Genomic DNA, 70,488 nt, shown 5'->3' with positions numbered 1-70,488 from the left:
GTCGCAACCGGGAGGTCCGTGGGGCGACGCACAATTGGCCTAGCGTCGTCCGGGTTAGGGAGGGTTTGGCCGGTAGGGATATCCTTGTCTCATCGCGCACCAGCGACTCCTGTGGTGCCTGTAACCAGCGACAACCTTCTGGCTTGTAACTAACATTTACACAATTTTGCAGTCATTCCTTTTAGGAACTCATTTTGTTATTGATTAAATTAGACTGATATGCTAGCACCATTTGGGCTATCTACTGAAGTTAACCAGTACAGTAAATCAAAATTCACAAGGCACTCGCACATACGGGTTCCTTCTCCTTTTTCTTACCAGTACACTGATCTACCTTCCTCATCCCCATTTTGTTTCTATTTACTTTTCTGCTCTTTTGCACACAAGTATCACTACTTGCACATCATCATCTGCTCATTTATCACTCCGGTGTTAATCTGCTAAACTGTAATTACTCCGCTACTATGGCCTGTTTATTGCCTTACCTCCTCACACCATTTGCACACACTGTACACTTTATTTTTTTCCCTATTGTTTCATTGACTGTAAGCTTGTTTATTATGTGTAACTCTCTGTTGTTGTTTGTCTCACTGCTTTGCTTTATCTTTGCCAGGCAGCAGGGTAGCCTAGTGGTTAGAGCGTTGGACTAGTAACCAGAAGGTTGCAAGTTCAAATCCCGAGCTGACAAGGTCATTCTGCAGTTAACCCACTGTTCCTAGGCCGTCATTGAAAATAAGAATTTGTTCTAAACTGACTTGTCATTTATTATGGACGACAGGTCACACCAGTCTGAGACACCTGGGTCCCCATGATGTCCTCTAGGGGTTCTGCCATGCTCTGAGACACCTACCGTCCTCTAGGGGCTCTGCCATGCTCTGAGACACCTACCTTCCCCAGACCTGGATCCCCATGATGTCCTCTAGGGGTTCTGCCATGCTCTGAGACACCTACCGTCCTCTAGGGGTTCTGCCATGCTCTGAGACACCTCCCGTCCTCTAGGGGTTCTGCCATGCTCTGAGACACCTACCTTCCCCAGACCTGGGTCCCCATGATGTCCTCTAGGGGTTCTGCCATGCTCTGAGACACCTACCGTCCCCATGATGTCCTCTAGGGGTTCTGCCATGCTCTGAGACACCTACCTTCCCCAGACCCCCATGATGTCCTCTAGGGGTTCTGCCATGCTCTGAGACACCGACCGTATCCCTTCCCCAGACCCCCATGATGTCCTCCATGATCAACCACCCTCCAAGATCCCACTTTTCATTACAATTACCTACAGCTACTGTTAATGTCATGTTGTATAATGTAATCTGCTAAGGGACCTGTGCTAGACATATCATCCTGGACACAGTGAGATGCACTACATACACTAGCACTGTAAACACTCCAAGAGGGAAGAGAACAGCTGTGCCTGGACTACAATCTCCCTCTTCAAGTCCACCTCCTGAGACCGGCTGCCTGTCGAGGGAAAGTGACCGGCAGAACAACCTGTAGCATCCACCTCTCCTCCGTCCCACACACCAGAACTGAGATAAAACCCATGCCCTACTTCTGCCAAGACCATCCCCCCAATCATATTATGTACATGTCTTTCATACTTCTGTTTTTTCAACTAAATGGAATTGTATTGTTTGTGTTGATGTTAGCCTATACTTATTTATTTCAGTCTATAGCTGTATAATGGTATTGTATTGTTGTTCTTTGCTATTTTGAAAGTACCGTTTACCTTTAATGTTGTTGAAATGTTAAGGTACCCAAAAGTAGTTCAAAGTAATGTTTTCATTAAATAAGCTTTGTTTACATTGTAGGGATGAAAATAAAGTCATTTTGGCTGTAAATGCTCTCCAAACTTTAGCTCAGGCCTGGGCAATTCCAGTCCTCCAGTCTGATTGACGTCACCCCCCCTAGCAAACACACCTGATTTAAACTAATTGCATTTTTTAAACTAAACATCATGATTAGTTAATTATTGGGAGTTAGGTGTGTTAGCTGGGGCTGGCGAAAAAGTGTGACACCAATCTGGCCCCACCCTAGAGGACTGGAGTTGCCCAGGCCTGGATTCGCTCATCACGCCGTTGATATAGCAACGGAAGCGAATAGCTTCTCGAATGTCATTGTGACGCAGGGGGGGGGGGACACTATTTGGCATGACAGGCCGAACGTTCTGGACACTTTTTCCGAGTCTGTCCTACTCCTGACTTGTCACTTTAGGCTAACTTTGGTTAGATAGCCACTGTTATGTAGTTAACACTACTATCATCATATGTACTGATCTAGTTTATGATGCGAAGAGGATGCTTAGATTATTAGATTAGATGCTCTTGAATTCAACTACAGTGTATGTGGTTGCTAGCTAACGTTATCGTTACCTTGATATCCTCATCCTCATCCTCGCCTTCCCATTTGTCTGCCACAACAGCCTTCTTGGCCCCGATTGCGGGCTCGTCCGGATCGAAAGTGTCAGCATCTAAGACAACAACAAAAATACACATGTTACAAATGTCAACTAGCATCTCTTGTATTTCTAATTGGCAATGTTTCGGTAAACTTGAAGAATGCTCCATTCCCACACAAGTGGATTGGATTCTTACCCCATGAATCTCCCTCCGCCATGTTTGCCTGTGTATCTGAGCAGAACGAATTCCGTGGGTGTACAATCGGTAACTGGCTCTTTGGTTCCGAGAGAGAATGATGCACACACCGACGTGCGCTGTCATGCTCCCGTTATTATTCTTCAGTCATTGCTTTCCCATATTTAGGGGCAACACAGCATCATTCGTTCAAGCCAAAACATAATGTCAGTTATATCATTTCAGAATATCCATTAAAATAGTAATTTTTAGACCATTGAATATAGATGTCACCAATTAGCAGTGGTGTAAAGTACTTACGTAAAAATACTTTAAAGTACTACTTAAATAGTGTTTTGGGGTATCTGTACTTTACTATTTATATTTTTTGACAACTTTTATTTTTACTTCACCACATTCCTAAAGAAAATGGTGTAATTTTTACTCCATACATTTTCCCTGACACAAAAATTCTGGTTACATTTTGACAGGAAAATGGTCCAATTCACACACTTATCAAGAGAACATCCCTGGTCATCTCTACTGCCCTTATCAAGAGAACATCCCTGGTCATCTCTACTGCCCTTATCAAGAGAACATCCCTGGTCATCTCTACTGCCCTTATCAAGAGAACATCCCTGGTCATCTCTACTGCCCTTATCAAGAGAACATCCCTGGTCATCCTGCCTCTGATCTGACGGACTCGCGAAACACGTGCTTTGTTTTTAAATGATGTCTGAGTGTTGGAGTGTGACCCTGGCTATCCATAAATATATAAAAATACAAGATAATTGTGCCTTCTGGTTTGCTTAATATAAGGAGTTTTTTATTATTATTCACACGTTTACTTTTGATACTTAAGTATATTTAAAACGAAATACTTTTCAACTTTTACTCAAGTAGTATTTTACTGGGTGACTTTCACTTTTAGTTGAGTCATTTTCTATTAAGGTACCTTTACTTTTACTCAAGTATGAGATTTGAGTACTTTTTCTGCCACTGCAAGTGAGGATGCTTGTAGTTTGTTCAGTTCAGTGTTTTGAATAGCAGGATAATGTAGTAGGCTACACATTACCGGTTGGAATGGCCAAGTTCATTTAAATTGTATGGTGTGCAGTGATGTAAAAATACATTAAGGTACCACTTAATTCGTTGTTTTTTTTGGTATCTGTTCATTGCTATTTTTATATTTGACAACATTTACTTCACTACATTCCTAAAGAAATAATATACTTCTTACTCCATACATTTTCCCTGACACCCAAAAGTACTTGTTATATTTTGAATGCTTAGCAGGACAGGAAAATGGTTCAATTCACACATTTATCAAGAGAACATCCCTGGTCCTCTCTACTGCCCTTATCAAGAGAACATCCCTGGTCATCTCTACTGCCCTTATCAAGAGAACATCCCTGGTCATCTCTACTGCCCTTATCAAGAGAACATCCCTGATCATCTCTACTGCCCTTATCAAGAGAACATCCCTGGTCATCCCTACTGCCTCTGATCTGGAGGACTCACTAAACAGAGAACATCCCTGGTCATCTCTACTGCCTCTGATCTGGAGGACTCACTAAACAGAGAACATCCCTGGTCATCTCTACTGCCTCTGATCTGGTGGACTCACTAAACAGAGAACATCCCTGATCATCTCTACTGCCTCTGATCTGGAGGACTCACTAAACAGAGAACATCCCTGGTCATCTCTACTGCCTCTGATCTGGAGGACTCACTAGACAGATAACATCCCTGGTCATCTCTACTGCCTCTGATCTGGTGGACTCACTAAACAGAGAACATCCCTGATCATCTCTACTGCCTCCGATCTGGAGGACTCACTAAACAGAGAACATCCCTGGTCATCTCTACTGCCTCTGATCTGGAGGACTCACTAAACAGAGAACATCCCTGGTCATCTCTACTGCCTCTGATCTGGCGGACTCACTAAACAGAGAACATCCCTGGTCATCTCTACTGCCTCTGATCTGGAGGACTCACTAAACAGAGAACATCCCTGGTCATCTCTACTGCCTCTGATCTGGCAGACTCACTAAACAGAGAACATCCCTGGTCATCTCTACTGCCTCCGATCTCGAGGACTCACTAAACAGAGAACATCCCTGGTCATCTCTACTGCCTCTGATCTGGCGACTCACTAAACAGAGAACATCCCTGGTCATCTCTACTGCCTCTGATCTGGCGACTCACTAAACACAAATGCTTCATTTGTAAATTATATCTAAGTGTTGGCTATCCGTTAAAAAAAATAGTTTTAAAAAAGTAAAAAATATCTGACAATTACTCAAGTAGTATTTCACTGGGAGACTTTTACTTTTACTGGAGTCACTTTCTATTAAGCTATCTTTACTTTTACTTGAGTCATTTTCGATTAATCTATCTTTACTTTTACTCAGGTATGACAATTGGATACTTTTTCCACCACTGTTGGTGTGTATGCGTATCCAGTGTGAAATGGCTAGCTAGTTTGTATTTATTATGAATCCCCATTAGCTGATGCCGAAGCAGCAGCTACTCTTCCTGGGGTCCATCAAAATTAAGGGAATTTATACAATTTTAAAAACATTACAATACATTCACAGATTTCACAACACACTGTGTGCCCTCAGGCCCCTACTTCACCACTATCACATATCTACAGTACTAAATCCATGTGTATAGTGCGTATGTTATCATGTGCGTGTATACATGTGTCTGTGCCAATGTTTGTCTTGCTTCATAGTCCCCGCTGTTCCATCAGGTGTTTAATTGTTTAAAAAAAAATGTAATTTCACTGCTTGCGTCAGTTACTTGATGTGGAATAGAGTTCCGTGTAGTCATGGCTCTATGTAGTACTGTGTGCCTCCCATAGTCTGTTCTGGACTTGAGGACTGTGAAGAGCTGGTTTGTGGTGTTTCAATCGGTGACGCCAATCTCTCTGACACCTTGCTCTGACACCGAATAAAAATACAAATGCAACAATTTCAATGATTTGACCATTTCAGTTCATATAAAGGAAATCAGTCAATTCATTAGGCCCTAATCTATGGATTTCACATGACCCAGGCACAGCCATGGATGGGCCTGGGAGGGCATAGGCCCACCCACTGGGAGCCAAGCCTAGCCAATCAGAATGAGTTTTCCCCCTCACAAAAGGCTTTATTACAGCGAGAAATCCTCATCGATGTGTGACTAGCTGGACTTTGGTTTGAAGTGTGTGCAATGCACACTTGTGGAGGTGGAGGGCTGGAGCGAGCGGGGAATGGCATCCCTTGAGAGGGCAAGAACGAAATGTATGTAAGGAGACGTGCAGTATTATCATAAGGAGATGTATACTTGGATTACGGAGGAGGAATGGGGGGAAAAAGAGAGGCAGAGGAGGTTGAAGAGAGAGGAGGAGGAAGAGGTTGAGCTTGAATTGGATAAAAATGTCGGGAAAAAGGGAGATGGTTTGTTAAATAAAGAAGACTGGTAGAAAGTGTAAGCAGAGGGTGCTGAAGACAGGAGGAGAAAGGGAAGTGAATGAGGGCGAAGTATCAGAGGTGGTAGGTGTGGTGAAGTTCTCGGAGCCTGAAGCACCAAGGACCAGGATAAAAGATGAGTCTGTGACGGTAGGAGTGACATGTTTGGAAAAAGTGGACCCTTGCATTTTGGCTGATCCATTTGTGGTTTCAATGATGGGTGAAAACGAACTTTAGGTGCTGTGGAATCGGTGAAGGTAACCCACAGTCGTCTTGTGATAATGTTTGTGTTTCTGTTGGTCAGAGGGAGTAGGTGCTCCATGTTAACACGAATGGGGGAAATGTGAATTATTTTGCTCTCAAGAAAATGGCGCCATTGACAGAAGTGATTACTGGAGTAGCGGTGAAAGTGGACCAACGAAAAATCGAATCAAATTTTATTGGTCACGTACACATATTTATCAGATGTTATTGCGGGTGTAGCAAAATGTTTGTGTTCCTAGCTCCAGCAGTGCAGTAGTATCTAACTAAATGCTTGTGTTTCTAGCTCCAACAGGGCAGTAGTATCTAACTAAATGCTTGTGTTTCTAGCTCCAACAGGGCAGTAGTATCTAACTAAATGCTTGTGTTCCTAGCTCCAGCAGTGCAGTAGTATCTAACTAAATGCTTGTGTTTCTAGCTCCAACAGTGCAGTAGTATCTAACTAAATGCTTGTGTTTCTAGCTCCAACAGGGCAGTAGTATCTAACTAAATGCTTGTGTTCCTAGCTCCAGCAGTGCAGTAGTATCTAACTAAATGCTTGTGTTCCTAGCTCCAACAGTGCAGTAGTATCTAACAATACACAACTATACACACAAATCTAAAAGTAAAATTATGGAATAAAGAAATATATGAATATTAGAACGAGCAATGTCGGAGTGGCACGGACAAAAATACAGTAGAATAGAACACAGTATATACATATGAGATGAGTAAAGCAGTATGTAAACATTATTAAAGTGACAAGTGTTCCATTATTACAGGGACCAATGATTCCATGTGTATGTACATAGAGACTGTTGCTCTAAGGTGCAGGGCTGAGTAACCGGGTGGTAGCCGGCTAGTGTTTGGCTATTTAACAGTCTGATGGCCTTGAGATGGAGACTGAAAAACAGCTTCTCGGTCCCAGCTTTGATGCACGTGTACTGACCTCGCCTTCCGAATGATAGTGGGGTGATCACGCCGTGGCTCGGTGGTTGATGTCCTTGATCTTTTTGTCCTTCCTGTGACATCGGGTGGTGTAGGTGTCCTGGAGTGCAGGTAGTTTGCCTCCGGTAATGCGTTGGGCAGACCGCACCACTCAATGGAGTGCCCTGCGGTTGCGGTCGGCGCAGTTGCCGTACCAGGCGGTGATACAGCCTGACAGGATGCTCTCAATTGTGCATCTGTAAAAGTTCGTGAGTCTTATGGTGAGATTCACGGTGTTTGTGATGCTTATCGTTTGGTGCGATGCAGACAGGGAGGCGTGAGTGATGAACAAAAAAAAGTTGTCTCTTCTTGTGAGTTTTGTTGTTGAGTCTTTGCCCGACAAAGTGATGTTAGGATATCAGTAAGCTTTCGTAACCGAATACATTACATTGTTACATGTGTCAAGCTTACGGGCATGCGGCAGCAGTGTGTAGGAGGGAAGTTTCTAGGTGTGCAGAAGGGCATGAGACAAAGGAATGTGTAGCATTGGGGAAAGAAGTGGTATGAGTTAATTGTAGGGGTGCCCATGGGGCCAGGCATGTCCGGTGAGAGAGAGGCAGGTTGAGGTTATCAGGATTAGAGTAGTGTAGAAGTTGTCGTTTGCTGAGGCAGTGAAGAAAGTAGAGGGAGATGGGTCAAGGGTGAGGAATCCTGAGAGGAGTGGCGTGAGTAGTAGATCTGTACCAGTACAGAGAGATAAAGCCAACAAGTTATATATGTTTCAGTAAGAATGGATTTTTTGACCACTACGCTTCTCGGGAGGCTACGTTTGTGCTTTTCTAATAACCAATGTCTGTGTTCATTTAAGTGACTGAATTGAACAAATCCTCACTCTCAGTATCTGCAATTTGGCAGAACGCACAGAACCTTTTGTTTTAAGAATGAAAGGATCTCAGTTAACGTTTCAGCTTGGAGAGAAGAAGCCTCGTGAGGTATTGGTGGGTCTCATGCAACGAATCAAATGTTAATGAATTAATTATGAATGATGAATAAGTTAAATCATGCCTGTATAACGAGACCGTAAGTAGTAGATATCTAATGGGACGATAGAGCTCCTGACAGACGTGTATGACGGTGTATCAAGTTTTGTTGGAACCTCTCCAGTTGACTGTTAATAAACAACGATTCATTTAAGATTGACTTTGAGTGTCCGTGTGTAGAATTTCCACGACAGATGCTTCGAGGGTGACTGTTGTCGATGTGTGCACTGGGTCCCTGGTTCAAGTCCCAAGTTGGGGAGAGGAGAGTAACGGAAAAAGTACTGTTTCAATGCATTCGGAAAGTATTCAGACCCCTTAAATTTTTTCCATTTTGTTGGGTTACAGCTCTATTCAAAATTAGATTAAATAGCTTTTTCCCCCTCATCAATCTACACACAATACCCCATAATGACAAAGCCAAAAAATATGTTGACTTTAAACAAGTCTGCAAAAATATGTAAATGTCATTTCAGTTTATACAAGTATTCAGCCCTTTTACTCCCTTTACTCAGTACTTTGTTGAAGCACCTTTGGCAGAGCCTGGGCGCGAACCCAGGGACTCCGATGAAACAGCTGGCGCTGCAGTACAGCGCCCTTAACCACTGCGCCACCCGAGAGGACCTGAAGCAGGTTTTCAAAAAGGATCTTACTGTAATTTGCTCCATTCATCTTTCTCCCGATCCTGACTAGTCCCTGCTGCTGAAAAACAACCATGCTTCACCGTAGGGATGGTGCCAGGTTTCCTCCAGACGTGACACTTGGCATTCAGGCCAAAGTGTTCAATATTGGCTTCATCAGACCAGAGAATCTAGTTTCTCATGGTCCGAGTCCTTTAGGTGCCTTTTGGCAAACTCCAAGAGGGCTGTCATGGAAGCCATTCTTCATTAAAAGGCACGGCTTCCGTCTGGCCACTCTACCATAAAGGCATGATCTGTGCAGTGCTGGTTGTTCTTCTGGAAGGTTCTCCCATCTCCACAGAGGAGCTCGGTCAGTGACCACTGCATTTTTGGTCACCTCCCTGACCAAGGCCCTTCTTCCCCGAACACAGTTTGGCTGGGCGGCCAGCTCTTGAAAGAGTCTTGGTGGTTCCAAACTTCTTCCATTTAAGAATGATGGAGTCCACTGTGTTCTTGGGGACCTTCAATGCTGCAGAAATGTTTTGGTACCCGTCCCCAGATCTGTGCCTCGACACAATCCTGTCTGAGCTCTACGGACAATTAATTCATCCAAATGGCTTGGTTCAATTTCGAGTCTCATAGCAAAGGGTCTGAATACTTACGTAAGGTATTTAATTTGTTTTTATTTTGAATACATTTGCAAAAATGTCTAAATACCAGTTTTTGCTTTGTCATTATGAGGTCTTGTGTGTAGACTGATGAGGGAGATAAAAGCATTTTAATCCATTAAAGGTGGAATCCTATGATGGTGCCACGTTGAAAGTCACTGAGCTTTTCAGTACGGAACATTCTGCCAATGTTTGTCTATGGAGATTGCATGGCTGTGCTCAATTGTATACACCGGTCAGCAACAGGTGTGGCTGAAATAGTCAGATCCCACTCATTTGTAGGGGTGTCCACATACATTTGTATTTTTTTTTGTGTGTGACTAAGAGTATCTTGCTAAATAATGTGTGTCTCCGCTCATACTGATGCAGTTCAAAAACAAAAACGTAAATCACTCATTTTCATGAATTGTATAAAAATGTATTTATGATCAAGGACACCATTGAGTAACACCGAGTACAACAGGAGTGACCCTCCAAGATGGTCAATGACAACATGGAGTCTTATCGGCCAAACTTTTAGACTCATACATAAGAGATTCCACACACACCCACGACTAAGAACAGCAATGAAAAACATGATTTAAAAAGATAAAAACAAAATGTTAGCCGTTTTGCTGGTGCTACGATTTCAAAATAGTCCAGATATAACAATTGAGGTGATAACTTGTGTACAAAAAATTATTTTTTTTTTACATAGGGAATTATGCATTTAAAAGTTGTTTTTTATACAAAAAGTGCAGGAGCTCCGGAGCCTTCCTTCCTCAAACTCTTCATCACACCCTAAAAACAGAGCATCTTAAGGGTATTTTTAAACATCTTTACAAAAAAAAAAAAAAAAAAAAGAAGGGGTGAAATCTCAAATATACATTTTCTAAATTAATATCTGGGCCATCATTATGGCTTGTTGAATGGTCTTCCAAGTGAAACCTTATACTACATTAACATTACGACCTATACACATGATGATTTCATAAACATTCTCTTAAAAACCCGCACCTTGTTAGAGACCACATAACTGCACTTAAAATGGGACTAAAAAGCAAGCATGCATACCAAATTACACCCTTTTCTTTTGTATAGTGCACTATATAGAGAATAGGTCCCATAGGACTGTGGTCATACAGTGCACTATATAGAGAATAGGTCCCATAGGACTGTGGTCAAACAGTGCACTATATAGGGAATAGGTCCCATAGGACTGTGGTCATACAGTGCACTATATAGGGAATAGGTCCCATAGGACTGTGGTCAAACAGTGCACTATATAGGGAATAGGTCCCATAGGACTGGTCAAACAGTGCACTATATAGGGAATAGGTCCCATAGGACTGTGGTCAAACAGTGCACTATATAGGGAATAGGTTGCTATTTGAGATGTAAAAATTGCAGGCAGACAACAGAAAAATCACTATTTTTTTTCTCCAAAAGGCATAAAAAAGAAAAGTAAAAGCAGTCAGTTAAAAGAGGAACACATAAAATCAGAAGCACAGTGAAAAGTTGAAAAATATATACGGCATATGTACACATGTAATCGAGTGTGTATATTATACAGGTTTGACAGCCCATTCCTGTTCAAATGAGTCTAGAGCAGTCAGGTCCCCACACTCAAATACTGCATGACATTCAGTCCAAAAGTGTAGCTGCAGATGAGAAACAATCTCCCAGAAAGTCGCCACAGTCTTGTTCATTAGGCACCAAAAAAAACGAAGAAAACGGTCCGAATTGGAGAGGATTGGACTTGTCCAATCCGAAACGCTTTATATTCCTTAGTTGCAAAATGTTTGTGCCTTAACAAACACGGCCCTGCTTTCAAGAATAAACAAAGAGGTCCATCCGTCTAGGCAGAAGCCTTTTACAATACAAGGGGACTGCTCTACCCTGGGGGTACAGTTTAGTTTGAGTATAACAGTTTAGTTCGAGAATACAAAACATATACAAATACTCAAACTGTACATAGCTTCAGGAATTATAAAGATTTGTGTTTTGTTGTTTTCTGTAACAAGAAAAACCTCTGTAATGGTGTTTTGTTGGTATTTTCATCAGGAATGAAAACGTTGTAGACAGAGATCCATTTAAAACAACATCCTCATTAGAGTCAGTTAAACTTGATTCTCCTCATCTCCGCTGTGTTGAAGGGAAGGCATCCCTCTCCAAGTACTGCAGGGCTAATCCATAAAATTAGAATGAACATTCTAATAGAAATATACATTCTATATATCTATTGGTTAGCCTGCTGGGTCAACCAATCAAAAATCAGTCTGGAGGAAGGAGATCGTGAAGACGAAACCGTTCTCTGACGTAAGGCCTTACGTCCTCATTCTGTGGAGGAGTGTAAGAACAGACAGCAGAGGTTGCATAAAATAGTACAGCGACACAAATGACCGGGGTGACTTTCGTGGAGGAAGAGAAAGAACAGAAACCGGTCTGTTTATGCAAGCCGGATACAGACAATCTAACAGGTACAAGGGCAAATGTTTGAGTACATAAGGAAGTCGTTGGAGTTGGATGCACATCCAAAAAATAAATTTGTTTATTTTCCCCTTCTCCAGAATGAGTACCTACCATCTCTACTAGCTTCTCCAGAATGAGTACCTACCATCTCTACTAGCTTCTCCAGAATGAGTACCTACCATCTCTACTAGCTTCTCCAGAATGAGTACCTACCATCTCTACTAGCTTCTCCAGAATGAGTACCTACCATCTCTACTAGCTTCTCCAGAATGAGTACCTACCATCTCTACTAGCTTCTCCAGAATGAGTACCTACCATCTCCACTAGCTTCTCCAGAATGAGTACCTACCATCTCTACTAGCTTCTCCAGAATGAGTACCTACCATCTCCACTAGCTTCTCCAGAATGAGTACCTACCATCTCCACTAGCTTCTCCAGAATGAGTACCTACCATCTCTACTAGCTTCTCCAGAGTACATACCATCTCCACTAGCTTCTCCAGGAAAGGAACCAGCTTGAGAAGCTCATTATCGTTCCTGTCCATGAACCAGCTCTCGATGGGAATCCCATTGGAAAGCTGTGATGAAGAACCATGACGTTTTGAATCGTATATGCCACTTTGCCGTCACATTTATCCAATACTTATTGTATATTGAGGGCATATAATTTAAGTATGCGATTCCTGCGGGATAGAATGAGTAGCTGTACTGTAAAGGCTTACCTGATAAGCGAAGGCTTGAGGTGAATTGTCGATTATTATTGTTTTTGAAAGATCTCTTCCAAGAATGTTTAGGTCCTTGATGTAGTTTCCTTGAACACATACACAGTGCTCACGAAACAAACGATGCCTGTAGGAGAGGTAGAGGAATAACCCAAATGATTAGCCAAGTGTAGAAGTGGGTGTTAGGACATTAGCACAAGCTTTATAGACGCACCCTAATCCCTACATAGGTGCACTACTTTTGGGGAATATTGTGCCATTTGGGATACAGGTCACGGTGCAACTCAACACGGGTTATTTGTAATCATTCAAAAGCAATAACTTCATTTAACTGACCTGACCAACTGTTTCTTAGGGTCCAGGATGTTGAGCAGCTTGTCTGCATACACCTTCTTAGAGGCAGTGAACAGAATGATCTGTGAACAACAAGAAAATATATATATCAAATAGAATACAAAACAAAGGATAATATTACTTTGAAAGAAATATATTCCAAATCGTTCCATTAATGTGATATATATATCCGTTCTGTTTGATTGTCTGTCCCAGTGAAGTCTACAGTAGAGGTTTACATGAGAACGGGACCCCGCGGGAATCTGGCAGGGAATGGGAGTCAAGTTCAGACAGGATCAACAGTCCACGGGAAAGGGCAGTGCAGTAATAGGGGTGGAAATACAGAGTCATGTCACAGACAGACAGGACAGTCAGGACAGACAGGACCAACAGTCCACGGGAAAGGGCAGTGCAGTAATAGGGGTGGAAATACAGAGCAGTCACAGACAGTAATAGACAGGGGTCCACAGGAAAGGGCAGTGCAGTAATAGGGGTCAGAGTCATGTCACAGACAGGACAGACAGGACTTTTTATTTAAACTATTTTCTAAATTGTAGAATAAACTAAAAAACATGAAAACTGTGAAATAACACACATGGAATCATGTAGTAACCAAGAATGTGTTAAACAAATCAATTTTATATTTGAGATTCTTCAAAGTAGCCACCCTTGATGCCAGCTTTGCACACTCTTGACATTCTCGCAGCCACAGGCATTGCTTGTTGTTTGGCGTTTTAGGCTGGGTTACTGTATAGCACTTTGTGACATCTGCTGATGTAAAAAGGGCTTTAAACACAAATTTGATTGAATAGCCTACATACTTTTGCGCACAAAATTGAGCACGGGGTGGCAGTGATATTTGAAAAGGGACAAGAATGTTCTGGGGTTATAAAACTGTTGTAGGATCAGGATAGTACAGGTTGGGGAATTTATTTTATTGACAGAACAAGACAGGAATTAATTTTTCCTCTCGTCTACAGTGGTCTGATGTCTATGTATTAAACACATAGGACCTCACCTCGTAAATTTGAGACATGCGCTCCAGGAACTCTCTGAAGAACGGCCTCAAACGCACATACACCTGCAGAGAAGAAAGAATCATATGGAAACCATATGTCAAGAGTGTCCCCTGTTCAGTGAAAGATATATGTTTTGCATGAGATTTTTAAAAAAAATAGGGGTCGGTTGTAGAAAAATCAACGGACCAGCAATGTAATAAGAAACCTTAGTTGCCGGTAGCAACCACTACAGAATGTCCGGTCAGAACAAGGACGAGACGGATGTCCAGGTTAACGGAAGACAGCCACATACATCTGACCACTCATGGTTCAGATAACCGAGAAGCATGTCCAGTGAGAACTGACATTAACTATGGCTCAAATTGTTGCGCTTGGCAGGAACAGCGGAGGTGTTTGGGAATCCCCCCCCAGTGGCACAGCGGAGGTGTTTGGGAATTCCCCCCGTGGCACAGCGGATGTGTTTGGGAATCCCCCCCCCCAGTGGCACAGCGGATGTGTTTGGGAATTCCCCCAGTGGCACAGCGGAGGTGTTGGGAATCCCCCAGTGGCATAGCGGAGGTGTTCAGGAATCCCCCCCAGTGGCATAGCAGAGGTCCCGGTTCTCAGGTCACTTATGCCATTTGATGTTGAAGACAACGACAAGTACACCTGCATGGGGGGGACCACCCAAGCGAAGAAAGAGGGACCCAACATGTACACTTAGACATCAGACAGACATGGATTTCGTCCCAGAGGGAAAACGCTGTTAGTGCTCATCAGGATGGGGACCATACGGTGTTCCCAGGGTCCAACACTAACTGAAGTCCAGGAAATCTAGGCCGAACGAGATGTGCTGATAAGTAATTGGCTGACCTTGACCAATAAGACATTAACAAAAGTGGGGGTCCCCTGAATGGGATACTAAGCTGCCTGACTAGAAGTAACCATGACTAGGATCAGATGACTGAAACCGGCCATTTTAACACATAAAATCTAATGCTTTTTCTCGATTTGTCTCCACCTCCTCTCCGCCTTCTCAAAACGCATAGAAATAATCCACGGGGAAAAAGTCCTTGAATATTTTCTTACAATGTGGTTTGAGAATAAAGTGAGAGAGAGAGGACACAAGGAAAGAAGAATTGAGAAAAAACCCTTGGATATTCTCTTACAATGTGGTGTGAGAATAAAGCGAGGAGAGAGGACACAAGGAAAGAAGAATTGAGAAAAAACCCTTGGATATTCTCTTACAATGTGGTGTGAGAATAAAGCGAGGAGAGAGAGAGGACACAAGGAAAGAAGAATTGAGAAAAAGCCCATTGACAATCACTTAACACCTGTGGATTTCTATAGAGTCACAGCCTGTACCTGGTAGATGACGTCTTGGAACAGGACAGGGAAGGTCAGGGCTGCGTCATCCAACTCATTCAGACTACAGTGCACCAACGTCTCGTCCTGATGAAGACACAAATAGTACACCTTCTGGTTAGCGGCTGTTCAACCTTCTTTAGTTGAATGCACCGACTGTGAGACGCTGTAGATGAGAGCGAGCCTAGTCGCAGATTGGTTTGTGCTTCTTCTGCCTACGCCACTGGTCAAGCCAAATTTAACCTTTGCTTAGCCCCAGAATTTTGAGAAACCAATCGTAGCGCTCCAATGGGAAAGCAACTGTCGTAGACTGGCACCCAGGCTATATTAAAAGAGAGCAGAAACTCACCAGCACCCAGGCTAAACAAGAGCTTCTGCTAATGACTCAAATATATATAAAAAAAATATTTAAAAAAGTGCTACTCACCAAATCTAGGACCAGGGAGAACTCTGGTGTGCTGCGTGTTTTGAGAGGAAGTGCTGGTTTCCTGGCTATCTGCTCCTCTGTCAACGGAGGCACATGTTTGATGAAGAAGTACCTGAAAACAGAGCAGGAACAGAAGATATTAGTTGGTTCAAGTAAAGAAAAAAACAAACATTAGCACACACACACACAATACTTTTCTTCAGTTGGTTTGATGGTGATGACGACACGCAGATGGGCGACCTACTTCTACAGACATTTAAATAAGGGCACTTCAAACGTTGTTTGTTTGGTAAATAAACTAAGAGGTAGGTACTCACGGATCAAAGACTTCCCAGTCCTCCTCGTAGGTGCCGTCTGCAGGGGCCGTGGGAGGGGCGTGGGAGTAACAGCTGACTGGGGTGCATACAGGAGCTGAATGACATATTTAAAAATGGCACAGAAATCAACAGGTTTTATTTATTCGCATGTACTTTTCTCCCCTGGTATTTCAACATAGCAAACACAGCAAGTAAAAAATTCCACAGAATATTCCAGATTACTAATCACTGGGTTTTAACCTGTTAGAAGGGGCGTACCGCCACAGTTACAAGTTAGAAGGGGCATATCGCCATGGTTACCTGTTAAAAGGGGCATATCACCATGGTTACAAGTTAAAAGGGGCATATCGCCATGGTTACCTGTTAAAAGGGGCGTATCTGTTTCTGTAACCATCTCCCCTTCCTCCACAGGTGGTTCTGGTGTAGCCAGAGGAGCCGGTGGTGGTACTGGAGCAACAGGAGACAGGACGACGCCTTCTGTAGATGTGGGGGTACTGGTCGACATTTCCTCCACCTCCTTCACAATCTCCTCAGCCTCCAGCACCTGCCCAGGTGAGTCAGACCCAAGAGTGGCTGGATCGGGGAGATACAGCAGAGACACTGGGGGTTAATCTCAAAAAGTATTTTCTTTGAATCTTCTCTCGTTAACGACGTACACAGAGAGGAATAAGGCAATGACGAGAGAAGAGTGAACATGGATGAAAGAAGAAAAAAAAGTATGTGTAACCCACAGATATGTTTTAGATTTAAAACCTCTGGCTGGACGAGGGGAATACACAGGAGTGACGTGGAGAGGAGGGAGGTATATAAGAGAATTCCTTTAGGACCGGTAAAAAATAAAAATAAATCATGGGGCTGGTATCCCAGACAGATTACACCAAGTCATGGATCAGTAAAGCACGTTGGAGGAACTCCATTGAGTAAATGTGTTTCAGTCCAATAACAGCCTTAATCTGTAACCAGTCTTCCTGGTTGAAAAACACAAACAAAAAACAAACACAAGACACAATGATGAGACTTGAGGCAGATTCTGTTACCCGTCTTGGTTGCAGGAGAGAAGAAGTTGAAGACGGGAGAGAAGATGGTGCCCAGGAGAGTAGTACGAGGAGGGCTGATGGCCACCTCCACGGGCACCTCCAGTTTACCGTTGGGCTTCAGGGGTTTACTGTTCAACGTCATTGGATCTGAGGGGAAAAACAAGGGAACTTCACTATTTCCAATGAAACCTGCGAAATCCACATGCTTTTTTTGGCAACGCAGGATATTTCCGATTTCCTGAGCATTAATGATCACCGCCTCCTTACAGCGGAGGGGAAGTGTTATCCACGTGGTCGTACAGCCAGAACTCTTACAATGGACACGACAACATCCACACTGTTACAGCAAAACAGAACATTTCGTTCTCATGAACATTCATGACCAATTGACTCATTCCAACATTTCCAAAGGCAGATGTTCACAAAGATGACGTCGTGACAACAGTTTGTCATTTCGCGTTATGAACGACTCCATTATTATTACAGATTATAAAACCGATTGGTTCCAGCCCTGAATTCTGATTGGCTGACAGTCGTGGTATCAGACTGTATACCACAGGTATGACAAAACATTTTTACTGTTCTAATTACATTGGTAACCAGTTTATAATATCAATAAGGCACCTCTGGATTTGTGATATATGGCCAGTATACAACGGACTCTGCATTGCGTCGTGCATAAGAACAGCCCTTAGCCGTGGTATATTGGCCATATACCACACCACCTCGTGCCTCATTGCTTAATTATGCCAGAGGAATGTCTTGACTCACCAGGTTTGTTAGCGCTTCTCCTGCAGCCCCTGGGGATAGTTTTGTTAGGAGGATGAGGAGAAGACGTGATCAGGTTGCTGCTGTCCACTTTACAATCAACACGACTCCTCTTAGCTGGGATGTCATGCTCCATCTGACAGAAAGGAAGCAGAGTAGAGGGACTAGTAGTTAGTGTCACAACTTGCTGAAAGCAACATTCAATATGGAACCCTTCTGACTTGTAGCTTTAATTTAGGATGCTAATCCTCTTCAACCGTTTTACGATCAAAATGCCATTTTAACTTTAAAAAAGGTGAATTGGACCTGCAGATGTTGGCCTCTTTTGGGGTGGGGGCTTGCTCCTCAAGAAACAGAAGCCAAAAGTAACTGGGGGGGGGTGATGTGGGCGTGTCCTTGCCACCACCAGGACACACCCATCTGTCAGAACCCCCCCCCCCCCCCAAAATCACAACAAACAAACCTCCTGCAGGTTGTGTTGTACAACTACAGGCAGATGTATGGTGAGATGCCAGAGGAAGCTTTGAATACATCAATAGCCTACAGTCATATGAGAAGAATGCAATTTCTGATTTTATGTAGATGTTCTAAACAAAGTGTTTTTATAATTTTAACATTGCATTAACAGGTCGATGAACCACCCTTTACGTAATACCATCGAAGCGGTGTTTTGCTAATATAACAATGTGCATATTTAATCTGTCATTGTCATTCCCAAGCGATACAGATGCTGCGCCCACCTGCATTGTTTCTGGTGGTAATGGGGCCGACCTTGGCAAACATGGTAATACCTTCCTGTTTGGTGTCCCACACACACACACACACACACACACACACACACATACACACACCAGGAGATCCCTGATCCTGGTGCAGAATACAAAGGGTTTTCCCCCCTCCCCATATTGACTGATACCATTGAATTCAATAATAATAAAAAAGACAATAAAAGTAAAAGTTGTCTAGTAAAATGTTTAATGCCGAGTGCCAGGTCTATCTCCATTCAGAGACATCAGTACAGAGTGCCAGGCCTCTCTCCATTCAGAGACATCAGTACAGAGTGCCAGGCCTCTCTCCATTCAGAGACATCAGTACAGAGTGCCAGGCCTCTCTCCATTCAGAGACATCAGTACAGAGTGCCAGGTCTCTCTCCATTCAGAGACATCAGTACATGGGTTATAGCCTGGAGATTATATGGTGAACACAGTGATCAGGCTGGTTCCCACCAGGCTGGGTTATAGCCTGGAGATTATATGGTGAACACAGTGATCAGGCTGGTTCCCACCAGGCTGGGTTATAGCCTGGAGATTATATGGTGAACAGTGATCAGGCTGGTTCCCACCAGGCTGGGTTATAGCCTGGAGATTATATGGTGAACACAGTGATCAGGCTGGTTCCCACCAGGCTGGGTTATAGCCTGGAGATTATATGGTGAACACAGTGATCAGGCTAGTTCCCACCAGGCTGGGTTATAGCCTGGAGATTATATGGTGAACACAGTGATCAGGCTAGTTCCCACCAGGCTGGGTTATAGCCTGGAGATTATATGGTGAACACAGTGATCAGGCTAGTTCCCACCAGGCTGGGTTATAGCCTGGAGATTATATGGTGAACACAGTGATCAGGCTGGTTCCCACCAGGCTGGGTTATAGCCTGGAGATTATATGGTGAACACAGTGATCAGGCTAGTTCCCACCAGGCTAGGTTATAGCCTGGAGATTATATGGTGAACACAGTGATCAGGCTGGGTTATAGCCTGGAGATTATATGGTGAACACAGTGATCAGGCTGGTTCCCACCAGGCTAGGTTATAGCCTGGAGATTATATGGTGAACACAGTGATCAGGCTGGTTCCCACCAGGCTAGGTTATAGCCTGGAGATTATATGGTGAACACAGTGATCAGGCTGGTTCCCACCAGGCTAGGTTATAGCCTGGAGATGATACGCATCTAAGAAGTAGAAAATAAGCAACAAATAATGACAGTTTACATAAATTGTTTTACAATTGGGTTATCAAGTGTACCAAAGTAACGAATTGGGTAACCTTCTGTGTGTGTGTGATATATATATATTTTACAAATGATGAGCCACTGAAAATGGTTGCAGGTGAAAGCCACATCTTTGTGAGACACAGAGTTGGTGAACGGATGATCTCCGTGTGTGTAGTTCCCATCGTGAAGCATGGAGGAGGAGGTGTTATGGTGCTTTGCTGGTGTGCTTTGCACAGTCAGTGATTTATTTAGAATTCAAGGCACATTTAACCAGCATGGCTACCATACCATTCTGCAGCGAAAAGCCACTCCATCTGGTTTGGGCTTAGTTGGACTATCATTTGTTTTTCAACAGGACAATGATCCAACACACCTCCAGGCTGTGTAAGGGCTATTTGACCAAGAAGGAGAGTGATGGGGCTGCATCAGATGACCTGGCATCACAACCACCCGACCTCTACCATATTGAGATGGTTTGGGATGAGTTGGACGGCAGAGTGAAGGAAAAGCAGCTAACGAGTGCTCAGCTTATGTGGGAACTCCTTCAAGACTGTTGGAAAAGCATTCTGGGTGAAGCTGGTTGAGAGAATGGCAAGAGTGTACAAAGCTGTCATCAAGATAAAGGTGGCTGCTTTGAAGAATATAAAATAGATTTTAATTTGTTTAACACTTTTTTGGTTACTACATGATTCCATGTGTGTTATTTCATAGTTTTGATGTCTTTACTATGTATAAAATAGTAAAAACAAAGAAAAACCCTTGAATGAGTAGGTGTCCATACTTTCGACTGGTACTGTATATACAACGCAGTGTCAGATGAAAGCCCAAAGAAACTGTCAAAGACTCTAGTGACATACTGTTCTCTATGCTACCGCACGGCAAGCAGTACCGGAGTGTCAAGTCTAGGTCCAAAAGGTACCTAACTACTTCTATAGCCAAGCTATAATATTGCTGAACCATTCATCAAATGGCCACAAAGACTATTAACATCAATCCCACTTATCAATGCAAAGTCACTTTACCCCCACCTACCTGTACAAATTACCTCGACTAACCTGTACCCCCACATATTAATTCAGTACCGGTACCCCCTGTATATAGCCTTGTCATTGTATGTTATTGTTACTTTTTATTTGAAAAAAAAAATGTACTTTTGTTTATTTGGTAAATATTTCCCCAACTCTATTTCTTGATCTGCATTGTTGGTTAAGGGCTTGTAAGTAAGCATTTCACGGTTAAAGTCCTGTTGCATTAGGCGCATGAGACAAATAAAATTTGATGACAGGAATCCATGCTTTGCTTTAGTTTCCCCTGGTACTGTTCCTAAATGCTAATGTTTTAGCATTTGAGGTACAAATCCCATTCAAGTCATGAGACCGATATTAGCATTTTTCCCGCATCATGTCCAAATAATTTGAAAGTATCTCAAATTGATTGCGAAGCTCAACAAAGTCATTTGGATTATTTGAACACGAAGCGTGTAAAACCGCTAAATAGCCATACCGTGACATCAAATCAAATTTATTTATATAGCCCTTCGTACATCAGCTGATATCTCAAAGTGCTGTACAGAAACCCAGCCTAAAACCCCAAACAGCAAACAATGCAGGTGTAAAAGCTCGGGACGTGAATGGGATGTGCCACAATTTATTTTATATTTAACCTTTAACTAGGCAAGTCAATTAACAACTAATTCTTATTTTTACACTGCTCAAAAAAATAAAGGTAACACTAAAATAACACATCCTAGATCTGAATGAATGAAATATATTCTTATTAAATACTTTTTTCTTTACATAGTTGAATGTGCTAACAACAAAATCACACAAAAATTATCAATGGAAATCAAATTGATCAACCCATGGAGGTCTGGATTTGGAGTGACACTCAAAATTAAAGTGGAAAACCACACTACAGGCTGATCCAACTTTGATGTAATTTCCTTAAAACAAGTCAAAATGAGGCTCAGTAGTGTGTGTGGCGTCTCCAGACTGTCACATGTGCCCAGTGTGAACCTGCTTTCATCTGTGAAGAGCAAAGGGCGCCAGTGGCGAATTTGCCCATCTTGGTGTTCTCTGGCAAATGCCAAACGTCCTGCACGGGGTTGGGCTGTAAGCACAACCCCCACCTGTGGACGTCGGGCCCCTCATACCACCCTCATGGAGTCTGGCCGTTTGAGCAGACACGCACATTTGTGGCCTGCTGGAGGTCATTTTGCAGGGCCCTAGCAGTGCTCCTCCTTGCACAAAGGCGGAGGTAGCGGTCCTGCTGCTGGGTTGTTCCCCTCCTATGGCCTCCTCCACGTCTCCTGACGTACTGGCCTGTCTCCTGGTAGCGCCTCCATGCTCTGGACACTACGCTGACAGACACAGCAAACCTTCTTGCCACAGCTCGCATTGATGTGCCATCCTGGATGAGCTGCACTACCTGAGCAACTTCTGTGGGTTGTAGACTTCGTCTCATGCTACCACTAGAGTGAAAGCACCGCCAGCATTCACAAGTGACCAAAACATCAGCCAGGAAGCATAGGAACTGAGAAGTGGTCTGTGGTCCCCACCTGCAGAACCACTCCTTTATTGGGGGTGTCTTACTAATTGCCTATAATTTCCACCTGTTGTCTATTCCATTTGCCCAACAGCATGTGAAATTGATTGTCAATCAGTGTTGCTTCCTAAGTGGACAGTTTGATTTCACAGAAGTGTGATTTACTTGGAGTTACATTGTGTTTAAGTGTTCCCTTTATTTTTTTGAGCAGTGTACAATGACGGCCTAGGAACAGTGGGTTAACTACTTTTTTCAGGGGGGAGAACAACAGATATTTACCTCTTCAGCTCAGGGATTCGATCTAGCAACTTTTCTATTACTGGCCCAACGCTCTAACCACTAGGCTACCTGCCACCCAAAATGTGAGCATTTGCAAACAGTTCACACAAACACACCTTGACAGCATTTCCCCTGATGAACTTCTTGATGGTGGAAAACAGGCCTGTCTCATTCTTCTGCATTCTGGGGCCTCTCCTGGTCGCAGCAGTGGGCTCCACCTCACAGTGTTTCCTCTTGGCCTGGGCTGGGCGGGGGGCTGGGGCTGGACGGCCGGGGCTGGATTTGGGACCAGGTTTTGGTTTGGCGCTGGTCTGCTGAGAAGCTTTCCGCACTCTCAACCTCATCATCCTACACGTTACATGGAAGACTGGTGTGGCAGCACAAAAAGCAGACAGGGAAATATATATATTACAAGTACAACAAAGAGAACACAGGAAACCAATGAGGTGACATGTTGCCAAGTCAACACTTTAACACAGCCACAACACATTTATTTTAGCCCTAACAATGTGTTTATTTTTACTTTGTTAGGATGTTTGGCATATTCTTGACATTTGTATTCCCCAAAAACGACTTTATCTAAAACAATAAAGAGCATGGAGAATTATAATTAACTATATAATTAAGCTAATAATTATGTCATTGCAATTATAATGTATAAATATTTCAGAATACAGATTTAAATTCACAATAACATATCCACAGTGGGATCTATGCTACAGTACTTGTAGTTATTTTATGAACACTACCAGGAAAGTGGGCGGTGTTCGTTCTGCAAAGCTTTTTTTCCCCCCCTCTTCTAGCTGAAGTTGTTGGCAAACTTTTATTAACTAGGTGCTAGTATGAGACCTAGGTAACTAGTGAAGACGACAATTCCCTTTCACAACACAAGTCACATAGGACGTTAAACCAAATAAATATGAGACTTGACCAAATGCCACCACATACATACATACATACATACATACATTACATTACATACATACATACATACATTACATACATTACATTACATTACATTACATACATACATACATAATGTGTTAGCTAGTATCTAGCTAGCAGTTGTTAGCAAGCCAGTGAACAGCGAGTGACAAGCATGAACATTACATTAGCTAGTTAACTGTTATGTAACCAGTGTTTGGCTAGCTAACCAAAACAGTTAGCGACCCCGATTATTTTATTCCGGCCATTCTAAAACGAGATACAGGTTTTACAGGTAGTAAAATGGCAAAGCTAGCCAACAAAATTGGGACTAACGATTTAACATTTTTTTTTTTTTTAAGTAACGGAATAGTTGTCTGGCGACTAGCTAACGGTATCCATCACTTTAAGATTAGCAGGCTAGCTAGCCATTTTGATTTCACGATTGCTAACCAAACAACATGCATAACATCGGTCAGCAGTTTTAATATTAGTTTTAATAAATCAAAATGACTAGTATCGTCGCTAGATATAGCTAGCTAGTCACGTTAGCCGGTAGCATTTTTAAAAGCTACATCAAGCTGGCTAAGCTAGGTGCTCACTGGCGATGTGACAATCGTTTGAATCAACAACAACAAAAAACCGTTGACACAGCCCTTAAACAATTAACGTTACTTACCGATGGTGCAAATAAATTCGTAACCAAACTTGCCGCTTGCCTGTCCACACTGGTAGCCGCAACGGTGCGGCCACCGAGAGAGAGGTCTGTCCGTCGTTATCGCTGCCAGCTGTGTTCAGAACCACAGACCATCGACGGGCTCCTCGGACGCCATTTCCCGCCTCATCACAAATTCCCGAGAGGGTGCACTCGATAAAGCTTACTCGGGACTCCACAGCGCTACTTTGATGTCTTAAGGAATGTGGATTATATTACATGCAATTTACAGTGTACCACCACCATCGCCGAAGCAGCTAAAAGTAACCACTGAATAACGTCATAAAAGTGTGCGGTAAAACGGTTTGTGAGAGATATTATTGTCATGACATGGTTTGACGGATCACGTGTTGCAATACGGAGCATATAAGTGGCTGCTGCATCGGAGTAAACCGAGTGTACCCACTGTAATGCGAATCCTAGCTAACTCGTCAGAAATCCCGGATGATTGATTCACACACACACACACACACACACACACACACACACACACACACACACACACACACACACACACACACACACACACATGTATTTAACTAGGCAAATCAGTTAAGAACAAATTCTTATTTACAATGACGCCTGACCCGGCCAATACCTAACCCGGACGATGGGCCAATTGTGCGCCACCCTATGGGACTCCCAATCACGACCAGTTGTGATACAGCCTGGAATCGAACCAAGGTCTGTAGTGACTCCTCTACCACTGAGATGCAGTGCCTTTGACGCAGCGCCACACATATGACCTGCGTAGGCGCACCTCAGCATTACTGGTACACAATTTCTTTTCTAAAATAGGTTTGGAAAGCAAAGTCTGATCTCATATACTTCCAAAGCCTACTAAGCATAGTGAGTACCGGTATGTGTGGATGCCTCTTATGGTGTGGTCATTGTAAACAGAGAAGGACGTCATACTATAGAAGTTTAGGAGTAGCCCTTCAGTGGAGCTTATCAGCAAAATAGAACAAAAATAATACATGTGTTATTTATTAAAATTACTCAACTTTTATATTTATAATTTCCTATAAGAATGAAAGCAGGACAATCATATGTAATAAAATCATATCTAATGTTTTCTTTGGAAATTCATATTTAAATACATGTTATTATAAAGCTGGTCAATTCTCTCCTAATAATCCTCATGAGTTGTGAGAATACCTGTTACTCCCATTTATAAGACATTTAATTATATACAAGCCTTTATCATATACAGATAAATATGTTTATGTGTTGCTACCATGTTGTGTTGCTACCATGTTGTTGTTATGTTGTGTTGCTACCGTGCTGTGTTGTCATCTTAGGTCTCTTTATGTTGTGTTGTCTCTCTTGTCGTGATGTGTGTTTTGTCCTATATTTATATTTGATTTGTTTTTAATCCCAGCACCTGTCCTGCAGGAGGCCTTTTGGTAGGCCGTCATTGTAAATCAGAATTTGTTCTTAACTGACTTGCTTAGTTAAATAAATAAAAAACATAGCCTATAGGTGAGAAACCCTTCCTTATGGCACTTTAAACAATGTATTTGTTTTTTTTAACCTTTATTTAACCAGGCAAGTCAGTTAAGAAAAAATTATTATTTACAATGACAGCCTAGGAACAGTTAACTGCCTGTTCAGGGGTAGAACGACAGATTTGTACCTTATAAGCTCAGGGATTTGAACTTGCAACCTTCTGGTTATTAGTCCAACGCTCTAACCACTAGGCTACTCTGCCACCCCAATATGCAGTGCTTAATTTGTCACATTGGGAGGTCCCGGAACACTCAGTGCGAGAGGGGGCATAGACTATATGCCCACATACTCGAATGTAGCTGTGGTGTTTACACTTGTCAATTTCTTGTAGCCTAATTGTCAAGACAAATGTACAGCTTTTTTTTTTTTTTAAGTCACTGCAGATCTCCTGCCATATGCACACACACACAAACTCAGTTTACAATAACGGTATTTCATATCATTATCAAGACTAACAGTAGAACGCACATCACAATACAATTTAAGATTTTTCTTATTTTATGTTGGTTACAGCAGAGCACATGAGAATGTATAGGTCCCCTGCCTATAACATGAAGCACATATTCAGATTAAGGAAAATACTTTCCTACCTTGGTTTTCAAAACCTTCCACAATGACTTTCCATGACAGTAAATGTCTTGCTCAAAGCCATGAGCGGGCCTGCATCTGTGATGTTTAGCCTCCTTGTAAGGCTGTTCAGAAGAATCTGGCAGTAGTGCCTATTTTTTTCCTCATTTTGAATGTTAACGGTAACTTGTTGGGTGTCCTCTTTAGCCTCGTCTACAATGCTTGCTTCCACTAAATGCTCCTTGGTTCAGTCATGATAAAAAAAACTTTTCAGAGTGCTTTGTTTTGTTTTTCCATCGGAGGCAGAGGACATTACTGTACATTCCACCCAATCTTGTGTTAGTGTAATCCATCCAGTCGTTTCTAGACCAAAGCTCACTACATTTCTGCATGTTGTACAGCCCAGATTTTAATTTCACATGACAAGCCAGGGGTCATACCGTTGCTCGTTCTTGAACTGAGCCTCCCTTCAGTGGATCAACCTGGTCTCAGAGCATTTCGTATTATTCTGTACGTAAATCTGAGATGTTCCTTTAAGTATGATATGTGACATTTTGTATGGTATGTATTAATTTGTGAATGTCCATCACCCATTTCGTATGGTATGTTACGATTTACAATTCGTATTTTATGATACGAATTTGCAAAACGTACAATGTTATGAATTTTAGCTTGGTGGCTAACATAAGCTAGGGATTAGGGTTAAGTTTAGGAGTTAGGTTAAGGTTAGAGGAAGGGTTAGCTAACGTGCTAAGTAGTTGAAAAGTAGCTGAAATACTAAAGTTGTCTGTGATGAGATTTGAAGGCCTACTTGGTAGTGGAGATGGCAGGGTTAGCAGCGCTGCTAGCTAAGGCTTCGCCATCAGGGTCAGTTTTTCCCCACTCCTCTCTTCCGGCACTGACAGTTCTCTGGCTCCTTTCGGGATTGATTTTCTCTGGATTTTTTTTACATGAAAAACATCATCATTGCTTCTTCTTATCCATTTTAAAAATGTGTCTTTCCCACGTTTCAAATTCAGTAGGGAGATGACTAGCCTAGGCTACATGAGTTCAGACAGTAGGGACCACTTCCCTAGCTGACCACCACTACCAAGACCTGTGTCAAGATCAGTTACTTACCCCCCCCACCGACCCTACCCATAACCTTTAAGTACAAATAAGAAAGCAGGTCTGGAATCAGTGTGGGAGGATAGGATGATTACACTGGATCCTCGCGCTTTTACCTGATGGTTTTTTCCAGGGGTCGGGAGAAATAACAAGTAGGCAATTTGATTGGACTGTGATAGCTTTTATTAGAATGTTTATAGTGCGAACAGTGAAACAATTAATAAATAATGCCGCATCAGGTACCAGATCCCAGAAAATAGGTGATCTGGCTCAAATTAAGCACTGACAGTATTACTAGAGGTTTTATGGATATTATATATATATATAAATAAATAATCTAATGGTATTTTCAATACCTTGCTTAATTGTATTATGAAATGATGGTTATAGAAATAGTGGTCTGGGAATAGTGTTGTAACATTCTAGGAACGTTCCAAAAACTACCAGGTTTTCCAGAAATCCTTGGAATTTTGGGAAAGTCACAGGAATTTTGCAACCCTATCTGGGAATCAAAGATCAGAGAAAAAGTGGATTACATTGTAACAGTGAAACAGCTGAATTGGTTGTATAAGCTTCTATTTCATCCCAAGGTGCATGATTTTCCTGTATGGTCCTGGCCCACCCCAAAACCCCCTATGGGAAAAATATCAGACTAATATTAGCAACAACAACCTCTGTAAAACGTGTATTTGCTGTTTAGTCTACATAAAAGGTTGGGTTTATTAGGGCACACAACAGAAAACATTTAGCGATGGAAAATAAAAATGAGCATTTCTTATTGGTAAAATTAAGTAAATCCATCCCTGTTTGCCCCCCCCCCCCAACCCCCTCCCCTCCCACACTTGGTGCCTTACGAATACGACCCAGTAATTATCTTTGACAGCTACTTACTTGAGAAGTCCATGCCAGTACAGATGAGGCATCACGTCAGCTTTCATGTGGTACATGGTCCATCTCTCCTTGCTTTGGTCAATAGGGAATGTCTCCAATGGCTGCCCACTATAGTCAAACTCAGCCAGGATGACGGCATTGTAGTTCGTCACCAAAGGGCAGGATGTGTAGCCATCATACTGTAAACACAAGTATTTTAGCGCTATATTTAAGAAATAAGACACGGGGGAGTGTGGTATATGGCCAATATACTACGGCTAAGGGATATTCTTAGGCGGAGTGCCTGGATACAGCCCTTAGCCATGGTATATTGGTCATATACCACAACCCCCCATAGTGCACTACTTTTGACCAGGGCCCCGGTCATAAGTAGTGCACTATAAAGTGTGTCATTTGGGACATATCCTGTGTTATCTTAAAGATTCCAAAAATACTAATACTAATAATAATAGTAGGTTAAGTGTAATTAGTGTTATGTAAGGCAACGTACCTTACTATCCGGCTTTTCATTCTTCAACACTTTTGAAATGGTTCTGTCCAGAATACTAGACTGGGCAGCTGGAAATAAAATGCACCATATTCTTACTGATGCCCTTCCCCATGCTCAACAACAAACGTAGGACATGTAGGTACGTGTTTTCAACCTCGGCAGGTAAATACCGTTTCCCCTGGTGTTTAGTTGTGGTATTATAATTTTTTTTTACAAGTGGCAAAACTGAAAAAAACAAAATGACTTTACCCACGGCAGCAGCCGTCTTGGATGTCGGCAGATTGGTGCAGTCTCCGATCCCGAACACGTTGGGATACTTGTTATGTTGAAGGGTCTCTTTGTTGACGTCCAGCCAGCCAGCCTCATCAGCCAATAAGGATCCTTTAACCACCGGGTTGGGTCCCATCGGAGGAGTGACATGAAGCATCTCATACTGAAAAAGAAAGAAAAGATCGATCCCCTGACTGAAAATTAGCACAAACAAATCAAACTATTACTGTCTTGTTGTTGCTCAGCAAATACTCCGATAGTTGGTAAGTTAAGCTTTAGACAAGTAAGCCTTATCTGAGCCAGAATGACCCATAGGGTCCTGCCCTATCACCGAATTATGTAGTGAGGCAGCTTGATGTACCAGTTCACCCCCTGGACATGATGCTAGTCTATCTCCTGCTTCTGTAGTGCGAGTCAGCTTGATGTCCTGTCCAGGGGGTATACTGGTATGCTAGTCTATCACAGGGCCTTACCCCCAATCTATCTCCTGTTTCTGTAGTGCGAGTCAGCTTGATGTCCTGTCCAGGGGGTATACTGGTACGCTAGTCTATCACAGGGCCTTACCCCCAATCTATCTCCTGTTTCTGTAGTGCGAGTCAGCTTGATGTCCTGTCCAGGGGGTATACTGGTATGCTAGTCTATCGCAGGGCCTTACCCCCAATCTATCTCCTTAATGCTGAGTGCCAAACAGAGGGACATCAGGTACCATTTTTTAGAGTCTTTGGTATGATTCACCCAGGGATCGAACTCCCAATCTTCTTATCTTCGTGGAGAAACACCAACCACAAGACCACTGAGATAGTGAATGCTACAATAACTATGAATGCTACAATAACTATGAATGCTACAATAACTATGAATGCTACAATAACTATGAATGCTACAATAACTATGAATGCTACAATAACTATGACTACATCTGCATACTACGTTACTTAGCATCAGTTTTCTATGTCAACTTCAATAATATGTTAGAAATCTGTGAACAAACCCCTCGGCTACATTCTGTGTTTTCCATTAGGCAAATTACCTCAAACACTTTGGTTTCTCCAGGATTGTCGAGGTTTTCAAACACAGCTTCCTGCTTGTCGGCTCGGACCTCGATGAGATTTTGTCTGAGATTCACCTGGATGTCGCGACTCTTCACAATCTCCCACAATGCATCTGCATATTTCTTGACCCCAAACAGCACTGGCAGTGATGTGTTGTACACAACGTTGGCCTTAGCCCTTTTTCCTGTCTTCGAGAGGGATCAGATCAGAATAAACCTGTTATAATATTGAGGAAGGGTATGACACAGATGAGAGCTGGGTTGTGTTCATTAGGTACCAGTAAGAAATACACAATTTCAAAACGTTTTGCTATGGTGTGTGTAACAGTATAATGTTAGACCGTCCCCTCGCCCATACCCGGGCGTGAACCAGGGACCCTCTGCACACATCAACAACAGTCACCCTCGAAGCATCATTAACCATCGCTCCACAAAAGCCGCGGCCCCTGCAGAGCAAGGGGAACTACTACTTCAAGGTCTCAGAGCAAGTGACGTCACCGATTGAAACGCTATTTAGCGCGCACCACCGCTAACTAGCTAGCTGTTTCACATCCGTTACATGTGCACTAATGAACAGAAGTCAACCCAGATGCAAAAATGTAGATTCAGAATACCTTTTTACAACAGTTTATCTGATGCATTTTTTATCAATATACCTTCCTGAGATAAGCATCGGTCAGGTACATGATCTTCTGTGGTGCTCCTGCACACTTCACCGGAGTGTTGGGGAAAGAGAATACAGCATTTCCCTCCTTGAAGTTCTGCAGTGCACTCCAAGTCTTCTCCACAGTTTGTACAGAATAGTTTGAACCAATCTTAAATTTGACCCAATCTTCAATCTCAGGCAGACCCTTGATCTAGAGAGTGATTGTGAGAGACAAAAATAGATGATCATTGGCAGAGACTGACTCAATACAATAAAAGGACTTATGTCAAAGGCCCATTGCAGTAAAAAATGTGATTTACTTGTATTTTATATATATATTTACACACTAAGGTTGGAATAATACTGTGAAATAAAAAATAAATAAAAATACAAAATGATGATGCCCTTTTAGTGTCAGAGCTGTTTGAAAAGGCCACCTGAAATTTCTGTCTGTTTTGGTAGAATGGAGTTTTGGCCTGCTTGGTGACATCACCAGGCAATAAATTCATCAATAGACCAATAAGAGAGTTCCAAACCTCCCCACTCAGACAGTCTGCTAAGAAGCTATTTTTGTTTATTTTCGAACATTTTAATTGAAAACAAATCACAGTAAAGTTATTTCATTGTTCCCCAGAAATGATTCAATATTGAGATAAACACGTCTGCATTAGACCTTTAAAACAATATTGAGGGAGTGGTGAAAGGAATAAAATAAACAAGATGGTGCTTATTACCTTTTCATAGTGTAGCTGTAAACCTAAAGCCACTATCAGATATTGGTAGGAGATCTGTTACAGGGAAGACAATACAAGTTACAGTCAGTTGTAAGGTAAAATTATTGTAGGCCTACTTCCTTGTGTTATTAACAAACATACACTGAGCATACAAAACAATGAAGAACTTTGCTCTTTCCATGATTTAGACTGACCAGGTGAAAGCTATGATCCCTTATTGATGTCACTTGTTAAATCCATTTCAAATCAGTGTAGAGATGAAGGGAAGGAGACAGGTTAAAGAAGGATTTTTTAAGCCTTGAGACAATTGAGACATGGATTGTGTATGTGAGCCATTTAGAGGGTGAATAGGAAAAACAAAACAATGTTCCCTCAAAACATTGTCAGCACGGAGCACATTTCAGGTCTGCTGAGCGCAAACTTGAACGTTGTGAAAATTCTGTGCAACTTCCAGAGAACGGTTTTACTGTGAACACTGAGGCTGTAGCCGCTTTAGGTTACAGTTTTACTGTGAACACTGAGGCTGTAGCCGCTTTAGGTTACAGTTTTACTGTGAACACTGAGGCTGTAGCCGCTTTAGGTTACAGTTTTACTGTGAACACTGAGGCTGTAGCCGCTTTAGGTTACAGTTTTACTGTGAACACTGAGGCTGTAGCCGCTTCAGGTTACAGTTTTACTGTGAACACTGAGGCTGAACACTGAGGCCGCTTTAGGTTACAGTTTTACTGTGAACACTGAGGCTGTAGCCGCAGTTTTAGGTTACAGTTTTACTGTGAACACTGAGGCTGTAGCCGCTTTAGGTTACAGTTTTACTGTGAACACTGAGGCTGTAGCCGCTTTAGGTTACAGTTTTACTGTGAACACTGAGGCTGTAGCCGCTTTAGGTTACAGTTTTACTGTCAACACTGAGGCTGTAGGTGCTTTAGGTTACAGTTTTAACAGTGGCCAAGTAGGCTACAGTGGCTATTTGATCATAATCTAGGCTTACCAGAATGGCCTACCATTTTTCTTTTATTGAGAAAATGCATCCCATAACATTTGAACATGGAAAAAGTTGTTCCATCATTGAGCCTACAGTAGAAGTCAATGTGTGGTGTTCAATGTAGGCCTACATCCCATGAGACTTTTGAAAAAACATCAACCTGTTTATCCACTTGTCCTTCAGACCACGTGACTGAAAATGTTGTTTGATGCAAGAAACCACTTTACAAAATAAAATGCATTATTATTCCGATACCATTATTACAGAGAATCAGATAAATGATGCTACCCTCTGCCTATTCTCTACTTAGCTTACTCAATCTAGTCTCAAAATAAAACACTGCCCCTTTAAGACAATTTTTTTTTTTTACCTGACTCGCTTTTCAAAGATGTCTAGAAATGTACACGTTTTGTGCTCTTGTAGGAAGCAATCACTCCACTATTGCGGACTACAAATGATCTACATCTGGGCTAATAACTCACTAAGTGGCAAAGGACATGAACAAAATGTGCACACGTGGCTACATGCAGCTCTCCCTTTGATCTCAAAATCACTGCATCTACTCACGACCGCTCATGCTGTACACACGGTCCAGTTCAAAGTAAATGCCACAGATTCATATGGCAATGGTCTATTTGCATATAGGCCTACTGCAGCTCTGATTGATTATGCCACACCGGTCTGTGTTGTGCGTGTCAATGCAATAGAATCCTACTACATTGCATTCTGCCAACAACAAAATCTCTTGCATAGTTAGTTTTGTTTCAGTATGTTGCATTGAAAGTGGATAATATTGTGTTGATTTTTTGATCAATTGCCACAGTAAAAGGGAAACGCTGATAGTGTTAACTAACAGGGAAAACCTCTAGGTAGTTGAGTAAAGTTCAATCTCGTGCTTCTCTACGTGGGCCAATGTTTCCCTGGGCGGCAGTCCCGGGGCGAGCGTGCAGTTGACAGGGAACATGGGGTGGAACTCACTGTTAGGAAGGCGTTCCTAATGTTTAGTATACTCAGTGTAAAGGACATGTAAAGCTGAATGATTTCATTGTCATTTGTCCAATTGCATATCAAGAGGATCTATATTGCAGGCCTCTCCAGCCCTGTTTAGTGAACCTGATTCTAATAATTAGCTGGTTGATAAACTGAATCATGTCAGTTACAACTGGGGTTGGAGTGAAAACCTACAGGAGGGTAGCTCCCCTGGAAACAGGGTTGGAGTTCCCTGGTGTAAACCTACAGGAGGGTAGCTCTCCGGAAACAGGGTTGGAGAGCCCTGGTGTAAACCTACAGGAGGGTAGCTCTCCTGGGAACAGGGTTGGAGAGCCCTGGTGTAAACCTACAGGAGGGTAGCTCCCCTGGGAACAGGGTTGGAGGACCCTGGTGTAAACCTACAGGAGGGTAGCTCTCCGGAAATAGGGTTGGAGTGCCCTGGTGTAAACCTACAGGAGGGTAGCTCCCCTGGGAACAGGGTTGGAGAGCCCTGGTGTAAACCTACAGGAGGGTAGCTCCCCTGGGAACAGGGTTGGAGAGCCCTGGTGTAAACCTACAGGAGGGTAGCTCCCCTGGGAACAGGGTTGGAGGACCCTGGTGTAAACCTACAGGAGGGTAGCTCTCCGGAAATAGGGTTGGAGTGCCCTGGTGTAAACCTACAGGAGGGTAGCTCCCCTGGGAACAGGGTTGGAGAGCCCTGGTGTAAACCTACAGGAGGGTAGCTTCCCTGGGAACAGGGTTGGAGAGCCCTGGTGTAAACCTACAGGAGGGTAGCTCCCCTGGGAACAGGGTTGGAGAGCCCTGGTGTAAACCTACAGGAGGGTAGCTCTCTGGGAACAGGGTTGGAGAGCCCTGGTGTAAACCTACGAGAACAGTGTTTGAGAACAGGATTGGAGAGCCCTGCTCTATAGCCTTTTATCTCTTAAGTGTTATGGCTTTTTCTGTTTGTTTTTTCTCCAGTTTAGCATTTTGCCTGCAGCACCTTCACTAATCGGTTTTTCTGTGTGTGGTAGATTCAGCCTATTATCCACAGGAAAAATGAGCAACACAGATTATGACAACACTTGACTGACCTTTGCCTTCAGATGGAGACCAACCCTATAATTAAATGTTTTAAACTTCAATCAATGTGTATTAAATCAAATAAACGATATGGAAAGTAAACAACCCTACCTACCTCCATGCCATTTCCTGTGCGCACAGTGTTTGTGTCTGGGTTGATCTCCTGAACCTTGGATCTAACCCACTTGACACCAGACGGCACAACACTGGCGGTTGGTCGACCGGAAGAGGCCACACCTTTAGCCCCAGCGCCAACCAATGTCCAGATGGGCTGATAGTAGTGCATCTACGGGAATAATGTTGCTTATTATAAATAGGGAGGGTTGAGCCCTGAATGCTGATTGGCTGACAGCCGTGGTATATCAGACCGTATACCACGGGTATGACAAAACATCCATTTTTACTGCTCTAATTACATTGGTAACAAGTTTCTAATATCATTAAGGCACCTTGGGGGTTTGTGATATGGCCAATATACCACGGCTAAGGGCTGTATCCAGGCACTCCGCCTAAGAACATCCCTTAGCTGTGGTATATTGGCCATATACCACACCCCCTCCTCGGGCCTTAAAGCTTAAATATATACTCTTGTGCACGAGACTACATGTTCCACATCCAAAATGGCCCCCTATTCCTTATGTAATGCACTATGGGCCCCTGGTCAAATAGTGGACTGTATAGGAATAGGGGGCCATTTGAGACCCACCCACTGTCTTTAATACCTCACTGGGTTCCACTATGGCCACGTTCTCCGCCCCTAGCTTCCTCTTCATCCGAGCACTCATTGTGATGCCACCACTTCCTCCTCCCAGCACTAGGACCTTGTAATGCTCTTTGGAGGAGGAGGCATGGCTGCTGCTGCTGCTGCTGGTGGTGGTGTGGAGATGACAGATGCCAATAGCAGTAGTCCTATGGCACTGCCTCCACAGGGCTCGCTGCCGATGCACCACTCTGACTGTAGCCATGTTTTCCTTTCTGTATGATCTCTAGAATGGATTCAAAGTCAGGATTCAGTTCCAGTGAATACATAGGGCCTAGTGACTGACAGATTGACAGGAAGTGATTCCATAGGGCCTAGTGACTGACAGATTGACAGGAAGTGATTCCATAGGGCCTAGTGACTGACAGATTGACAGGAAGTGATTCCATAGGGCCTAGTGACTGACAGATTGAGAGGAAGTGATTCCATAGGGCCTAGTGACTGACAGATTATAATAATAATAATAATATATGCCATTTAGCAGACGCTTTTATCCAAAGCGACTTACAGTCATGTGTGCATACATTCTACGTATGGGTGGTCCCGGGGATTGAACCCAATACCCTGGCGTTACAAGCGCCATGCTCTACCAACTGAGCTACAGAAGGACTGACAGATTGACAGGAAGTGATTCCATAGGGCCTAGTGACTGACAGATTGACAGGAAGTGACCCAATACCCTGGCGTTACAAGCGCCATGATCTACCAACTGAGCTACAGAAGGACTGACAGATTGACAGGAAGTGATTCCATAGGGCCTAGTGACTGACAGATTGACAGGAAGTGATTCCATAGAGCCTAGTAACTGACAGATTATTGACAGGAAGTGATTCCATAGGGCCTAGTAACTGACAGATTATTGACAGGAAGTGATTCCATAGGGCCTAGTAACTGACAGATTATTGACAGGAAGTGATTCCATAGGGCCTAGGTCGAGTGACTGACTGACTATACTGCCTGTCAATAATCTAAGGAAAAAACAGCAGAAGGTGCATGTGTGCAAGCATAAAACACACACTTACAATTATCAGGTTATTGAGGCTACTGGTTATATTCGTCTTATGTGTAGGGGTAACCGTTCTATCAATCGGACTTCTGTAACCTAGCTAGTTCAGGTTAGCCTAGTGGTTAGAGCGTTGGACTAGTAACCGAGAGTTTGCAAGATGGAATCCCCGAGCCGACAAGGTAAAAATCTGACGTTCTGCATCTGAACAAGGCAATTAACCCACTGTTCCTAGGCCCTCATTGAAAATAAGAATTTGTTCTTAACGGACTTGCCTAGTTAAAAAGGTAAAATATATATATAAAAATTTTAAAAAAATTGCCAACCCACATACATACCGCATATTTCATAGCCCCCATGTCAAAAAATAATAACAACATTGAGCAAAGTGATTTGAAACCTATGCAGAGCAGCCAATTCACATCACTCTACCAAGACCTCTACTAGCTTGGGTTAAATGCAGAAGACACATTTCAGTTAAATACATTCAGTTGGACAACTGACTAGCTATTCCCCTTTTCCCTTTCAATGCAACTTATTCTGGGAGTATGTCGGGACATTGGGCTGGGACCACTCTAAACACTAGTCAACAGTTAAATGGTGAATGATAGGATCTCTGATGATCCCATAGACTGTAAAACATATGGACGATGTCATCGATGACGTCACCCCATGGGTTTCATGAGGATGCTCGGTGGCGTATTTGATGATCAGGAAGTGTGATTTCAGTGTGTCGAAATCTTGCGACATGGAGTTTTTTTGGGGGGAAACATTGCATGTGTAGTTTGAGCTACTCTAGGAAATGATGTTGCAGGTTAGCTCAATGCTGTCCTTATGGAGTTTCTCAAATTGAAGGCAGACCGAGGTACTGCAGGTGCAGGCTGCCATTAGCAACTAAATGATCCTCATTACTTCGTCTGTATGTTCATTTTATCTTTATTTTACTAGGCAAGTCATTTAATTGAAATGCCCGCAATAATCTGACATCCCAGTTAAGGATACAATGACTTATCTGGGAATAGCAATAACTAAGAAACAAAAGCTAGATGTTTTCTGAACTTTAACCCTATCATAGAGAGAACTCAAAATAAATGTAACCCAGCTCGCAATGAGGAATCATCCCAGCTCCACTGTGCTAGCTGGGAATCAGTGGTTTACAAGGGATGCATCTCTTTGGTTACTCTCTTTCTCAGAAGTTTATTTTTTAACTAATAACATTACATTCGTTTCATAAAAATTAATACAAAAGTGCTACTCTACTAAACATGAACTTAAAACGTTTTTTAAAGACATTGACGTTTACTGTACCTTCTGTAATGAACAACCGGACTGTTTTACATGTATTTTATACCCGGAAGTTGTGGAAAGATGTTTTTAGATTATATACATGCATATTTTTCACTTCTAGTTGAATATGTATATATATATATATATATATATATATATATACTTTTTTTTACAAAGTATAGCAAAGGCTATGCGAAGCCTTCTTAATCAAAATCGTTGTTATTTTAGCTCAATTCCAAAATCGTAAATGTAAGAGTTGAAAACCTCTATTATTTGAGAATGAAATTAAACAAACATTTACTTATCAGAACATAAAAAGCTATTAAAACTTTTTACAAGGTGTTTATTTAAATATATTGTATGTATTCCATGACTGTTCTTTATAATGTTTGTATACTTTTTTTCTACTATGTTTTATATTATGAATTGCTTAAAAATACATTGGGCTGGGACTGAGTCGAGGCCCAATGTCCCAACAGACTCCCAGAATTAGTTGCGTCGAAGCTAGAAACCTACCTTATTTAAGAAGAAAGTTGCGAAAACGGGATATGATCCTTGCGGGCTGGCGATCTATGACTGGCTACTCAGACTCCTTGCTCTGGTCAAACTTACTGTCGATCTACCTTCAGTCTTAAACACACCTCGAGACCGTCTCACCGATTGCGTAATATAGTTTTCGTAGTAAACCACTACATACAGTAAGTACAAATTGGCCTCGTTTCACAAAACCCAGACGACATGACGCTTGAAAAAAAACATTCCGCCCACAATAAAGACATGCACGACTGCTAGATCAAACCTCTTCAAACGGAAGCTGTACAGAAACATGAGTTGTAAACATAAATGACTGCACTGCGTAAGCTCATCGACCTGTTGAACGTCGATCAGCTGCTGAGTGCAGCTGTCCACATGATGGCCCCATTGTCAAAAGAAATGCCTGGCAATGGGTCACTGCCAATGATGAACAGTATATAAACCCTTAAGGTCCTTGTGTAATGTGATATTGTACCCTCTAGCCCAATTGTCCATTGTATATTATATATATACTTGTGTTCCCACATGTACTTCCTGTATTGATTTGTTGTTAATAAAAAAATATTTAAAAAAAACATTGGATTGCAGTTGCTATCTATTGGCCATTGAGAGACGGTTTGAAAGGCTTTGATGGCACCGTTCGGCCATATTGGCAGTCCTCCAATAGGAAGAATGGAATTCTACAGTATTTCCATAAAATGAATCAAGGACAAAATGACATGTATTTAAGCACGATTTGTATTTTAGTGGTGACATTTACATTAGTCGTCTAAAAAATGGCGTTTAGCTAACATAATATAATTTAGAAGTATGCTTTAAGCTGTCTGAAATCTAATAAATTTGGCAAAAACTAATGTAGACTTTAATAAATACTTTTTACAATGGGGGGGAGTGCCAAAATGGAGGTTGTCACTAGCTATCACAGCCACAAAGTCAAAATTAGCTATATCGTCAAAATTCCTGAAAACAAACATTTGCTTCATGGTTAGGCATAAGATTAGCAGTGTGGATAAGGTTAGGGTTCCGTTTAAAATATGATTTCACAAGAGAAATTGTAGAAATAGGCGGGTTTTTTTACTTTCTGGCTGTGGCAACTAGTGATGACCGAAGTTAGCATGTGTGTGTGTGTGTGTGTGTGTGTGTGTGTGTGTGTGTGTGTGTAATGAAATAAAATGTTATTAGTCACATGCGCCGAATACAACAGGTGGAAACCAAAAGAAATAAATGTTACAAATAGTTAAAGAGCAGCAGTAAAACAACAATAGCGAGACTATAAACAGGGGGTACCGGTACCGAGTCAATGTGCGGGGGCACTGGTTAGTCGAGGTAATTGAGGTAATATGTACATGTAGGTAGAGTTATTAAAGTGACTATGCATAGATAATAACAGAGTAGCAGCAATGTAAAAGAGGTGGGGGGTGGGGGGTGATGGAAATAGTCTGGGTAGCCATTTGATTAGATGTTCAGGAGTCTTATGGCCTGGGGGGGTAGAAGCCTCTTGGACCTTGACCAGGCACTCCTTTACCGCTTGCCGTGCGGTAGCAGAGAGAACAGTGTATGACTAGGGTAGCTGGGGTCTTTGACAATTTTTAGGGCCTCACTTTGACACCGCCTGCTGTAGAGGTACTGGATGGCAGGCAGGCAGCTTAGCCCCAGTGATGTACTGGGCCGTACGCACTACCCTCTGAAGTGCCTTGCGGTCAGATGCCGAGCAGTTGCTGTACCAGGCAGTGATGCAACCAGTCAGAATGCTCTCGATGTTGCAGCTTTTGAGGATCTCGGGACCCATGCCAAATCTTTTTAGTTTCCTGAGGTGGAATAGGCTTTGTTGTGCCCTCTTCACGACTGTGTTGGTGTGTATGGACTATTCTAGGTTGTTGTTGATGTGGACACCAAGGAGCTTGAAGCTCTCAGCCTGCTCCACTACAGCCCCGTCGATGAGAATGGGGGCGTGCTCAGTCCTCCTTTTCCTCTTGTCCACAATCATCTCCTTTGTCTTGGTTACGTTGAGGGATAGGTTGTTATTCTGGCACCACTCGGCCAGGTCTCTGACCTCCTCCCTATAGGCTGTCTCGTCGTTGTCGGTGATCACTGTTGTGTCGTCAGCAAACTTAATGATGGTGTTGGAGTCGTGCCTGGCCATGCAGTCATGGGTGAACAGGGAGTACAGGAGGGGACTGAGCCCTGAGGAGCTCCAGTGTTGGCAGATGTGTTGTTACCTACCCTCACCACCTGGGGGCGGCCTGTCAGGAAGTCCAGGATACAGCAGAGGGAGGTGTTTAGTCCCAGGATCCTTAGCTTGGTGATGAGCTTTGAGGGTATTATGGTGCTGTGGGTCTGTAGTCATTTAGGCAGGTTGCCTTCGTGTTCTTGGACACAGGGATTATGGTGGTCTACTTGAAGCATGTTGTTATTACAGACTCAATCAGGGACATGTTGAGTCCCGCACCTTGAAAGCGGCAGCTCTACCCTTTAGCTCAGTGCGAATGTTGCCTGTAATCCATGGCCTCTGGTTGGGGTATGTACGTACAGTCACTGTGGGGATGACGTCCTCTATGCACTTATTGATAAAGCCAGTGACTGATGTGGTGTACACAATGCCATCGGAAGAATCCCGGAACATGTTCCAGTCTGTGATAGCACAACAGTCCTGTAGTTTAGCATCTGCTTCATCTGACCACTTTTTTATTGACCGAGTCACTGGTGCTTCCTGCTTTAATTTTTGCTTGTAAGCAGGAATCAGGAGGATAGAATTGTGGTCGGATTTACCAAATGGAGCGTGAGGGAGAGCTCTGTATGCGTCTCTGTGTGTGGAGTGTTGTATTGTGTCATGTCGTGTTGTGTTATGTTGTGTCTCTGTGTGTGGAGTACAGGAGATCTAGAATTGTTTTCCCTTTGGTTGCACATTTAACATGTTGATAGAAATTAGGTAGAACTGATACAAGTTTCCCTGCATTAAAGTCTCTGGCCACTAGGAGCACCGCCTCTGGGTGAGTGGTTTCCTGTTTGCTTATTTCCTTATACAGCTGACTGAGTGCGGTCTTAGTGCCAGCATCCGTCTGTTGTGGTAAATAGAAAGCCACAAAAAGTATAGCTGAAAACTCTCTAGGCAAATAGTGTGGTCTGCATTTCATCACAAGATACTCTACTTCAGGCGAGCAAAATCTAGAGACTTCCTTAGATTTTGTGCACCAGCTGTTGTTTACAAATATGCACAGACCCCCCCCCCCCATCTTGCCGGTGCAGCGTATATCACGCTAGCTGAATATCCATGACATCATTCAGCCACGATTCTGTGATACATAAGATATTACAGTTTTTGATGTCCCATTGGTAGGATATTCGTGATCGTACCTCATCTAATTTATTGTCCAATGATTGCACGTTGGCGAGTAATATTGCTGATAAACGGCAGCTTTCCCACTCTCCTTCTGCGGATCCTTACGAGGCACCCCGCTCTGTGTCCTCAGTACCTGTGTCACTTCCTCTTGCAAATAACTTGGATGTTGGCCTTGTCGGGCGTTCGGAGAATGTCCTGTGCATCCTGCTTGTTGAAGAAAAAATCTTTGTCAACATCCTTGAGATGTTGTAGGAACATCTCAAGGATGATCAATGGAAACAGGATGCACCTGAGCTTTATTTTAAGTCTCATAGCAGAGGGTCTGAATATTTATGTAAATAAGGTACCTCTGTTTTCATTTTAAATAAATTAGCAAAAATGTCTAAACCTGTTTTCGCTTTGTCATTATGGGGTGTAGATTGTTGAGGAATTGTATTTTATTTCATACATTTTAGAATAAGGCTGTAACGTCACAAAATGTGGAAAAAGTAAAGGGGTCTGAATACTTTCCGAAAATACTATATATTACTGTTACACTACATGGCCAAAAGTATGTGGACACCATTTCAAATGCATTGATTTGGCTATTTCAGCTACACCCGTCGCTAACAGGTGTATAAAATCGAGCACACAGCCATGCAATCTCCATAGACAAACATTGGCAGTAGAATGGCCCGTACTGAAGAGCTTAGTGACTTTTAATGTGGCACCGTCATAGGATGCCACCTTTCCTACCAGTCAGTTCGTCAAATTTCTCCTCTGCTAGAGCTGTCCCAGTCATCTGTAAGTGCTGTTATCGTGAAGTGGAAATGTCTTGGTGCAACAACGGCTCAGTTACAAAGCGGTAGGTCAAGCTCACAGAACGGGACCCTTTACAAAGACATGATAAACCTTGGGGATATGGATTTATTTCGTACTCTTGTGCAGTACAACCGTTTGCAACCACCTTTAAAATAATGTATGGATAATTGAACGTACTTATATATTTTTATTATTGTATTATTTGTACCAGCATTTCTTTAGAAAATACACTTTTAATGCAAATATATAGTCTCCAAAACGTACATTGGTCTATTGTGCTGGGCAACAGGTTTCATACAGAGTGCTTGTGACTCCTTACTACACTCACTCCGTTTCCTGCAATGCAATACACTGCATATGCATTTCATATATAAGGAAAAAAAAACGCATCTAGTTGCAGATGCCAGTCTACTCACTAAAATCCCTAGAATACAAAACAGATGATTTGGGACAAAACGCTAGGTCATGTTGCATCTGTAGCTTTAGGTTGACGTTTGAACAGTGGCACACATATCAGAACCATGGACAGCTGCCATTTTAGAATGAAACGCTGTCAGCCAATCTACAAATACGTTGCTCAAAAGCATATAAACGTGTTTTCATCTTTTAGTCCACAACACTGTTCCAGTAAGATCTTAGATAAAAACGTGAGAAGTGAGGGGAATTAAGGTTTGAAATTGTCACTCGGAGGGGTCTGGAGTCATCGTGCTCTTGTGCAGGGTGGTAGGTAGATTAGCAGTTGAGAGCTTTGGGCTAGTAACCGAAGGGTTGCTGTGTTCGATTCCCTAAACCGATTAGGTGAAAAATGTGTCCATGTTTACTTGAGCAGGGCCCTAATTGCATCAAAGTACTAAAAATGTAGTTTTGACCCAAATACCAATATCAACATGAGAACGCAAAAACAACAATGGAAAGCTGGTTTGTCATTACATGAAGTGCTAACAGACAGGCATACCTGTTTTAGGCCTTTGTCCAGATTAAAGTACTGCTGGCCTTTTGCTCTGTCCATTCCATTGGCACCAGTGCATTCCACTGTAAATGCATTAATCTTGCCAAGTGGGCCTACAAGTAGGTGTTTAAGTTGAGAAGCAAATTGCTTCAATGTAAACGATGATAGACTGGCATATCTCATAACAACCTAGATTAACCTGATGTCTGGTGTGCCGACCGTGCCTTGGCTTTACACATTTACATCGTCCCTAGACCAGCCTTGACATATTCCAAAAAATTGTAATCAGGTCAACCGCTTGACCTGACAAATACAATATTTGCCTCTAGGACTTGGGTTTTGGGACTTGGAGAAATGTACCACTTTCAAATTCATAGACAGAGCTATGGATGCAAGGACTTGACCATCCGTGACATCAAAATGATACTTTTAACCATGTTTTTTTTTTTTTTAGCTTTACAGTATTTGTTTACATTTACTTTGTTTACAATTTTTTTTTAGTAAAACAAGATTATATGTTGGGTTTTGATGGGCTATCGACAGTTGAACTAAGCCCACGAAGCCTTTACTGTGTAAGGAATATTCCGTTTGTTTTATCAGGTAATTCATTTGGAGAACATCTCACCACACCCAGTGATGGGGAGGAATCACGTTTGGTGTGACAGGAACTATCAAAGCAATTAACATACACGTAAGACATGCACGTGCTATTGGTTAGATTGGTTCTTCAGGTTAGGGCAGAGATCAAAGAGTTAAAACACTACCCAGAGATGAGGGCAAACTCAGCTCTCGGTTCAGTGTTCTCCACTGGAGCCAGAGTTAAGAACATGGTCACACGGCTTCATTGCTGTTGTTGTCTTCTGCTCTGTTGCCTGGACGGATACTAAAGTAAAGATTCCTCAAATCAAGAAGTTTTTGCTCTTCTTCATTTTCTTACAACCGTATACATCTGGAACAATATACTCTACAAGCACGACACATTTCCAGAGACGACTCTCTTATTCATTTTGAAGTTCTGATACATTTTATGAGCACCACCAACACAGTGAATGGGAAAATTAATTGAAAAGCCAGCAACACTCTGTATTATTCAGAGCCCCATGAAATGACACCACATCTAGATTCTACAGACCCTACAGACTACTCCCAACCCCACTTTTACATCAGCACAAATAATTGTTTTTTTTCTTTCACTATAAGCCCAATATTGTCAACATACCAGTCTGAACGTTGTATTTTTCCATATCTGATTTAAAAATAAAAATAAATCCTTCTTGCATTTGCTTATAAGCACAATACAAATTGACATTGATTAAAATGTAATATACTGTATTTTGAATGCGTTATCCACCTTGCAATGTTTTGACATGTGGGCTTTTATTTTGAAGGGCTCCTCATTACCATAGGAAACTGAAGCTATCGTTAGTTCTGCTAGCAGTAGTGAGAGAAACGCACAGATTCTCCAGACTGCAGATGAGTCGACATTTTCCTCCTTCACTTTAATGATTGAGGGATGGCAAAAAATAAAATAAAAACAGCTTGAATGCCATAGCAACATCAGGAAAACTGGGAAGTTGTGCTTCAAATACAGCAGTTTTGTAACATCTTTCAATTGAGCCTCTCATTCTCTTTAATTGCCGGTGTGGTGAGATAAGTCGATCAGTTGGTATATGACGATACATGCGCTGCTCTGTAAGCCACGGCCATGTGGGAAGAGCAAGGCATGTTGCACTGGGACACGTTCTAATGGTCCTTCTGTAGCTCAGTTGGTAGAGCATGGCGCTTGCAACGCCAGGGTAGTGGGTTCGATCCCCGGGACCACCCATACGTAGAATGTATGCACACATGACTGTAAGTCGCTTTGCATAAAAGCGTCTGCTAAATGGCATATATTATTATTATTTTAATACAGTGAAAAAAATCCTCATTTTACAATGGGTCCGCCATGGTTCTGTGTAGCCCAGTTATGCTAATATATTTGAGATCAATGTATAGAGTACCACATTAAGAGTAACAATACCCATAAAACCAAGCGGTCAAACAAGGAAATGGTTCCAATAGTTTTTCCACCATTCATTTTCCCCATAGGGCATTTTAGAAACACTTCAAATAAGGGCTGTGTTTCGGATAGGTGTGACGTTTTGATAACCGTGTAAAACTCTCTAGGACAAGGTGACTTATCAATATATTTGTCTGTATTTACCCCCACAAAATGAAATTGTAAATTAGTCCTGTAGCTCAGTTGGTAGAGCATGGCGCTTGTAACACCAGGGAAGTGGGTTCAATCCCTGGGACCACCCATACGTAGAATGTATGCACACATGACTGTTAGTCGCTTTGGATAAAAGCGTCTGCTAAATGGCATATATTATTATTATTATTATATTAGATGCTAATGTGGCTATCCTAAAGAACACAATAGCCGTTAGCAAAGGTGTCAGGGAGAGATGACGTGCAGGAGCTTGCAGGGATTTGTAGTCTTGCATGATGTCTACTTTTATGCTAATGATAATTTTCGAATCAGAGTAAATAGAGCCAAATATATTATTAATATTATTATTGTACCTTTGTTTCAACAAGGAACACAAACTGAGACCAAGGTCTCTTTTAAAGCTTGGCCCTGCGTATACATGTTTACACATACAGTTTAGGTACACTGATTAAGAAACTACACGAGACAAACTAAACGATTACAGATAACACAAAAAAATACAGAATATTGATCAAATATGGATCAATGTCACCTTGTCCAAGAGAGATTTAAATGGTTATCAAAAATGTCATGCCAGGGTAAGCCTACATGCAACACTGCCCTTATTTTGAGTGTATATGAATTGCCCTATGGGGGAAAATGATGGTGGAAAAATTACTAGAACCATTTCCTTGTTTGACCGCTAGGGTTTTATGGATATGATGACACCTCCACTGTGGGGCTCTATTGCAAGTTAATTTAGTCTTTGACTTAATAAGTCAAATATTTTTGAGTAGTAAACAGGGAAACAACGACGAGTCACAAACAGTTGGCAATAGAACATACGGGGGGGGGGGGGGGTGTTTACTAGACAACCTAGATTATTGGCATCATCTTATCGCTAGTGTTTGGAATAGATTAAGCTCATTGACAAAACAGACCATGGGATGCCCTTTTCACACAGAGATTTATTTGTCAAAGGTCTGCGGTGGGTCAGCTATTAGATTATTAGATTCAGCTTTATCATAGTGAATGTCTTTATTCATTTGCTGTACTAGTATTTCTCAGTAGGAAAAAAAAAAGTTAACTTTTTTACCCCCACAAAAGTAGTGCACTGGGCCTTTACTAGTCCCGTGTTAGAGGATCGATATATCGCCTTCTGTAGCACAGCCAGTGGTGGAAAAAGTACTCAATTGTCATACTTGAGTAAAAGTAAAGATGCCTTAATAGAAAATAGAAAAGTAAAAGTGAAAGTCACCCAGTAAAATACTACTTAAGTAAAAGTCTAAAAGTATTTGGTTCTAAATATATTTAAGTACCAAAAGTAAATGTAATTGCTAAAATATACTTAAGTATCAAAGGTAATTAAAAAATCCTCATATTAAGTAAACCAGACGGCACAATTGTATTTTTTATTCATTTACGGATAGCCAGGGTCACAGTCCAACACTCAGACACCATTTACAAACAAAGCATTTGTGTTTAGTGTGTCTGCCAGATCAGAGGACATGCTGTTTCCACAATCAAAAGAGGAATGATGTTTTTTCCCCATTCGGCCGATACATTGTGCTCTATAATTCTATTCAATAATTTATTATGTACATTTGTTAACGTTGAATATATTTCATTGGAATGTTTTATTTTATTTTTTAGTTAAATAAATAAATAAAAATTTGTATTGGAAGGCAGGTTAGCCTAGTGGTTAGTGTTGGACTAGTAACCGCAAGGTTGCAAGTTCAAACCCCCGAGCTGACAAGGTACAACCCACTTTTCCTAGGCCATCATTGAAAATAAGAATTTGTTCTTAAATGACTTGCCTAGTTAAATAAATAAATATTGCTGATGTATCATTTTATTTTACATTTGTTTCTACCGACAAACTGAAACACCATCATTTTATTTATTAATGTCCGCTGCTTTGGAAATTATGTTTTTCAATGGCAGTGCATTTTTATACAACTATACAGCTGGTTCATATTGTGTTCATGGTCTGTTTCCGTGGAAACAAGACACATAGAACAGCCAGACAAAGTAAACAATATGCCTTTACTTCTTAATCCCTTCAAACATACAACACACACAGACATGGAAGGAATGTAGTGGGACATCATTGTATGTATCTATAGCACAGTCCCTTACTAAATTAAAACATCCCCACACTCACAGTACAAAGCAAATTTCCCTTCTTGTAAAAAAAAAGTTAGTTCAACTCTAGTTCCTAGTTACAACCCTCTATTTATTCTGTTTTCAAAATAGAAGGCTTTGATTTAGCCTGAGAGCCAGACTGTTTGTGCTATCATGCCAACTCCTCATGTTTGGCTTGATAATAAACCTGCCAAAAGCACAAACAGATCTGGGACCTGGCTATTGTAGGAGACAACAGATCTGAGACCAGGCTATAGAAGGAGACAACAGATCTGAGACCAGGCTATAGAAGGAGACAACAGATCTGGGACCTGGCTATTGTAGGAGACAACAGATCTGAGACCAGGCTATAGAAGGAGACAACAGATCTGAGACCAGGCTATAGAAGGAGACAACAGATCTGAGACCAGGCTATAGAAGGAGACAACAGATCTGAGACCAGGCTATAGGAGGAGACAACGGATCTGAGACCAGGTTACAGAAGGAGACAACAGATCTGGGACCTGGCTATAGAATGAGACAGCAGATCTGAGACCAGGCTACAGAAGGAGACAACATGTCACGCCTTGGTCATTATATTTTGTGTTTTTGGTATATGTTTGGGTAAGCCAGGGTGTGACATGGGTTTATATGTTGTGTTTCGTATTGGGGTTTGTAGTAATTGGGATTGTGTATGATTAGGGGTGTGTCTAGTTAGGCTTGGCTGCCTGGGGCGATTCTCAATCAGAGTCAGGTGCTTGTCGTTGTCTCTGATTGAGAACCGTATTTAGACAGCCTGACTTTCGCGTTGTATTTTGTGGGTGTTTGTACCTGTCTCTGTGTAGTAGTCACCAGATAGGCTGTAATTAGTTTCACGTTTCGTTTGTTGTTTTCGTTTATCAGTTATTTCATGTACCACGATACTTTCATTAAAAGTCATGAGTAATCTACACGCTGCATTTCGGTCTGACTCTCTTCATTCAACAGACGAAGGACGTTACAGAAACACCCACCACTCACAGACCGAGCAGCGTGTGAACTGGCAGGATCTAAAGGAGGACGTTATGGACAGCGTGGGAAGAAATCGACAGGTGGGCGGCCGACCCAGAGCGAGTGCAGGAGCCCGCCTGGGATTCCCTACAGCAATGCGAAGAGGGCTATAGACGTATGGAGTCGAAAAGGAAAGCACGGCTATACAGAGCGAAAACCGAAAGTAACGGGGGAAAGCGCAGAGAGAGAGTGGCTGAGTCAGGAGTCAGACCTGAGCCTACTCTCCCTGTTAATCGTGAAGAGCAGTTGCAGTGGGAGAGGCTGCACCATTTGGAGATTTGGACATGGGAGGAGGAATTAGACGGAAAAGGACCCTGGGCGCAGCCGGGAGAATATCGCCGTCCCAAGGAGGAAATAGAAGCGGATAAAGCGGAGAGGCGCAAGTATGAGGAGGCAGCACGGCGACGCGGTTGGAAACCGGAAAGTCACCCCAAAAAATTTATTGGGGGGGGGGCTTAGGGAGAGTATGGCTGAGTCAGGAGATAGACCTGAGCCAACTCTCCTTGTTCATCGTGAGGAGCCAAGGAGGAGACCAGAACCAGGGCCAGTGTTAGAGGTGAGCGAAGCAGAGACTGTGAAGGAGTTAATGGGGAAAGTGGAGTGGAGAGTAATGAGGGAGCTGCTAGCTTGGTGCTATAGATATACTATTCGTCCGACGGATCATGTCGGGGATTTGATAGCACCTGAGTTAGCGCTCTATACTCAACCTGAGGTGCGTGTTAGTCAGCTGGTGAAGTTGGTGCCAGCCTCACGCACCAGGCCTCCTGTGCACATCCCTAGCCTTGCACGTCCTGTGCCTACACTTCTCTCAAGATCTCCAGTACGCCTTCACGGTCTAGCCCATCCTGTGCCACCTCCACACACCAGTCCTCCGGTAGCAGCTCCCCGCACCAGGCTTCCTGTGCGTGTCCTCGATCCAGTACCACCAGTTCCAGCACCACGCACCAGGCCTCCAGTGCGCCTCGCCTGTTCAGCGCAGCCAGCGCTTTTCTCCTCTCCTGCGCTGTTGGAGTCTCCCGCCTGTTTAGCACAGCCAGAGCCTTTCTCCTCTCCTGCGCTGCCGGAGTCTCCAGTCTGCCCAGCGCCGCCATTGCTCCCAGTCGGCCCAGCGCGGCCAGTGCTCCCAGTCTGCCCAGCTCCGCCAGTGCTCCCAGTCTGCCCAGCTCCGCCAGTGCTCCCAGTCTGCCCAGCTCCGCCAGTGCTCCCAGTCTGCCCAGCGCCGCCAGTGCTCCCAGTCTGCCCAGCGCCGCCAGTCTGCCCAGCGCCGCCAGTCTGCCAGGATCCGCCAGAAGTGCCAGTCTGCCAAGATCCGCCAGATCGGCCAGACAACCTGAATCATCCAGTTCCACCAGCCAGCCAGGATTTACCGGAGCCTACTACCTGCCTGAGCTTCCTCTCAGTACTGAGCTTCCTCTCAGTACTGGGCTTCCTCTTAGTACTGGGCTTCCTCTTAGTACTGGGCTTCCCCTCAGTACCGGGCTTCCCCTCAGTACCGGGCTGCTTTGGTCCCGAGCTGCCCCTCTGTCCCGAGCTGCCCCTCTGTCCTGAGATGCCCCTCTGTCCTGAGACGCCCCTCTGTCTTGAGCTTCCCCTCAGTCCCGAGCTGCCCTTCAGTCCCGGGCTGCCCCTCAGTCCCGGGCTGCCCCGCTGTCCCGAGATGCCCCTCAGTCCCGAGCTGCCCCGCTGTCCCGTGCTGCCCCTCTGTCCTGAGATGCCCCTCTGTCCTGAGCTGCCCCTCTGACCCGAGCTGCCCCTCGGTCCCGAGCTGCCCCTCAGTTATGTGGGGATCAGGGTGAGGACTATTAGGCCATGGTCGGCGGAGAAGGTGGATTATCCCAGGACGCGTAGGAGAGGAAATAGGACATTAATGGAGTGGGGTCCACGTCCCGAGCCAGAACCGCCACCATGGACAGACGCCCACCTGGACCCTCCCTATGCTCTTGAGGTGCGTCCCGGAGTCCGCACCTTAGGGGGGGAGGGAGGGTTCTGTCACGCCTTGGTCATTATATTTTGTGTTTTTGGTATATGTTTGGATAAGCCAGGGTGTGACATGGCATTGTATTGGGGTTTGTAGTAATTGGGATTGTGTATGATTAGGGGTGTGTCTAGTTAGGCTTGGCTGCCTGGGGCGATTCTCAATCAGAGTCAGGTGCTTGTTGTTGTCTCTGATTGAGAACCGTATTTAGACAGCCTGACTTTCGCGTTGTATTTTGTGGGTGTTTGTTCCTGTCTCTGTGTAGTAGTCACCAGATAGGCTGTAATTAGTTTCCCGTTTCGTTTGTTGTTTTCGTTTATCAGTTATTTCATGTACCACGATACTTTCATTAAAAGTCATGAGTAATCTACACACTGCATTTCGGTCTGACTCTCTTCATTCAACAGACGAACGACGTTACACAACAGATCTGGGACCAGGCTATAGAAGGAGACAACAGGTCTGGGACCTGGCTAGCTTTGATTATCATTACTATTGAAACTCCAGAATCATCAAAGTGTAATTTTTGCATGCCAATACTGAAAAGGTGAAACCTGAAGAAACACATTTCACGTCAAATTGTAAATTCAAGAATCTTTGATTTCAGTCTTCAAGGAAGATGGCCCCCCCTCCACCAGGCTTGGTGACAAAACTGTGTTTCTCTAGCTCTGCGTGGGTCTGGTGTGTAGTACAACTCTCTGACGCACTTTAGGAAAGACTCCACCTTGACAGCCTGCTCCGGCCAGCCTCCCCAGCCTGCTCCGGTCAGCCTCCCCAGCCCGCTCCGGTCAGCCTCCCCAGCCTGCTCCGGCCAGCCTCCCCAGCCTGCTCCGGTCAGCCTCCCCAGCCCGCTCCGGTCAGCCTCCCCAGCCCGCTCCGGTCAGCCTCCCCAGCCCGCTCTGGTCAGCCTCCCCAGCCCGCTCCGGTCAGCCTCCCCAGCCCGCTCCGGTCAGCCTCCCCAGCCTGCTCCGGTCAGCCTCCCCAGCCTGCTCCGGCCAGCCTCCCCAGCCCGCTCCGGTCAGCCTCCCCAGCCCGCTCCGGTCAGCCTCCCCAGCCTGCTCCGGCCAGCCTCCCCAGCCTGCTCCGGCCAGCCTCCCCAGCCTGCTCCGGTCAGCCTCCCCAGCCCGCTCCGGTCAGCCTCCCCAGCCCGCTCCGGTCAGCCTCCCCAGCCCGCTCTGGTCAGCCTCCCCAGCCTGCTCCGGTCAGCCTCCCCAGCCCGCTCCGGTTAGCCTCCCCAGCCCGCTCCGGTCAGCCTCCCCAGCCTGCTCCGGTCAGACTCCCCAGCCCGCTCCGGTCAGCCTCCCCAGCCCGCTCCGGTTAGCCTCCCCAGCCTGCTCCGGTTAGCCTCCCCAGCCTGCTCCGGTCAGCCTCCCCAGCCTGCTCCGGTTAGCCACGATCCCACCACGCCTGACTGCCTGGAGTGGAGAGAGAGAGGAGACAGGAAGTACCGTAAGGTTCCAGCAAGCCGGCTACATCTGTGTCATCAGTGTATGTCAGTCAATCAATAATTGAACGAAGTTGTATGCATAAAGCCCATTTATCATCAACAGTTGTCACAAAGTGCTTTTACAGTGTTTTGCACAATGCATATAAGTTGGTAGCATTCATTTGGCAAACAACTACAGGATAGATAGCCTGTGAAATCTGCAACATTTCATTGTAATAACTACCCAGTGAAAACTAGTTGACATGACGTCGTTATACCTAGAAACTGTCACATCATTTAGTTGACATGACGTCGTTATACCTAGAAACTGTCACATCATTTAGTTGACATGACGTCGTTATACCTAGAAACTGTCACATCATTTAGTTGACATGACGTCGTTATACCTAGAAACTGTCACATCATTTAGTTGACATGACGTCGTTATACCTAGAAACTGTCACATCATTTAGTTGACATGACGTCGTTATACCTAGAAACTGTCACATCATTTAGTTGACATGACGTCGTTATACCTAGAAACTGTCACATCATTTAGTTGACATGACGTCGTTATACCTAGAAACTGTCACATCATTTAGTTGACATGACGTCGTTATACCTAGAAACTGTCACATCATTTAGTAGACATGACGTCGTTATACCTAGAAACTGTCACATCATTTAGTTGAAAGGACGTCGTTGTAATGTCAACCAGTTTTGCCTGTTTGCTAACCTAATGAAGTCATTCCCGCTGATGCTGGACTCCCAGACATATCTTCACCATCTAGTCCAACTCTGGACAGCTGCACTCGTACAGGTCTCTGCGGCTGGTATGGTATGGTTAAATAAATCCTAGAAGGAAACATAAAGCCTGTAGAGAGGCAGGTAGCCTTGTGGTTAGAGCATTCTGGTGGGCGTGACAATAAAACATACATCTAATTTAAATAAATCTAGAGTGGGGGTAACATTACAAAGTTATGCGGTGCCTTCAAAAAGTATTCATACTCCAACTTATTCCACATTTTGTTGTTTCAGCCTGAATGAACATAAAAATTTAAAAAATTGGACTAATTTATTGTAATTGAAATACAGATCTCAGTTACATGCATTAAGATCCCGTCTGATGTCACTTTTCATGATAACCTCGAAAGAACAGATCAGAACAACAGTTTAGTTCAGTTCATTAACTACATGATAAATGATTACTTTTACCAATTATTCTTAATACACATATCTATACATATCTCAAAGAGAACATCAAAACATTCTATTGAAACTATTCTTTCAAATTGGTTTATACTCCCCATCTCACTGTCAACTCCATCGTAGAGCCAAGGATCAAGAAGTTAGACCTATACCCCTCGGGAATAGAACAAAACAAACACAACAATACAATACACTCAACAATACAATACACTCCTTCACATATCACTTAAGGTGTATAACTTCAAACCCTCAAAAAACTGAATCCTCCCCCATGTTTTACACACATCTCTCCGTATGAGAGTAATGTAAAACTAAACTGAAAAAAAATATAAAACAACATTTCAACTAACCTAATCAAATTAAAATCACTAAACTGAAAAAAACTCCACAAAGAAAAATGATTTAACCCCTATGGTCATAGGAAAATAGACTTAAAGCAGCATACCCTTAGTTAAAAGCAATGCCATCTCCTTCTTCACAGTGGTCCAAATTACAAATATGGCTAAGAACTATAAACTCAAACATATTTACCAATTACACAAATTATCATGAAAGCAGTATTACAAATGACCATAAATTCATTATCCAAATGGCTTTCCAATGCGGGTGATCAAGCCACAACGGAAGGTCATCAGAAAGTCATAGGTCATACAAAACCCTTCAAAGCAGTGTTTTTCACTATATTAAAAAATTGCAAACAATAGTCAAATAGTTCCTACATGTTGTATCCCAGGTTCCCAGAACATTCCTTTCTCAAAATAATTCCCAGAAAAAACACAAAACACCCAGAAAAAAACAAAGTGAACTATAAACAAACCTAATGATAATTCCACTGTACCTCAAATCATTAATATTTATCAACAACAAGTGTATTTGTGTGTAATTAAAACTCAGAAAATAAAAACTAATTAAAATCCCATGTGCGTGAGTGCCCCTTTAAGATACTTTTGCACTAAAACAAAAACTTCCAGGCCCTTTGGTGTGGTAGTGTGGTAGTTTTTGGACCTCAATCTCACTCACTCTCCCCAAGAGTATAGTCCCTGGAAACATTCCAAAGAGAGACAATGAAATACCCATTTTCCCAGAAAAAAACACAAAACACTTTGTTAATATTTATTGTACTACTTCGATTCAGAAACTCAAAAGTGAACTATAAACCAAACCTAATGATAATTCCACTGTACCTCAAATCATTAATCATATGTGTTAATCAACAACAATGTATATGTATGCTTAATTGATAATATAATAATAATAATATAATAATATAATAATATATGCCATTTAGCAGACGCTTTTATCCAAAGCGACTTACAGTCATGTGTGCATACATTCTACGTATGGGTGGTCCCGGGGATCGAACCCACTACCCTGGCGTTACAAGCGCCATGCTCTACCAACACAGCTACACAGGACCACAACATGTTACCCTTAGATACAATTATCCTTACTATATAAATATTTTTTCCTCTGCGTAAGAAATCAGTAATTTAATCCCAGACATTAAATAAAAATGTAGACGTGTTCTCCCATGTCTCCATCAATTTACATATTTAGATAATTTCCATCCATCCCGGAAGAAAGAATCCTACTCAAACACATCAGAATACAATGTTTAATTCAGTTAAATCTACTCCTAAAACAAACAATAAACAAATAAACAAACCACAAATCAGCAATCTAATAATTTCAACCTGTTGATATAAATTTAGTAACAACTATTCTGATTTTTAACTTAGGTAACTGTCTTCTCTATTGATACAGTAATTTAAATACGACTCAATTCTCAATACATTATTCCAGCAGATAATTTAGTGAACAGACATCGTCTTGCATCAAAATTCACTTCGTCATTATTTTAAGTTGAATGAATTAGTCTATCAATTTAACCTAAACAATCTATTAAAAACGTTCAATTTATCCCTTCTATCAATTTGAACCAAACAAGCTATTAAAACTTTCAGTTTATATCTTATACAAACACTAGCGACCATAACTTTCCAGCAAAACATACAAATTGATTATTTTACAATCAAAAACTCAGAATTCAGTTGGCGCATTGACTGGTAAACAAACCTGGGCCTCCTGCGTGGCAGGCGAGAATCCTACCACTGAATCACCAATGCTATATAAATGACTAAGATTCTCCAGAAATAAACCCACTTTACAAGTAATATCAAGACACGTCACTATCGGCAATTCCCAGAAAAATAATAGCCCAAGTTTAATAGTACAAACGTTACTCCAGCTATGATTCTCAAATGCCAAATGAATAGATGAGCAATCAAAGAATAAAATCGACAGTTAATGACTAGGAAAGAGATATTGCGCCTTTTAATAAAAGTAGATTATGTTTACTTATGCAACGTATTTCAATTACTTTACTACACCACATTAATCACGCAATGATAATTAGTTTGATGGAAAACCTTAGGCTTTGTACGACATTATAAATTACGTCGAGAGTCCTTCGAATTCTCTTTAACTTTATGGAAAACAGTTTATTCAATAAATCCCGCAACTTCTCTCATACTGGGAAGAAAAATTATAACATGTTCAGACTTCAAGGGCAGTTTAATTTCAAATGTTTCACCCAGAAGGAGATAATCCAATATGCGTTTTATAGTTACATCGTTAGGGTAAGATAACCAAAAGTGGACACACTCTAATCAGTTTCTAGAGGTCAATTTCACAGATTTTGTAGACTAGTTTAATAGTGCTTAAACCCTCATCTTTATCAAATTATCAATTTTTAAGATACCAACTCAAAACCTACGTAAGTCTACGAATGGGTGGTTTAAATTGTATGTAATTATTCTCAGCATTACTTTATCAAATCTCTAGTAATTGATTATACACACATACAATTTATCATAATTTCAAATAATTCACAGAATCCATATCAAACATAAGAAATCTTAGGTACTCACACAGAACTTTAAGGATCACCCACACAGGATTGGTCAGACATCCACACAGAACATCAGAACACAAAAAGGTTACCCACACAACCTTTTGTCAACCTACCCCGCTCACACAGAACGGTCCGACAGCTATTACCTAGTGATCCCATAACAAAATACTCACACAGAGTAACCCAGGGCATACCTGGCTAGCACAGAGTAACCCAGGGCATACCTGGCTAGCACATATAAAATAATTGGAATTCACCACTGAGGGTCACTTAGACAATCACACAGATGCACAGAATGAGGTCCTTCTTCCAATAGGGCTTCACCAAATACCATGTTTCACTCAGAACACACAGTCACCTGGCCCCTCACCCCTACAGACCGCACCAATCCACACTGTGATCGATTCAGTGTCAGGACAGCTCTTGGTCACTCACAACCGGACAGTGGCAGAGTATCTTTTGAGTCCACACACTCTCAGATTCCTCTCCTCTGACTCGGCCCTGCTTACGCCGCCAAGGTTCCTTCCTTACAAAGGAATTCACGCTCAGAGTATACGTAACAGGCATATTTAAAAAAAACTCTACTTCAAATCTGTGTGTGGTTTGCTCACCTTTAAAAAACTTTAAAAAACTCAGTTCGAGATGTGGTATCCACTCGGCTCACTTCTTCTCAGATCAAAGGTTGGTCCATCTGCTTCATTCCCGAAGTGTGGTTTCCCTAAGATCCCAAGTTTGGGGGATCCCTCGTGCACGATTTATTTACCTAGATCGTCAGGAACGGTCACCGAGTGAAGATTCACATCCCATCCTCGTCGCCAAATGTAGTGGAAATTTCCTGTATTACCAAATCATGAGAGCAAACCACACACAAGTCAGAGTTATCATAAAGTCCATCTTTAATTGTATAAACTCCATCACAACCCTGTGACTCACAGATTAATTCAGTGTCTATAAATGAATTCTCTGAGAGTCCTTACAAAACAGTTCTTAGTATCATTTATAGCCAAGACACACCCATCTCAACTCACATGACGAATAACAGATCTTAGGAACATTACAAAGGAAGACTTTACTTGAGAGAGGAGTATCCCATAGCCAGACAGCATTAGCTATAAATTATCGTTCAGTTTGCTCTCCTAAAACAAGGTTCTACTTCTCGTTCTTGGTACAACATAGTACCAAGACATTATCTCATCCACTAGCATATATCAAATACACCCCTCCTGGACAGGATCACAGAGACACAGTGACTGGCACACAGACATTGTGGAGCCAAGAGATAATTGGTTCCCCCTCAATCACCCCTTCACATGGTTTAAAAGATATGTTTACATATGAAGACAAGCTTGACTTCTCCCCTTTCTGTGGCCCAAGTAACTGAACCCAGGACAGAGAAAGGATAACTGCAAATGGCCCCCACTATAGTACAACAAGATACATTCTAAATGTTAAGTAACTCACAAGCATATAATGAAGATAAAACATCTTATCTATGTTACCCAACTATTCTGATTAATTCCCAACAACAGTCAGTATCTGGTGTGGCCACCAGCTGCATTAAGTACTGCAGTGCATCTCCTCCTCATGGATTGCACCAGATTTGCCAGTTCTTGCTGTGAGATGTTACCCAACTCTTCCACCAAGGCACATGCAAGTTCCCGGGCACTTCTGAGGGGGAATGGCCATAGCTCTCACCCTCCGATCCAACAAGTCCCAGACGTGCTCAATGGGATTGAGATCCGGACTCTTCAATGGCCATGGCAGAACACTGACATTCCTGTCTTGTAGGAAATCACGCACAGAACGAGCAGTATGGCTGGTGGCATTGTCATGCTGGAGGGTCATGTCAGGATGAGCCTGCAGGAAGGGTACCACATGAAGGAGGAGGATGTCTTTCTTGTAACTCACAGCATTGAGATTGCCTACAATGACAACAAGCTCAGTCCGATGATGCTGTGACACACCGCCAAAGACCATGACGGGCCCTGCACCTCCAAACCGATCCCGCTCCAGAGTACAGGCCTCGGTGTAACGCTCATTCCTTCGACAATAAACGCGAATCCGACCATCACCCCTGTTGAGACAAATCCGCATCTCGTCAGTGAAGAGCACTTTTTGCCAGTCCTATCTGGTCCAGCGACAGTGGGTTTGTGTCCATAGGCGACGTTGTTGCCGGTGATGTCTGGTGAGGACCTGCCTTACAACAAGCCTACAAGCCCTCAGTCCAGCCTCTCTCAGCCTATTGCGGACAGTCTGAGCACTGATGGAGTGCGTTCCTGTTGTTGCCATCCTGTACCTGTCCATCCTGTACCAGGTGTGATGTTTGGATGTACCGATCCTGTGCAGATGTTGTTACACGTGGTCTGCCACTGTGAGGATGATCAGCTGTCCGTCCTGTCTCCCTGTAGTGCTGTCTTAGGCGTCTCACAGACATTGCAATGTATTACCCTGGCCACATCTGCAGTCCTCATCTGCAGCCTAAGGCACATTCACGCAGATGAGCAGAGACCCTGGGCATCTTTCTTTTGGTGTTTTTCAGTCAGAAGAAAGGACTCTTTAGTGTTCTAAGTTTTCATAACTGTGACCTTAATTGCCTCCCGTCTGTAAGCTGTTAGTGTCATAACGACCGTTCCACAGGTGTGTGTTCTTTAATTGTTTATGGTTCATTGAACAATCATGGGAAACAGTGTTTAAACCCTTTACAATGACAATCTGTGAAGTTATTTGGATTTGTACGATTTATCTTTGAAAGACAGGGTCCTGAAAAAGGGGACGTTTCTTTTTTTTGCTGTGTTTATCTGCTGACTTATATACACGGGTCCTGGATATTTTTGTACTGCTGATCTACGACCAGCTCTTCCTACCAAAACCAAAACCTCAAACACTTTCAGTTAAACAAAAAACGGTTTCTTGACCAGGTGTTAACATATATTAGCCATCTATAATTTAGCCCAAACAACTACCTCTTCCCCTACTGTATTTATTTATTTAGCTCCTTTGCACCCCCCCTTTTCACATTCTTCCACTGCAAATCTACCATTCCAGTGTTTAACTTGCTATATTGTATTTACTTTGCCACCATGGCCTTGTTTTTGCTTTTACCTCCTTTATCTCACCTCATTTGCTCACATCGTATATAGACTTATTTTTTTCTACTCTATTATTGACTGTATGTTTGTTTTACTTCATGTGTAACTCTGTGTTGTTGTATGTGTCAAACTACTTTGCTTTATCTTGGCCAGGTCGCAATTGTAAATGAGAACTTGTTCTCAAATTTGTCTACCTGGTTAAATAAATGTGAAGAAAAAATAAATAAAAATAATAATAAAAATAAAAATCATTGTAACTAAACGTAACAATACGGAAGAGTATAGAAAGGGTTCCAGTTCATAGGAATCACGATTCACGCTGCGCAGAAAGGCATATCGGTGGCGGATAAGGTTGGAGCTGGAACAAACTGCGACTCACTGCTGCCCCCCGCTGGACAGCATGATCCCTTTACTTCTCTCCACACTCCTTTTAAAAGAGTCACTCCAGCGATACACCTACGCTTGTACCATTAGCAAGTTTGCTGTCGAGTTAGCTTCGTAGTCAAAGATGTCTGATATGGAAGATGACTTCATGTGCGACGATGAAGAGGATTATGATCTGGTAAACTCCTCCGAAGTAAATATATATGGATATTGTAGCTGATTACCATATACAACGTATTTAGCTAGCTAGATTAACCAGCGTAAACATTCCACTTTGCTAACTTTAGCTAGCTCACCGTATTACTCTCAGCTACGTTACTTTGGCTGTTATCGGTGCTCGTATCATTGACAGCTCAATTGCCTAGTTAGTTAGCTAGCTTTGTCTGTAATGATTTTGTTCACATACTGCTGCTATACCGTTTGCACCGTTATATGATCCAGCTGTTTGCTTTACAAATCACCATAGCAAAAACAACACACATCATCATGAGCTAGCTAGCTAGCTGGCTAGCTGAATGTCAACACAACCAGTGGGTGTTGATCTTGTAAACCGCATTGATGACGAATTGTGTGATTTCAGGAGTACTCAGAGGACAGCAACTCTGAGCCCAATGTTGATTTAGAGAATCAATACTACAATTCAAAGGCCCTGAAGGAGGATGACCCCAAAGCAGCTCTCATCAGCTTCCAGAAGGTTAGTTATCACACACACACACACACACACACACACACACACACACACACACACACACACACACACACACACACACACACACACACACACACACACACACACACACACACACACACACAGACACACCACGTCAATGGCTGGCCATTTATTAAATGCGTCTTTCTGAACACCAGGTCTTGGAGCTAGAGGGTGAGAAAGGAGAATGGGGGTTCAAAGCTCTCAAACAGATGATTAAGATGAATTTCAAACTGGTAAGCATTAGACATTAGTCTCACAAGTCTCCAAAATAATTGTCTCTGAAATATTACATGTAGGCTACCTACAACTATTGTCTGACAGGCATTTCTGTAGGAGTAGCCTAGGTATTCATAAATATGAACAGCCTACTTTATGTGACATCTCTGATCAAATGTGATAATATTTTGTAAAGAAATGTCATATTATGGGAGCATAAAAATTGTATTTTGAATGACATTTATTTAATTTGTAACCCCCCCAGACGAATTTCCCTGAAATGATGAACAGGTACAAGCAGCTGTTAACATACATTCGGAGTGCAGTTACACGAAACTACTCAGAGAAATCCATCAACTCCATCCTGGATTACATCTCTACGTCTAAGCAGGTATTGTTTGCCACATCAAATGATCAATAAACAATGTTGATTCTGTGATCATCTGAGCTGTACAATTTTGAGGAAAACAGTCCAAACAAACTGAATGTTTGAAGAGGAGGCAAATACTTCTACATTTCTTTTTAAGATGGACTTGCTGCAAGAGTTTTATGAAACCACATTGGATGCATTAAAGGATGCCAAAAATGACAGGCTTTGGTTTAAAACCAACACTAAGGTATGATTCATTTTAAAGATAAAAAAAATATATATAAAACTTTTACATGTGTCATTAATTCCATCCACAATATCATAATTAACATTTTATACAACGCAAAAACATATGTGGCGAGTGGCATATAATTTATATGGAGACACTGACTTTGATACTTGTGTGATTTGATTTCCTCCTTGGTTTGTCCTGTCTGTTGTTTAGCTTGGGAAGTTGTACCTGGAGAGAGAAGAGTATGGTAAGCTTCAGAAGATCCTGAGGCAGTTGCACCAGTCCTGTCAGGTGAAGAAACACTCCTCATCAATGCAATCAGAGGTTTTCACAGAGGTTTTACCACCAAATCTAATTCAGCATTATAACATCATAATGAAAAACATACTTGTGTGTTCTTAGTGACAGTAGATTGGAACTGTATTGTATCATTGTAGCCTGGTCCGAGTTCTGTTTGCGCTGTATATGTAACAGTATAACTTTAGACCGTCCCCTCGCCCATACCCGGGCGCGAACCAGGGACCCTCTGCACACATCAACAACAGTCACCCTCCGAAGCATCGTTACCCATCGCTCCACAAAAGCCGCGGCCCTTGCAGAGCAAGGGGAACTACTACTTCAAGGTCTCAGAGCAAGTGACGTCGCCGATTGAAACGCTATTTAGCGCGCACAGCTAACTAAGCTAGCCGTTTCACATCCGTTACATATAGACAACTTCTATAGCTGTTGTCATGACCACAGGAGGCAAGACAGCACAAACAGATCTGGGGCCGGGCTAGTATGGCTGTGGAACCATTGTGGAAATCTAGAATTTCCTGTTCCTCCTGAAGTGTCTGTGGAATTATATCTCTAGTATTTGTTCTGTCTTGGTGTATAGATGGATGATTTAGTGTTTGTCCCATGTTCTGTCTTGGTGATTTAGTATTTGTCACATGTTCTGCCTTGGTGTATAGACGGATGACGGTGAGGATGACCTGAAGAAAGGCACCCAGCTCTTGGAGATCTATGCTCTGGAGATCCAGATGTATACGGCCCAGAAGAACAACAAGAAGCTGAAGGCGCTGTATGAACAGTCTCTACACATCAAGTCTGCCATCCCTCACCCTCTCATCATGGGAGTCATCAGAGGTAGACACATCTCAAATCAAATCAAATTTTATTTGTCACATACACATGGTTAGCAGATGTTAGTGCGAGTGTAGCGAAATGCTTGTGCTTCTAGTTACGACAATGCAGTGATAACCAACAAGTAATCTAGCTAACAATTCCAAAACTACTACCTTATAGACACAAGTGTAAGGGGATAAAGAATATGTACATAAAGATATATGAATGAGTTATGGTACAGAGCGGCATAGGCAAGATACAATAGATGGTATTGAGTGCAGTATATACATATGAGATGAGTATGTAAACAAAGTGGCATAGTTAAAGTGGCTAGTGATACATGTATTACATAAGGATGCAGTAGATGATATAGAGTACAGTATATACGTATACATATGAGATTAATAATGTAGGGTATGTAAACATTAGATTAGGTAGCATTGTTTAAAGTGGCTAGTGATATTTGACATTTCCCATCAATTCCCATTATTAAAATGGCTTGAGTTGAGTCAGTGTGTTGGCAGCAGCCACTCAATGTTAGTGGTGGCTGTTTAACAGTCTGATGGCCTTGAGATAGAAGCTGTTTTTCAGTCTCTCGGTCCCAGCTTTGATGTACCTGTACTGACCTCGCCTTCTGGATGATAGCGGGGTGAACAGGCAGTGGCTCGGTTGGTTGCTGTCCTTGATGATCTTTATGGCCTTCCTGTGACATCGGGTGGTGTAGGTGTCCTGGAGGGCAGGTAGTTCGCCCCCGGTGATGCGTTGTGCAGACCTCACTACCCTCTGGAGAGCCTTACGGTTGTACGGCAACTGCTCCACCCAAGGTCCCTCCCCTCTGACCGAGTCCTCTAATGTATTTTTTTTTTAGGTAGGAGGCATGTACAGAGGATCCTTTTTCAGGACCATGGAGTGATTTTCTAGGAAATTAATCCTGACAGTGTTTGGTCTCTCTCTTGTTTTTGTTTTCTCAAGAGTGTGGAGGGAAAATGCATTTGCGAGAAGGGGAGTTTGAGAAGGCTCACACAGACTTCTTCGAGGCGTTTAAGAACTACGATGAATCAGGGAGTCCTCGACGGACCACCTGTCTGAAGTACCTGGTGTTGGCCAACATGTTGATGAAGTCTGGAATCAACCCGTTCGACTCACAGGAGGTATGAAAGGTCTCATTTGTGATAAGCGATAAATCTCTCTTAGGGATGGTTTCCCAGACCTAGATTTAAAACGGAGGGCCCTGTCACAATATTATAACCTGCTAATTAAGTAAATTAATTCATATTTGAGTGATTTAGTGATGTGTGTGTGTGTTGTATTGGTGCATCTTTTCATAAAGTTTGAGTATCTTTACTCAAGCTGACATTTGTTTATCTTAGGCTAAACCCTATAAAAATGATCCAGACATTCTTGCAATGACAAACTTGGTCAGGTAAGACTGCATCTCATTCACTATTACAATCTAACCTTTCTGGGGTAAGTCTGTCTACACACTGTCTGTCTACACACTGTCTGTCTACACACTGTCTGTCTACACACTGTCTGTCTACACACTGTCTGTCTACACACTGTCTGTCTACACACTGTCTGTCTACACACTGTCTGTCTACACACTGTCTGTCTACACACTGTCTGTCTACACACTGTCTGTCTACACACTGTCTGTCTACACACTGTCTGTCTACACACTGTCTGTCTACACACTGTCTGTCTACACACTGTCTGTCTACACACTGTCTGTCTACACACTGTCTGTCTACACACTGTCTGTCTACACACTGTCTGTCTACACACTGTCTGTCTACACACTGTCTGTCTACACACTGTCTGTCTACACACTGTCTGTCTACACACTGTCTGTCTACACACTGTCTGTCTACACACTGTCTGTCTACACACTGTCTGTCTACACACTGTCTGTCTACACACTGTCTGTCTACACATTATGCTGTATGAACATGGTCTGATTACTGAATGGAAACCAATGTTCTATTCTGCCCCCCCCCCCCCTTCCACAACTCCCCTTCTAGTTCCTACCAGAACAATGACATCACAGAGTTTGAGAAGATCCTGAAGACCAATCACAGTAACATAATGGATGATCCGTTCATAAGGGAACATATAGAAGGTATGGTGGTCTGGACGTCACTTTCAGACTGATTTATTTGGTTGATGTTACTTCATCACAACAAAAAACAACAATATATTATTAAGTAGTAACATGTTTATATAAGCAAGTTAAAAAATCCTTATGCCTGGGTGGCATGTTTTATTTATTTTTTATTTTACCTTTATTTAACTAGGCAAGTCAGTTAATAAGAACAAATTCTTATTTTCAATGACGGCCTAGGAACAGTGGGTTAACTGCCTGTTCAGGGGCAGAACGACAGATTTGTACCATGTCAGCTCGGGGGTTTGATCTTGCAACCTTTCGGTTACTAGTCCAAAGCTCTAACCACTAGGCTACTCTGGCAAGAACAGCTCAAATGTGTTACTGAAAATTCCTTCTTCATAATCATTTATTTCCTTGCTTTTGTCTTTCAGAGTTATTACGAAACATAAGAACACAAGTGCTCGTCAAATTAATTAAGCCTTACACGAGAATACACATACCTTTTATTTCCAAGGTAAGATCACTACAAAGATCTGTCTCTGGCATTTTTGTTGTTGTTGTTGAAAAAGCAAATATTTTCTCTAAATTTTGAAGGTCATTATAACATTTTTGTCTCTTTTCAGGAATTGAACATTGATGTCTGCGATGTGGAAAGCCTTCTTGTTCAGTGCATTCTAGACAGGTAAATTGCATGTCGTTACATCATTGTGGTTTAGTGGTCTAAAGGCACTGCATCTCAGTGCTTAGGCGTCACTACAGACCCTGGTTCAGCGGTCTAAGACACCACATCTTAGTGCTAGAGGCGTCACAACAGACCCTGGTTCAGCGGTCTAAGAGACCACATCTCAGTGCTAGAGGCGTCACAACAGACCCTGGTTCAGCGGTCTAAGAGACCACATCTCAGTGCTAGAGGCGTCACAACAGACCCTGGTTCAGCGGTCTAAGACACCACATCTCAGTGCTAGAGGTGTCACTACAGTCCCTGGTTCGATTCCAGGCTGTATCACATCCGGGCCGTGATTGGGAGTCCCATAGGGTGGCGCACAATTGGCTCAGCATCGTTAGGGCTTGGCCGGAGTAGGCCGTCATTGTAAATAACCATTTCTTCTCAACTGACTTAAATAAAGGTTAAATAAAACAATAATGCACCACAGTTTTGTGAGTTTACCATCATTGACCTTCTATTGAACTTTTCTTCCTCTACCTGTCAGCACGATCAACGGCCGCATCGACCAAGTCAACCAACTGTTGGAGCTGGATCACCAGAAGAGGAATGGAGCCCGATACATGGCTTTAGATAAATGGACGAATCAGCTGAATACTCTCAACCAGGCCATAGTCAGCAAACTGGCCTAATCAGAGGAGTCAGTAGTGTAATTGAAAAGTTAACAATTCGATGGTGGGGGTATTTCAACTTGAAGGAACGAATTAACCCAATTCATCTCGGGTTACAGTAGCAGTAGGCTACATTCATTATTGTCATCTGTAGGCTTGATGATGTTCAAAGCTTCCAATGGCCAATGTACTGTCATTTATGTGACTGATCATTTAAGATGGAGATCAGGGGTGCCAGTTGCCAGCTTGTGTTTCATGGCCTTGGGCCAGTTTCCTGGGCACAGATAAATCCTAGTCCTGGATTTAGAAGCATGCTCAATGAGAATGCTTTTTAGGGTTTAGGTGTTGGACTCTGCGTAATCTGTGTCTGGGAACTCGGAACTTGTGGCCTAAAATCAACCGACTTATATTAGAAAACGATGGCCATTGTACAGATAGAGGATTGTAAAATCCCACTTATGTACATTTCTTATAGGGAAAGGACATGTCTGTTCTCCCACTATATTACCGCCTTCCATGGAAATGTGAAAACACCGAATTATTTCTAATATTATTGTTGAGCATGTCAAAATCAGCATGCCCTTTTCTGTAAAATAGCCAGCGCTCTATACAGTATTTCATCAATGTAGGTCCATGTTTCATATGGTATGTTGTTTTGACACTGTTGTTGAACAATTTGAGCTTGTCTGTTTTATTAATGAATAATAAACAACAAATAGTACCTTCCTATGGTGTCACTTCTTAAATATTTTTAAACATATTTTTTTGCATATCACGTGGAGGTAACTCATATTCTGTAAATATCATACATCAGCAACCATCTCTACAAATCATCCCAAAGCATTATTTCCACTATTTTCACTACCAGGTTGGTGATTTGGTTGTCGGCAACAACTACAACAACCCATCTGTGTTGCAGCATGGCCATTGGTGGGAGGTCGTTTGATGACGCGTGTTGAATTCACCAATCAGCGACGGAGAGTTTATGCCGCTGTTTGGGCGCGCGAGCTTTCAACGGAGCGGCGAGTCGTAACACAGGAAGTTCATTACTATTATTAGCCAGACAGATTGAAAACCTAACTTTAGTTGTTTAGGAAATATACGCAGACGTTTTGTTCTGATTAGCAACTGTTAACGAAACTGTACTCTTGTCAGACTAGTACGTTATTAGGTAGCTGTGCCCGTCATGCCAGTCGTTCGATGCTTTGTTTGTTTTCTGGTAAATGGTTGCTATGTTAGCTAGCTAATGTTAGCTAACCAGTCCGATCATTCATTGCCCAGCATAATGTGCATCTGCTGGTTTGTAACGGTTTACATTTGATTTTTTTTGGGGGGGGGTCCTCGCTGACAACATTTATCATCGGATATCCACTTGTACTTCAAATCAAAAGGTAAGGTGATCAGTGAGTTGACTGTGTTGATCACTCTTCAAACGGAACAGTTTCTTCTTCTAGCTAACGTTACAGCTAACTAATTGACTAACGTTAGCTAGCTCGGTGTTGTTTTGAGTCGTACTAAAGACATAATGACAATGTTTCTGATACGAGGTGTGTGGTTTGCGTGAGCCCTCCGCCCTCACTGTCAATCAAATACACAGCCACGTCATGAACATCTGCGCTCTCTTGTGCTTTCTCAGGTCTTCTCTCAGTATTAGTACTGATCATCATGTCCATCGACTTTGATAGTGCTGCTCTGCAAACTCAACATGAGGAGGAGGAATACGACCCAGAGGACTATGCCCGAGAGCAAGAGGTACGAAATACTCTGTCATTCTCTCTCTAACACACAGAATGTTTTTGTTGTTGTTGATAAACTTGCTTGTTGCTAGGGTAGTGGATCAGAAATGTATCATGTGCTTATGAAACAGTGTTGCTATTATGTTGTCTGACAATGGTTTCAGTGTGACTTCAATTCAGAGTGTTTTTGCAGATAGTAGACATCAGCTCTTGTGTTGCCACTCCCGTAAGGGCTGGGATAGTAGTGATATTTATAATTATCGGCCCATTTCAAGGCTTCCTTGTCTAGCCAAGATTATTGAAATCTTGGAGTAGGAAGCAGATTATTCAGTCAACCTTATTTGATCTGTTCTTGATCATGGTGATCTTATTTGTCGAAGTGAGCTGCTACTCCTCTGAAACCTTGGAATGAGTAGGTGTGTCCAAACCTTTGACTGGTACTGTATACAGAGTTTGGACACCTAACTCTTATTCCATTTTTACTACATTGTAGAATAATAGTGAAGTCAAAAACTATGAAATGACACATGGAATCATGTAGTAACCAAAAAAAGTGTTAAACAAATCTAAATATATTTTCTATTTGAGATTCTTCTAAGTAGCCACCTTTTGCATTGAAGACAGCATTGCATGCTCTTGGCATTCTCTCAACCAGCTTCATGAGGTAGTCACCTGGAATGCGTTTCAATTAACAGATGTGCCTTGTTAATTTGTGGAATTTCTTTCCTTCTTAATGCGTTTGAGCCAATCAGTTGTGTTGTGACAAGGTAGAGGTATTATACAGAAGATAACCCTATTTGGTAAAAAGCCAAGTCCATATTATGGCAAGAACAGCTCAAATAAGCGAAGAGAAACAACAGTCCATCATTACTAAGACATGGTCAATCTGGAAAATTTCAACAACTTTGAAAGTTTCTTTAAGTGCAGTTGCAAAAACCATCAAACGCTATGATGAAACTGGCTCTCATGAGGACCGCCACAGGAAAGGAAGACCCAGAGTTAACTCTGCTGCAGAGGATAAGTTCATTCGAGTTAACTGCATGTCAGGAATTGCAGCCCAAATAAATGCTCCACAGAGTTCAAGTAATTAGAGGTCGACCGATTAATCGGCAGGGCCGAGTTTCAAGTTTTCATAACAATCGGCATTTTTGGGCACTGATTACATTGCACTCCACGAGGATAATTTTACATAATTATGACATAACATTGAAGGTTGTGCAATGTAACAGCAATATTTAGACTCATGGATGCCATCCGTTAGATAAAATACAGAACGGTTCCGTATTTCACTGAAATAATAAACGTTTTGTCTTCGAGATGTTAGTTTCCGGATTTGACCATATTAATGAAACAAGGCTCGTATTTTGTGTGTTTATTATATTATAATTCAGTCTATGATTTGATATTTGATATAGCAGTCTGACTGAGCGGTGGTAGGCAGCAGCAGGCTCGTAAACATTCATTCAAACAGCACTTTCCTGCGTTTGCCAGCAGCTCTTCGCAATACTTGAAGCACAGTGCTGTTTATGAATTCAAGCCTATCAACTCCCGAGATTAGGCTGGCAATACTATAGTGCCTATAAGAACATTCAATAGTCAAAGGTATATGAAATACAAATGGTACAGAGGGAAATATTCCTATAATAACTACAACCTAAAACTTCTTACCTGGAAATATTGAAGTCTCATGTTAAAAGGAACCACCAGCTATCATATGTTCTCATGTTCTGAGCAAGGAACTTAAACGTTAGCTTTTTTACATGGCACATATTGCACTTTTACTTCTCCAACACTGTCTTTGTGTTATTTAAACCAAAAAAAAACATGTTTCACTATTTATGAGACTAAATAGATTTTATTTATGTATTAGTTTAAATAAGTGTTCATTCAGTATTGTTGTAATTGTCATTATTACAAATATATATATATATACACACACACACACACACACACACACACACACACACACACACACACACACACACACACACACACACACACACACACACACACACACACACACACACACACACACACACACACACACACACACACACACACACACACACACACACACACACACACAGTGGGGCAAAAAAGTACTTAGTCAGCCACCAATTGTGCAAGTTCTCCCACTTAAAAAGATGAGAGGCCTGTAATTTTCATCATAGGTACACTTCAACTATGACAGACAAAATAAAAATAAAAAAATCCAGAAAATCACATTGTAGGATTTATAATGAATTTATTTGCAAATTATGGTGGAAAATAAGTATTTGGTCAATAACACAAGTTTATCTCAATACTTGTCATATACCCTTTGTTGGCAATGACAGAGGTCAAACGTTTTCTGTAAGTCGGGCAGCTGTAGAACTTTTTTGAGGATCTGAGTGCCCATGCCAAATCTTTTCAGCCTCCTGAGCGTGGAAGAGGTGTTGTCGTGTTCACTTCAGGACTGTGTTGGTGTGTGTCTGTGCTGTGGACCATGATAGATTCTTAGTGATGTGGACACCGAAAAACAGTAGCTATGCCGACGCACTTAATCGGCATATTTAGTAACCACGTTAGTCAGGGCTCATCTGAAGGGATGTTAATAAACGCTTCTTTGGAAAACACAGGCTTTGCCAAGGTTGAGCATAGACAGTGAAATGTCTCATTTTAAAGTTTATTTTATTTTTTATGATAGACATGTTCTTTCAGATTTACCGAAGAGGGTCTGGGTCAGATTTACCGAAGAGGGTCTGGGTCGGTCTTCTCATCCGGCAAATGTGTCATGACATCATCTCTAATATTGTGGTATTTTTAGGTGGAAATCTTCTATGTGATCTCAATGGTTACACTGCCCACTCTTTAGTAGTTGTTTTGTACAGTGGGTCAGTGGGAACCTTGAGGAGGGTATCTGTACAGTGGGAACCTTGAGGAGGGTATCTGTACAGTGGGAACCTTGAGG

General features: G+C 42.5%; 5 protein-coding genes across 13 annotated transcripts in view; 2 read left to right on the top strand and 3 right to left on the bottom strand.

Moving 5' to 3' along the window:
* LOC124036993 (eukaryotic translation initiation factor 3 subunit J-A-like) overlaps positions 1-2,718 on the bottom strand; it is a 7,314-nt gene extending 4,596 nt beyond the window's left edge. Inside the window, exons 1-2 of the mRNA XM_046351610.1 lie at positions 2,592-2,718; positions 2,370-2,467 (exon numbers count right to left, since the gene is read on the bottom strand). Of these exons, the coding sequence (XP_046207566.1) occupies positions 2,370-2,467; positions 2,592-2,613 (120 nt within the window). The 5' untranslated portion in view covers positions 2,614-2,718. The remainder of the gene's footprint in view (positions 1-2,369; positions 2,468-2,591) is intronic.
* Positions 2,719-9,916: 7,198 nt separating this feature from the next.
* On the bottom strand, positions 9,917-24,620 carry LOC124037503 (CTD small phosphatase-like protein 2-A). Of its 4 annotated transcripts, none has more exons than XM_046352264.1 (13): positions 24,356-24,620; positions 22,869-23,119; positions 17,941-18,073; positions 17,170-17,316; positions 16,493-16,705; positions 16,133-16,226; positions 15,816-15,927; positions 15,389-15,475; positions 14,044-14,106; positions 13,029-13,108; positions 12,693-12,819; positions 12,453-12,548; positions 9,917-11,685 (listed from the first exon to the last, which is right to left on the bottom strand). In XM_046352264.1, exons 2-13 carry the CDS (start codon positions 23,097-23,099, stop codon positions 11,620-11,622), a joined length of 1,449 nt encoding a protein of 482 aa, XP_046208220.1. In that variant the 5' UTR covers positions 23,100-23,119; positions 24,356-24,620; the 3' UTR covers positions 9,917-11,619. The 4 variants fall into 4 exon arrangements, with proteins under 4 accessions (XP_046208220.1, XP_046208219.1, XP_046208218.1 ...); XM_046352263.1 differs by having other exon boundaries at positions 9,917-11,839; positions 24,356-24,617; XM_046352262.1 differs by having other exon boundaries at positions 9,917-12,548; positions 24,356-24,618.
* Positions 24,621-27,739: 3,119 nt separating this feature from the next.
* On the bottom strand, positions 27,740-51,560 carry LOC124037502 (sulfide:quinone oxidoreductase, mitochondrial-like). Of its 2 annotated transcripts, none has more exons than XM_046352260.1 (10): positions 51,412-51,560; positions 35,413-35,676; positions 34,806-34,976; positions 31,657-31,710; positions 30,933-31,133; positions 30,256-30,465; positions 29,205-29,388; positions 28,956-29,023; positions 28,466-28,644; positions 27,740-28,207 (listed from the first exon to the last, which is right to left on the bottom strand). In XM_046352260.1, exons 2-10 carry the CDS (start codon positions 35,653-35,655, stop codon positions 28,150-28,152), a joined length of 1,368 nt encoding a protein of 455 aa, XP_046208216.1. In that variant the 5' UTR covers positions 35,656-35,676; positions 51,412-51,560; the 3' UTR covers positions 27,740-28,149. The 2 variants fall into 2 exon arrangements, with proteins under 2 accessions (XP_046208216.1, XP_046208215.1); XM_046352259.1 differs by lacking the exon at positions 51,412-51,560 and adding an exon at positions 38,257-38,633.
* An 8,191-nt stretch (positions 51,561-59,751) lies between these two features.
* Positions 59,752-66,528, top strand: LOC124036992 (COP9 signalosome complex subunit 2). Of its 5 annotated transcripts, none has more exons than XM_046351605.1 (13): positions 59,752-59,919; positions 60,307-60,420; positions 60,594-60,671; positions 60,920-61,045; positions 61,182-61,271; positions 61,470-61,580; positions 62,210-62,384; positions 63,336-63,514; positions 63,734-63,786; positions 64,385-64,482; positions 64,899-64,981; positions 65,091-65,149; positions 65,679-66,528. In XM_046351605.1, the coding sequence occupies exons 1-13, from the start codon at positions 59,851-59,853 to the stop codon at positions 65,821-65,823; spliced, it is 1,380 nt and encodes a 459-aa protein (XP_046207561.1). In that variant the 5' UTR covers positions 59,752-59,850; the 3' UTR covers positions 65,824-66,528. The 5 variants fall into 5 exon arrangements, with proteins under 5 accessions (XP_046207561.1, XP_046207560.1, XP_046207565.1 ...); XM_046351604.1 differs by having other exon boundaries at positions 61,470-61,592; XM_046351609.1 differs by having other exon boundaries at positions 59,756-59,904; positions 61,470-61,547.
* A 307-nt stretch (positions 66,529-66,835) lies between these two features.
* Positions 66,836-70,488, top strand: part of cep152 (centrosomal protein 152) — a 42,577-nt gene continuing 38,924 nt past the window's right edge. The window contains exons 1-2 of the mRNA XM_046352257.1: positions 66,836-67,193; positions 67,439-67,554. Coding sequence (XP_046208213.1) covers positions 67,468-67,554 — 87 coding nt within the window. The 5' untranslated portion in view covers positions 66,836-67,193; positions 67,439-67,467. The remainder of the gene's footprint in view (positions 67,194-67,438; positions 67,555-70,488) is intronic.

Source organism: Oncorhynchus gorbuscha, linkage group LG06 (genome assembly GCF_021184085.1).
Source record: "Oncorhynchus gorbuscha isolate QuinsamMale2020 ecotype Even-year linkage group LG06, OgorEven_v1.0, whole genome shotgun sequence".
Lineage (NCBI taxonomy): Eukaryota > Metazoa > Chordata > Actinopteri > Salmoniformes > Salmonidae > Oncorhynchus > Oncorhynchus gorbuscha.
This window is presented reverse-complemented; position numbering and strand designations above follow the sequence as displayed.

Coding starts and splice junctions, on each gene's coding strand:
- LOC124036992 (XM_046351604.1), top strand. CDS start 59,851: ATGTCTGATATGGAAGATGACTTCATGTGCGACGATGAAGAGGATTAT. Junction 62,385..63,335: donor CATCATGGGAGTCATCAGAG/GTAGACACATCT, acceptor TGTTTTCTCAAG/AGTGTGGAGGGAAAATGCAT. Junction 64,982..65,090: donor ACATACCTTTTATTTCCAAG/GTAAGATCACTA, acceptor GTCTCTTTTCAG/GAATTGAACATTGATGTCTG.
- LOC124037502 (XM_046352260.1), bottom strand. CDS start 35,655: ATGGCTACAGTCAGAGTGGTGCATCGGCAGCGAGCCCTGTGGAGGCAG. Junction 31,711..34,805: donor GCACAGGAAATGGCATGGAG/GTAGGTAGGGTT, acceptor TCCCTGTAACAG/ATCTCCTACCAATATCTGAT. Junction 29,024..29,204: donor CAAGACGGCTGCTGCCGTGG/GTAAAGTCATTT, acceptor TTTTATTTCCAG/CTGCCCAGTCTAGTATTCTG.
- LOC124037503 (XM_046352262.1), bottom strand. CDS start 23,099: ATGATGAGGTTGAGAGTGCGGAAAGCTTCTCAGCAGACCAGCGCCAAA. Junction 15,476..15,815: donor TCTCCCTGGTCCTAGATTTG/GTGAGTAGCACT, acceptor TGTCTTCATCAG/GACGAGACGTTGGTGCACTG. Junction 14,107..15,388: donor TCCAAGACGTCATCTACCAG/GTACAGGCTGTG, acceptor TCTTCTCTGCAG/GTGTATGTGCGTTTGAGGCC.